Genomic DNA, 72,089 nt, shown 5'->3' with positions numbered 1-72,089 from the left:
GTCAAATTCTCGATTATTTTTTTTGTCACTTTGTTTATAACCGGCTAATTTTTTTTCTGATTATATCACTGTTGTTTTCATTATTAATTTCATCAGCCATTGACTCATCCAAGACAATCCTTCGCAGTTGAGATATTCTTCTGACTTTGGACACAGACAAGTAAACTAAGTTTGACCACTCGATTCGATCATCAATGATCCAAACAACTGTATCAGAGATAGTTAGTCCCTGAGATGAATGAATCATCATTGCGTATCCTATCACGGGGATTTATCAGCGCGCAATATATCTTCAACAACATTGACATCAACTGCAACAACATCATTTAATACTAAATTCTGTTTCCCTGACTCTCCTGGTATATCAATGTCAATATTCTGTAACCGCGTATCAGCTGGTTTATAAAACAATTGCACTGGCAGTGTTGGAAACTTTTTCTTGTGTAATTGAAATAACTATTGTTGAAGTGTGTCTCTGACTATCTTTCTACTTGGCACTATCAAATCGTTTGGTCTCCACGTTTTCCAAACGTCGTTCAAGGAAATTTCTGAAATCACCTCGCGCATAATTTCGTACTGATTTTTTTTGGTTGTAGTTTGATTATCTTTTTTAATTCCTTTAACTCGGCATCAGGAGATCTGTGATCATCAGTTATCTCCGAATAATAATCAACTAAATTCTTCAACCAATCGTGTGGAGATGGTCCAACAAACATAGGTGGCTGACCGTGATCGCCGCACATAACCACAGCTGTAGTTTTTGTTAATAACCAACCGAGAAATGTTTTTAATGTTTCTAACGGTACCGTACATATTTCATCCCAGATAATAACCTTTGGAATGTATTTCTCTCCCATTCCAGATTCTCCCGCCACTTTCAAATAAACGGTTTTGTGTCTGGATACTGGATCATACAGAGATGGTGCATTCGACATTTCTGATAATTCTGATTTACAATAGCTATCTTCAACCGCAACATCAGCGGATTCACAATAGCAATGTAACATTTCCTTTTTTATTCTCCACGAAGTCCATGATTCGTCATTGCTTGTGAAACGAGTCAGTAATTCTGAATATTTGTTATCGATATAAAATGAATCCGTAGCAACTCTAGCTGCAGTGTCAGGAAATCTATTTATCATCGATAGTAAATTTATAGAAACATAAGAGAGCATTGAAGATCTTAAATGGGTGTACTGAGGTGATTCTCCATTGATGTAACTAACAATTGTACAAAACTTTGTTCCGTCAGACAAGTAAGTGTCTTCCCGATTACAAAGTATATTTCTCGCAGTGGCATCATTAATTATAAAATCTAATTCAACATCATCCATAATCAATCGTGAGTGATGCCGTTTATGATCATATGCACCACCTTGAGTAAATTTACCGATTATTCTTCTACCGAGATCTTTTCTGGTTTTTCACTATTGCTGAGTTTAATCTTAAGAATATCAACAATGACATCCGTGGACAGGTCCGGATATTCCTGTTTTCATTCTTCGAGACTGATACGCTCCGGTGTTGGTAACCAAACCGAAGTCTGTTTTCGGTACGATATAATTGCTTTACTGACCGTCAACGATATCAGTATTTTACTGTCAAGCATATGTCGTAATAACACTATTGGCGCCCAACGTTTCTCCGAGAAATGTCTGCCAAACCAAACATAACAAATCGGATGAAGATTCATAGTGAATTCAAACGACTTTACATAAGCAAATCCTGTCAGATCAAAATCGGGTAATGGACCATTAATCGATACTCTTACCATCTCATGACAAGGATGAACAAACCTCGCAAAATATCCGGCGCCTTCGAATTCCCAAGAAAACTTCCAGGATAACACGCGGTCATGTCTACGGAAATCATCTCGCTGATATTATACTTGGTGTTCCACAAACCGCCGTGTCCGTATTCGATACAGCTATTCTGGACATCTTCAAGGAACTCAGCGCGTGTTGGTCTCCATGAATTTTTTTCTCTCGCGGCATGGGCAGCAACTGACGGGATTGTAAAACAATTAGTTAATAACTGCTCAGTATTTTCTGAATATTTCTGTGCTAGTTTTCTCATTTCTTCGTGAAGAGATTCTTTACGATATAATTCGCCATTAGGTCTTACAAATTGATCATACTCGCCTTCTTCAGAACTTTTAAACAACCACACTGACACAGGGTCGTTTTTGCTTATTCGGCTGATAGCATCAAATATTCTACTCCAAAAGCTCTCTGGCGAGTAATATCTCACAACACGATTTCGTGGAAATATTGTGACTACATTGGTCCAAGCATGAGAATTGTGATCAATAATTTCAATTGGCGCTCCTTTTCGTTTATTCGCTGATTCATATAAAACCTCCCCGGTTAATGTTTTTACTACCATTGGAAATGTTAATTTACTTGATAACTCAGCGACATCGTTTATTGACGCTCCTGTATCCTTAACTGATTCGGCCCATTTGTTTATTTTTTCACATCGCAGATCAGTTAAACCGTTTCCACGCCTCGTATTTATAAAATGTTCTATTGCTCGCTTGGCTAAACAATTCAGCTTTGAAAATTTTATCGGGGTAAGATCATTAATGTTGGGATTTTTTATCGGATAAATTCCATAAATGACCGCTGTTACAGGATACGCTAGAGCGTAATATGGTCTGTCAATCACAGTCAGCATTCCTGGTTTGGAATCTTTACTTGACAGAGCGGTTTTTCCACCAGCAAGGATAGGGTCACGTTTGTCACGGATAATCCAAGTATCGTCATCCGAGTGCACAATAAACTTTATTCTGAAATGGTATTTCTGATTGAGGTAATCGATGATTGTTTTCGCTCGTGTATCGTTCATTGTAGCATCAATGACATCGTCGACATTGACTTCGTCAATGTTGCTTATAATTTTGAATGTGGACCACACGTGAGATGCTCCATCAATACGAAATTAGTTTTTGGCATCTTTGATAATATCAAACAGATCAGTCAGGGCTCGCCTTCGCGAATGAGGAGTTAATCTGTCAAGATCAAACCTAGAAGCTTTCCGGGGTTTGATTGCAGATAATCTCTCAAACTCCTCCATGTTATACTTAAGACAAACATTTAAATAAGAAATATTATATATATATATATATATATATATATATATATATATATATATATATATATATATATATATATATATATATATATATATATATATATATATATATATATATATATAATGAATCATTGCAAGTGGTTCAAGATAGGGTCTGTGACTGTTTGTAACAAATCATGCAGAAAAGAATTCTGCGGAGAACATTCCCAAGGCATCCGAAGGGGGGTTCAGGACCAATACCATGCCTGCAATGTGGTATTGGGGTCAGGGGCAAAACACAATTATGCGCAAATTGCTAGGGTAAGCGAAACCGTGAACTTAAGCGATATTATAACAACAAAAAAATGATATGCTAAAATGTGAGCGCGATTATATAACTAAGTTCTCAGACAAATATAAATTAGACAAATGACATTGTTATATAAAATGAACCAGGAATTTGTCCGACACCCCATCATCAAGAATTACGAAGCGTCACGCGATGGCACAATTAGAAATTGCAGGTTGAAAAGAAAAGTTGGTTTTGTTATTAAAACTGGCTATCTAATGTTTAGTGCTGGGAAAAAATTATCTCTGTCATCGTTTTGTGTTTGAGGTATTTAATGGAGTGATCGAAGATGATCTTTTGATCGATCATATAGATAATAATAAATTTAATAATTCTTTATCCAATCTGAGAGTTGTGACACAACGTGAAAATTCTGCATGAGGTGGTACTGGTAAATTTGTAAAAAACCCCAGAGTTGTCAGATCTCTCAACATAAACACCGGTGAGAAAAAACATTTAAGTCAATGGGCGCGGCTAGCAAGTATTTTGATATTTACTCGATGTCAGTCAAACGTATTGCAGAAAATATAATCAATTCAACGTTTTCATATAAATTTAATAGCTGGATTTTATTTCGTTATGCAGATGTAGATAACGGAGATAACTCTGCAGCGGCTGTGTAAAAGTCAAAGATGTAGTTATCCCCTTGACGAGTCAAGGTCATTACCTGTAAATATATTATCCAGCGAGCAGAACTGTATACAATTTTGTTTATACACAGCCAATTGTATACACACTAGCAGCAGTGTATTTTCACCTTGCGTTTGATTGTCAGTCAAGGTAAATATTTCGTCAAGGAGGTTGCACAACACATATCATTACCTGTAAAGGTAATATACATTATCCAGCAGCGGGCAGAACTGTATACAGTTTTTCACAGCCAATTGTAACCGTCTTATTGTATACACACTAGCAGCAGTCTATTTTCGCATTAACACTTCCGCGTTTGATAAAATCAACAATTGTCAGTACAGGTAAAATGTTATTTTCACAAAATCTAATTCAGAACTTAAAATCTAATTCAGAACTTAAAATCTAGTTCAGAACTTCAGCAGTTCAGAATTCAGCTGCAGCTCTGTCAATAGTTACCTATATTATGTTTTTTAAATCTTATATTCTCAGATGCGACCGTGGTGTAGTGGTTAGCTCAGCCGACTCTCATCCCTGACTTAACACTGCCTTCAGATCGAATCTCGTCACGGACATATGTCGACGGTGCCGATAAATATGGCTTTTATAAGTTGGGGGGGCCCCAGCAAAGGCCCTTCATGTACATATCATCCTCCACGTTAAATCGTGGGGGAGACGTTTTATCACCCTTGAGATTTAATCCGGGGGGTATGTACATGAAAAATACACAGACATCCTTCTGAATACTCTAACAACATTTCGCCTCACTTTCGCTTAGAGAATTCGCTGGAGGTATGTTTGTGAATACGCCCCCCCCCCCCAAAAAAAATAAACAGTTGCCTTGGATGTAGAAAGCTCTACGTCACATGGGTCTCATTCAGAAAGAATGCGGCTACGATCACGAAGGATGCCGAGAATCGACAAGAAACGATCTGTAAGACAAAAATCTCCGAAGATAAAATCTCGGGACAAAAAGTCTGAAAGAACCTTCGTGGAGACACATAGGCCAGTGCAAGACCCATGATTTGATAACCGCTCATCAAGACAACAACTTTTTATTTTTCTTTTAAATATATAATTATATAAATATGAACTACGAAAATATCAATTGTGTAATTGTTGCTATTAAAAAATTACAAGAAAACAAAATTAATATATCTGATGAATTAAATCCTGAAAAAATCATGTCTGATTTTGAAGCACTATATGAGGCTAAATTGGAAGGTCGGTATATTCTGCCTGCTCAGTATAAATTTATAAAGAGAATCCAAACAGCGTTGTATAATTCACTGGCTACAATACAAGAACAGCAACTAGATGAATTTGTCCCTCTCTGCCGTGGGGGCCCCGAGTGGCCGAGTGGTCTAACGCGCTCTCCGTTACGGATCACTGCCATCTCACCTCTGTCTGCGGCGGTTCGAGTCTAGGATTCAGCCAATGTGGGTATGTGAGAAAGCTTGCCAGTAGCTTCTCGTGGGTCGGTGGTTCTTTCCGGGGTTTTCCTGGGTTCTTCCTCCACCATTAATACTGGCCGCCATGTATAGCCTATCGTGTGCTGACAAATGGCGTTAAGCCCCAAAACAACAACAACAACAACAACAACCCTCTCTGACGTGCAATCGAAAAAATTAGATTGGCGTTATCCGAAGAATACGAAGCCAGGAAGGTAATTAGTACGCGTGCACGACAGCTGAGAAAAATTATATCAGATCGTGAGTTAGATCCCCTTGATGAAATTACTGGGAAATGAAGTCAGGTACGTGGAAATGAAATCGCAAGTAGAGTCGGTCTCGTACTGACAGAAAAAAAAAATATTTTTCATCCACATTTTTTTACCCATATCAATCTAACCTGCATCAATCCGGTAAGTTATTTTCACTTGTATCATCTGCATTTTCATCTGGATCTGCAGGGTTAAATAATATTTCCTTAAGTTGGCTAATTTTAATGCAGGAATGCGACTAATTTAAAATCTGATCTCTGTCACGTGTGATCACACAAATACGTTTTTGCCGTAGTTCATCTAACTGTTCCTGCGTTAATAAAAAGTCTTCATTACCGAGTATATCAATAACTAAATCAAGTGTGCTGACCGGGGACTGCATAAACACCTCCTTGATGTATTTTTCAAGTGTTTGCTTGTCGTGAATAAAAACCTTCACGTGCTGGTACATATATAATGCTCGTTTGATTAATTGGAAATCAGGGTCTGTCAGGAATAAAATTCTTCACAGGTATATTTTTTTTACTGAATTTGTGCAGAATTAGCAAATCGTCCGATTTTCATGATTTTGAAAGCATATTAACCCCTCCGAATTGAGAAATCGGTTGATTTTCATGATTTTGACAGGCATATTACCCTTCCGAATTGAGAAATCGGACGATTTTCATGATTTTGAAAGCATATTACCCTGCGGAATTAACAAATCGGATGATTTTCATGACTTTGACAGACATATTACCCTGCAGAATTAGCAAATCGGTCGATTTTCATGATTTTGAAAATCTAAAATTTTGCAGCACTGAACACAGACAGTCTATACACACCAGTAACTGTTGCGGTGTATTTGATAGTTTTATTTTGTTTAGACCATGTTGCGAATCCAGATGATACCGTGTATACTATGTTGTTAAAATGCCCCGGGGTAACTCCAGGTGGGATTTTAATCAAATTGGTTTTGTTAACGATATCAGGAATCCCACTTATGATATCATGCTGTGTTTTTTCGATCGTGTCAATGTTGGTTTTGATATCCTGCTGTGTTTGTTTGATCGTGTCAATGTTGGTTTTGATATCAGAAAGTTTTATGTCAACGGTGTGAGGAGAGCCGAAGAATTCTTCTGCGGGTTTACGATGGTTTCTGCGAAATATTGCAAAAGCGCTTACGTGAACGTCATACTCGGCCCGCAACGTGGATAATTTACTGTCTACGTTGTCAACATATAGTTTGTTTGCGGCATCGTTGTCAGATGCTAGAGTTGTTACAGCTACTATTTTGTTCCCGATGATGTTGAGTTCACCTGTCAATGTGTCACCGGTATTTTTTAAGCCATTAGTCACACTTGCTGCGATTTGATCTCTGATGGTTGTAAACGATATACTTGAGTCTCTGATTTTTCCGCTGTCAGTAAACACAGGAATGTTATCCGGGACAGCTCCAAGAACCCTGCGAACTATGTCATGCCATTTGATATTGCTGGTTTTAGTTTTCCGTATCGGTCCTGAAAAATAACAACCTCATCTGGGTCTATCCCGCTTGACGTTAGAAGATTGTTGATTTCATCTTTGGTCGCATATTTTGATAAATCTACATCAGTGCACTTCACTTTTCTGTTGAGAAAAGATCTTCCGTAAATATCAACCATTATTTGATAGGAAACTGTTTAAATCTACTCGCGGTATACTCATGCACGACTTTGTGAGGCGGTTTGGTTGATTTTGATATCGCGGTGAGAACATTTAATACCTCACGGCCACATATTGGTGGATCGGTTAGTGTTTGTGTTGGTAGTGTTGAATACCAGATTGGAATACTACGTACTCTTGGAGTGTTTTGCACATATTTTAGAAATTCGACTGGCGGTGCTAACCCATACGAATCGAAATAGATAATTCCACGTGGATCGATCGCGTAAGCAACCCAGTGAGTTCCTGGACCATCACTGTTATCGAGATTAATAATTCCGGTTTCTGGATTATTCGGCTGTTGTGGTAATTGATCTCGCATAAAGACGCCTTTGAAGTTTTTTTTTATATTTAATTGTTTAGCAGCATCGAGCAAACCAAAATTCGACATCGGTGAAATGCTTCGTAATTTTAGAACCGTTTTGGGTACCAAGAAGGTGGAGTTCCTGGAAGTCTTAGACCCCATCCTTTTTTGTATCCTTTTCCAGTTGCTTTTTTTAATGCCATCCCAGTAGCTGTTCCAACAGCTCCCAACGCGGCTGCTTTTGCGACAGCTGGGGCAGCAGCAGCTATCAGTGCTGGTATTGCTGCAAGAAGTGGAAATATACCACCGGTTTTAACCATATCCTTAATATCTTTTGGAGCGAAATCAAATTGAACTCCGGTTTTTGCTTGCTTCGCTTTATTGAAACGTTTTAGTTGCGTTTTAGTCAGCGATGACTTGTTTGGACCGCCGCTAGCGATTTGATCGTTTTTTAGTGTTATCGTTGCCCCACATGTGCTCGCGTTTTTCGATTGTAATTTCTTTATCTGACCAGAAGTCAAAGTGACATTAACGTGACTATATGACATTTTATAATTAACGCGATTGATCTAATTGTCTACATGTTTTATACTGGTTCATCAATGATTCTCATTCGGCCACTAATACCTTCAAGTAAAATTGCCTTATCACTAAGTATAACAGCAATTGCTCTGTAAGGACCATAAGCATTTGGCGGACCAGCCGCGATTTCTGGTAGGTTACCAATACGAGCTCGGAAGTGGATATCAACAACAGATTGCTTGGATAAATCAAGATGCTCCAGCGAAAAGTAATAAATCGGGTACAAATTTGTAAAATCAAACTGTGATATTTGCGTCCCAGTATCTATATTTATGTTACGCGCCAAGAATGTCAGCCAGCGATGATATGCACGCGCCACATGATTATTGTTGAAATTTAATAATATATCCTCAGACGGTTCTTGTTGCCTGTTTATTCTCAACGAAACCTCGGTAACGTCAAGTTTGTCAAATATAATATGAGACCATTCCTGATTATTCACCCGACGCATATCTTGCAACGCAATAAAAATATGTCGTGGCGCAGAAACACCCTGCCGTGATGCTATATGCCAAGTAAATATATCTCTGACGGAACTTTGGATGGCGTCTGTGGTTACTGTATACCACGATAGCAATAATTTGCCACCTTGATTCATAAAAGAAAGTAATCGTGGATCTTCTGTGATCGATGGAGTTAATACCGGCATCCACAGTGAGAGTTTTGTTATTTCTACTTGACCGGCATGGCCAGCTCTTCGTCAAATCGCATCATTGTCGTCGTTTTTTCTGTAAAGCACGACTGTGTGTTTAGCTCCAGAGATGACCTTTCTAATATCCCTGGAAAATCCGAAGATGTGAGAGAGTGGAATCGCGCATAAATTTTCTTTTTATCTTCTCCTGACAACATTAATCGGCGTGTTGCAAATCCGAAGTTGTAAGTCGCGCTAGTATTCTTTATAATATAAAAAACAGCAGATGATCTAGCTTCATGTTCAAAATCAACTGGCTGTGGATTGCTTGCAGTAACTAGTGGTGTTCGCAACTTAATATACTGAATATGGTCAGCATTGTCGGTCATATCCTTAGCAAACATCATCGATGGACCAGCTGATTTTATAAAGTCGTCAGAGTATCTTGCTAGACCAATTATTGTTGTAGCAACATCGTCATCATTCTGAATCGATTCGATATTTTTTCCATCAATCATGTAGGTTGCGCTATTAAACAATGTCATGATCCCGTTGTTGACAAAACCAACTTTGTCATTGACACCATAGTTAGCACCATTCTCCCTTACAAGTTTACCTTCTACTTCAATAAACGCCTCACAAGGCAGAAATATCTACTTGTATCATGAACTTGAAGTTCGATACGCCCTCGTTGATTTGGAGTTTTTGCATCGTAGGAATAAAATTGATAATTACGCACTGATTTATCTTTAGGGACCGGCTCATCTATGTTAAATGCTGTGTCGGATATGCGTTTGAACATTTTATATTATTGCGTGTAATTTCAGATGGTGATTATCTTCGTCGAAGTCCACGTCCTGCTATCAAATTCGCTGTTATATTTTTTTGTGCGTCAGATTCTAACGCTGCTAGTCTCTGATTTGCAGCTTCATTTATCACCTTACTAACATCCGCGGGCACAATTTCGGTATTCGGTAATTTCACCGGTGCTGATTTTCGTCTTATCAATCGCGCTAGTCTTTCTTTGATCGCCGAGAGCGCCTTACCAGCAGCGCTAACAATCGCACCAGGAGCTTTTTCACTAACAACATTAATGGCTTTCATCGATAATTGTTTTGCAAGAGGACCCATCTTTGGCGCTAACCCTGCAAATAATCGTTGAGTTACATCACCAAGTCCGTCTCCGTAAGCTGCTCTCCAGATTGGTAATCGTGAGTTTACTGCTCTGATCTGCACAGGTATATGTCTGTTATATATGGCCATTTATGTTAATTACTATTGTTTAATCGCTGTAATCATCAACGAGTTCATCAACGAGTTCTCGGTAAAACCAGCATCCATGACACCACCTTGAAACAATCGCCGACAGATATCAGCTGCCTCATTAATTATTTCTGGTGAGTTGTTTCCGGCTCGTTTTCCTCCTATGAGAACTTCTAACCGCGAAACGTCATTGAAGATACTATCAGGGCAGGGAATACTTCCCAATCCACTGCCAGTAACACCGGGTGGGTTTTTTTCGTTCTTTTTCGCGAATTTCTTGGACCTTTTCCATAAATTCCAAGTATTTGGGATCATTTAGGTTAACAGCTAATCCTCTAGAAGTAAAATATACTGTAGCAGGCCACTGCTCATATGTTACTTTTTCAACATATTCAGGTTTCAAATGAGAATCACGATCATCATATTTCTCAGCAATATAGACTAAAATATGGTTTGCATGCTTAACCCATCCTTGAAATTTTTAAAAGGAACGTTTTTCAAACATATCTGCTGGATCTGGTAATCCGGACCAGAATTGTTGCTGTTCTCTTTGCTGCGGAGACGAAGGAAGATATAAAGGAGGATCGTCTTGGTCTTCTTCTTTTTCTTCTTATTCAGGTGGGAAAGGCTCACTATCCATAACATCAGCACGAAACTGTCTTTTTTCCCCTTCCTTCTTTTTCTCCTTTGTTCTTGGGCTTCTTGTTTTTCTTGTTTTCTTCTCTGTTTTTCTAGTCTTTTCACTACCTCTTGTCGTTTTTTTTTCTTCCTGCTTTATTCTATCATATCCGTTCACTCATGATAAATATGTCTGATAAGACAAATTTTTTGTGTCTAATCGATCATCACCTTTGTTTACCTTAAACACCCAATCATTCCACTTTTTACTACTTATATTTTTAGCATGTTCGGGTTTTGAAAAACCTTTTTTGAATTATAACTAGCAGCAGCAAACATACCAAACTTGATTAGTTCATCACGACTTTCAGCAAATTGTTTTCGAATTTCTTTTAGACCCCCCCCCCCCGTAAATTTTTCTCTAAAATCAACTCCCCTTTTTCCTTCTTTTTTTTTGTTCTTTAACAGCATCTTTAAGTCGAGGCTGAACCGCAGCCATTTTTTCAGTAGTTTCTTTTAATACCTGAATAAGACTTTCTTGTTTCTCACCTGGTTCCTTTTTAGGTCCCCTGATAACAGTTAAAACATCTCCAGTAACCGCGGTAATAGGTTTAAACAACTGTTCCGTTTCCGCAGCGTACTCAACTTGTGCTTGCTGTCGCGATTGCACATATTTTTTATACTCCTCTTTTACAGGGATATATTTTTTTAAGTGCTTTTTCTCGCTCTCTGGCTAGTCTAGCTGTGTAGGATTCCGAGTGTACCATTATTTGGTATAGCAATTTTTAATTCATAGCAGCAGGGAGGGCGACGCTCTCAACCCGTCATCGACAATCGCGCCTTTTTTTATACGATTTTTGCGATCCCCCAGGAAGTCTTAATTTGCAAAAATACGGGTGAACCAGTTAGGGGTTGTTCGCCCTCTCTGCTGCTAAAATACATTCCTTCAGTAAAACTTTTAATATCTCTAACTACACATTGTGGTGTCACGTGACCATTTTACTCACAGTCATGCTCTACTTTTGGACGAGAAAATCCCTTCATACTAAGAAAATTGACATTCTGTTCAGTCCTTTTCCAATGAACACCTTAATACTATTGATTTGTCGACATTAGTAATAAAAAGAGTAAAACTCTCTACTGAATTTAAGTGTACCCATTGATATTGAAAATTGGAGGAAAAAAAAAAATATTTGAGACAACCTTATAAGGTCGTCCCATGTTTTCGCTCACAAACAATAAAATCCAGATGGAGTAAATTACATTAATCTGTTTGAATGAATTCATTGTTATCATAATTACCGGTAATGCATTTTCCTATACAACTCATGTTTCTAGGATTCCACCCATCTCTTGCCACCTTTGTTTCAGTTATTGTAAAATGACCATATCTTGCATCCAGGTGCGAAAGACGGTTCAAAGTGGTCGTGCTCACCATGTTATGTACATCGTGCGTGGTACGTTATTCTGTTATTAAGGTGTACTTTTGTCAAATTTGATTAAAATTATATCTCCGCTGTTGTGCACAAAGATCTGAAAGCGACCACTCAGGGGTCATGTTATGGTAACCTATCTTATTACCATAATCTCTAATTTTATCAACCAATCAGGTGAATTCTTATATATTCGCGCAACGAGAAATAGTACTGTGGATGAAGAGCATCAATGTGTACCGAACGATTCGATTCACTTTCAGATTTTTGGAAGCTGTATTTTCAGTGGCTAATTCAAAGGACATCAGAATATGACCCCTAATTGGTCGTCGTCAGATATTCACGTAGGACATCATATATCAGATTTTATTCAGATTGTATTTTTTTTTCTTCATAATGGTGGGAAGGACAGTCTAAGGGAGACGTATTATATTGCGTCAGTAACTAAGAGAGGCTTCAAAAATACCTGTATGAAAATTAACATAATCTTATAAAGAGGCCATTCTAGCATCCTCTAAAAACCTTACTGTGACAATGTGTGCAAGTTGAATATGTATTACATATAACTTGTTATATTATCACGAAGAGATAAAAGGGTGAGTGAAAAAATATGTTCATTTATGTTTAAACCTCACTTTGCATATGTATAATTCAAGGGGAGAGAAATTCATCAGATGATTATCATTTATTCAAGTAGAAGTTTATTTCTCATCAAGGATACATCACTCCTACAAGACAACTTTCGTCAGCCAGGTGCTGATTGTTTCCCTTTGATTGACATCAGAATTAGTATCAATGGTTTTTAATTTTTGTATAAAATGGGCATATGGCGGCATGATGAGAAGTTGGTGGGCTGGGGTGGACAATTGGATCCCCTCAGCTCCAGACGATGGTGGGGGCGGCCGGTGTGCGTCATCGGGATCTCTTTTCTTGGTTGAAAGTTTCATAATATTTCACTTCGCCTTAGTTAATCGGGGGCAATTCTTGACAAAACTTATACCGGTGTGGGTGTGTGTGGGTTGTCAAACGTAAAATAATGTTCTTTATTGTAAAGTACTTGCGCCCATAATAAACGTGCTTCTATGGTCCAGAGTAGGGGTGCTACTAAAGAATATTGCCCAAAGGAACCGTGACAACTATCGACAGAGACACTCATTTGTTTCACACTTTCGTTAGGATCGCACACAAGAGATTTTAAAATCAGAAAACTGACAATCTTGTATGCTCTCCTTTTCCCTTGTTACCTATTGATTCGTTCAGTTTACAATATCATGGCGACTACACTTGACAAAAGATAATGTATGTTTACAAAACAAAATATAATAAATGGATTTGGAAATCTGAAATTATAAAATTTGATCACATAAGCTATAAGGGCATGCAACATTGATACTGTCATGCTTGCAAATATCCACATTAACAACATCTGTGTTTAAAAGACATCGTTGTCCTATCCTGATACAGTTATTGACGAATACGCCTCCAGTGCAATTGATAACGATTATGTTATGAAACAATGAACTCATCATTTACTCTATATATTGTTCAACCCAGTTATTTAGCGTATCCAGCACACAATCATTTGTCCAATTAAATATTTGTTCATCAATTCTTTATGTATCGATTCATTCTTTATGTATCGATTCATGTTTTATGTTATGTTTAGCTTTCTATTTTCTTTTCTTGTAAATATACCTTTTTGGTGTATTTCGTATTTCTCTTCATCAGATCCTAAATTGCTTTAAGTTGCTTGGTGTCCTGATATCCACATATACCTAATTAATTACAACACGAAACAAAACGACACATTTTATTTAAACAACATATTTTGCAAGAACAATTGCAAAAACTAGTAGTATGGCAACATTATTACTTACTAAACTTAAGATACGTTAATAAATTTCTGAACTTCAGATTTGTTGGGTAAACAAGTCCAACCGTATTCAGGAACTGGATTGTAATATAAGTTTATGCTCAATATGGTATGTTACCTTCTTGCAAATGCTTAATTTATCATTGTCACGCAGCTGGTTAATGATGGTATTTTGTCTGAGCTGGGTAAGACAAAGGTTTGTGTATCTGGTATAACGTGACATTTTGGACCATACAGCGATACGTACCACGGTATACCGCTATTATAATAGGGACCAAAACTGTATTGTTCACTGTAAGGGCCCTGGCACATTTTTGAACCTTTCCGTCTGTCTGGAGCTGGATGCAAATAGTTTGCTCTGATTTATGGCAAAAATTACATAGTCTTATATCTAATAGAGTATTCAACAAATATCAAGACGTAAATAAAAGAGGTTATATCAGCTTAAAATAAAAACACAGACCCACTCCCCCATTGAATGGAAAGCTCTTAGTAGTAGATGAACTTGCTATGTGTATGTCAATTGTTGTATCAGTTGTAATCTAACACTAGCTAAAGTGGGATGATTAACATGAAACGGGAATCTCGGCTGGTTACTTGGGAACTTGTTGATAAATAAAATCTTGTTACTGTAGATAAAACTAGTAACACTACTGATACAACAGGGCGGGAAACGTTCATTGAGACTCAGGCAAGATATTTGTCAGAGAGGGCCAATAAACACAAAACACACTTAACAAACGAGAAAATATTTGGTGGACGTGACCGATTACGTACAATTTGAACAGAAAACTCTGCTCCTGGAAATTCTAAGAGAAATTTGTCCTTTCAAAAGAGAAGTAATCTACGTAACACAATATCATAAGGCAGCAAAATAAAATTCGTGAAAAATACAACTGTTTTGTAAATGAAAACATGTTGTTAATATCGTTAGATTCGTAATAAGATTGCTCGAGAATTTCTGTACATTCGTTGGTTACGGAAGCTACCGAAGTACCGGTTCATTAACAAAGTACTGTGATAGATACAACCGAAATTAATCCCGCGGTAAACATGTATACTGGTAATACGTTGCACCTGTCTCCCCTCTCTGTCTGTCTGTCGCTGTCGCTGTCTCTCTCTACTGGCCGACGCATATTCGCTACTTTTAAAAATATTGTTTCGCATATATCTATGTTTTGGGGTTAAAAATGGCGTACGAACTAAAGATGTATATGCCAATGCAACAGTATAAAAGGGCGATTAAAATGTTTGAAATTAAAACTCAACAGCTGATATGTATATGGTTTTCACAGGAATTTTATATGTGTCAGTTAATAGCCTTCAGGCGTACACTGGATGAAACTTTTTAGACTCGAGTGGGATTCTGAGAAAGGCCATAAGCAAAACCGGAGATCACACAAGTACTGTAATTATCTTTGATTGAGTTAACACTTCCCGTGGGATGTCTTAAATCCGTTCATAAAACGTCGTTTCAAAATATTTGATTATCTCTATAAACGATTTGCCCCGACGTTTTCTTCGTCCTAAAACCGATAATTTTCAGCTAGATTTGGAAGATTACTTAATAGTATCCTATCTGGGCGGATACGCCTTTTATTATTTTAACAATCTCTGAGCTACGATCTAAGTTTAAATGATTATTATTGACAAACGGAAAATTGAGTCTATTTCTTTTAAAGTCTCTTCAAGCGACGTCTTTTGTCTGAATCTGTCAGTTACGTGAACATATGTATAATTTGATTAAATGTATAGCAAAATACATCGCTATCTACAATTCTAAAACGCTCTGAAGAACAGAAAGGTGGGGGTGAACAAGATTCAACCAGTTGTACTGTCCAAAAATAGGTTGGGAACATAGCATGTTACTCTGATAAGGCATGGGCAATTATATCGCGCCAGTACAAAACAGTGAACAATATCATTCTTTTAACATTTCTGTAAGCATTTCATATCAGAACTAGTCTTACAATCAGTACGCTGTTGTTGATGTTGTTGTTGTTGTTGTTGTAGGGTTTAACGCCATTTTTCAGCACAAGATAGGCTATACATGATGGCCAATATAACTGGTTGAGGAAGAACCCTGGAAAGACCTGGGTAAACCACCGACCCACGTGAAGCTACTTGCAAGCTTTCTCACATAACTACATTAGCCGAGCCTGAGACTCGAACCCATGCAGACAGAGGTGAGATGGCAATAATCCGTAACGGTGAGCGCTTTAGACCACTCGGCTACTCTGGGCCCCTACAATCAGTACGTACTAACGTGGTGGGGTAGGGTGGATTAGGGCAGGGCGGTTACCCGGGTGCCAGAGGTATTGGAACGCAATAACCTCGGGCGGCAGAGGTCTTTGTGCGTCAGAATTCCATTGGGCGTTTATCGTCGAGCCGGGCGCCATTTACCCCCAAGTAAGCCCCTGTTTATAATTATCAAGGCTCGTTTAGATATGTGCTTCCACGGTAAATACAATAGCTGTTAAAACCACCGTCAAAATCAAAATAATAATCTTGATTGAGGAGAGAATGCTGCTATTTTTATTGCTGGGTGGTGTACACTTTAATTAATACATTTTTTATCAGCTAGAACTGATGTATCTATCAACCATTGCTATATTGGAATATGTTACATCAAGCACTTGTACACGATTTCAACAAAGGCCGCTGTGACAGTCAACACTTATTCATGCTCCTACTCAAGAATGTTTTGAATAAGAAATTAAAATGCAATCTCATAGTCCCAATATGAAGACTCTCTTCTTGAATCTGTGATTTACTTTCAACTATTAGACAAGAAGAAGTTCAAACATCCTTCAGATCTGATTGTATCAATACAACATCGTACTCATCATTAAGAGTGTTGTGCTATCATGCCAGCTATTATAGTTTGGGTATGTCTGCATCATTACGTTTCAGCATGTTATTGAAAGATCTAAAGCAAGAACTTTCGAAAAGGTCCAAGACTGTGTTCTAGCTGAAGTAAAAAAATGTAAAAATGTGAACCTTCAGTTTTAAATTTGTATTCGGGTGTATCATCTATATTTCGTAAGTTTGTTTTATATTTGCCGTTAGATATTAATTTGCATCGATACATGTGATGGCACATGGACAAAGCTAACGCTACTTCACTGAAAGTGCATTAAAACTATAGAAGACTTAATATGGGCGCACACTTCAAATGTACTTTACAGCATAAGTCGAACGATTTATGTATGTAGCATATCTCCACGAGGAGAAGGTTTGTGTTATTGACGAGTCGCATACATTTCATTTGGAATAAACAACCATGTAAAAATTACGTTTAGTAGTTGAAATGGCGAAGTTCTTGAATAGTAAAATGAATTAATCTTGATTAACTTAGGAATGCCTCTGCCATTACGCCTTTCCTTAACATATTCCATGACGTCATTTGCATCCTCGACTTGATATACCTTTCTTGCCCTATTGTGGGAGAACTAAAGACATTGCCTGCAACATACTGCAATACGCACGTACACTACCTAGACCATGATGCAAGACGCACGGACACAGCCTAGACCATGATGCAAGACACACGGACACAGCCTAGACCATGATGTAAGACACACGGACACAGCCTAGACCATGATGCAAGATACACGGACACAGCCTAGACCATGATGCAAAACACACGGACACAGCCTAGACCATGATGCAAGACACACGGACACAGCCTATACCATGATGCAAGACACACGGACACCGCGTAGACCATGATGCAAAACACATGGACACAACCTAGACCATGATGCAAGACACACGGACACAGTCTAGACCATGATGCAAGACACACGGACACAGCCTAGACCATGATGCAAGACACACGGACACATCCTAGACCATGATGCAAGACACACGGACACAGCCTAGACCATGATGCAAGATACACATACACAGCCTAGACCATGATGCAAGACACACATACACAGCCTAGAACATGATGCAAGACACACATACACAACCTAGACCATGATGCAAAACACACATACACAGCCTAGAACATGATGCAAGACACACATACACACGGACACAGCCTAGACCATGATGCAAGATACACATACACAGCCTAGACCATGATGCAAGACACACATACACAGCCTAGAACATGATGCAAGACACACATACACAGCCTAGAACATGATGCAAGACACACATACACAACCTAGACCATGATGCAAAACACACATACACAGCCTAGAACATGATGCAAGACACACATACACACGACACAGCCTAGAACATGATGCAAGACACACATGCACACGACACAGCCTAGAACATGATACAAGACACACATACACACGACACAGCCTAGACCATGATGCAAGACACACATACACACGACATTGCCTAGAACATTAAGTGAGGGCGAAATTCAAAACTATACTAATTTTCTCTTTTTAACATTATCTGATGTAAACATTGGGAAATGCTACATTTTACTTTAGGAGAAAGAAAAATGTCTGGATGAATTTATTCTTACGCCTTCTATTGAGGAAAATTGCTTTAACACGCATATGCCTGCGTTAAAATAACTTAAATTGGCATCAAGAGGAAATACCCGCGGTTCTGTATTTACAAATCCACACAGCTGCGATAGAAACAATAGAAATATACATCCATTTAAATAAGCATTTTCATGGTCAACGTTATTTAAATACGAAATGAAAATCTAATATTAGATGAGCAACATATCGTTGTTGGCTAGTCTAGGTGTTTATTTTGTCTTCAATGCTGTCTTTAATTATTGTGAAACAATACAGTTATCATTATGTGCAATGCACCGTCATACCACTATGGTATTGCACAGGTGGCGATACCAGATAATTTATTATGGAGGGTATATAAAATAAGCAAATTCATGGTAATGGTGATGTTGTAATGATGTGAATTGAGTGTAACTGACATCGAGGCATGACCCGCATGTATGGTAATTATGTGTCCAAAATGTATCACGTGGAATTTCTCACTGAAAACCCTACGTAATGGGGTTTGCCCTAAAAATAATAAAACGACCGTGTCTTGCTGTGACGGTTTGCGTGGCAAGGGGTCACATGACATTGTTATGTACACATTTGATGCCGCAATCAGCAATCAGTTATACGAAAGCATACAAAATCACATACTTCTGAGATAAAAAATGCCCATATTTTTGGATGCCTATATTGAAAGAAAGTAAAGAATAGTATTCGCTTGACCAGAGAAGTCAGTGGCAGTATATAGCAACATAAGTTTATGCACTCCAACTGCAAAATAATTCTTGCGATGATGATGTACGAAGGTCATTTTTGAGACAACGTAATGCTCATAGTGCAATTACAAGCCCTTTTCCTAGATGACACATCTTCACAATACTGTGTACTAAGCAGACTGATACAATTGAACACAGTTGTCTTCAAGCCGTTTTGAGATATTCTACTGTCCCAAATTCATGTCTTTACTGATACTGAGGCTTTACCCTGCCACCTCAAGAATTGCCTGAAAATGCTTTATGTCGAGGATTTTGTACATATCACATAATTAGATATTGTCTAGTAAAATGGCATAAAGGAAAACTTCTTGTGCCCAAAAGTAAACATGGTATTATGGTTTTAGAAAAGTGACTACTTTGCAGAAAGAAGCAATGCATTATTTGCATTGTTGTGAGTTGTGACTGCATTTATTGCAATATGCAAATTGTTTGCAACCTACAATATTTTGGTCTTTGTTTACCATCATAGCATAAAAATTCAAAATTCATTGAAAATATTGAATGAATTTCTTGAAGAGATTTGGAAGTCACACCGTTTAGGAGTGAAGGACAGGCATGCAATGATATTTGTCAGTGATATAATGGAAAAGTTTCTATAAACTGTCCTAGCAACTTAACGAAATCAATCATTTTGGTGTACTTTTAGAATGATATAAAACTAGCAGTTCCTAACCATTTTTTTGTCATTCTGGACATGCTAATAGCAGCATCAGTGTTAGGTAGTTGTGTGTTGGGGGTTTGATCACAAGAAAAGTCTAGCTAATCAGGAGAGATAAAAGTTTAATCAAATGACATTAGACCATTCTGGAATATTGATAAGCTGATGTGTATAACCCTGTTAAACTAACAAAGTGACATCAAATTAATTAATTGATACATTATCACTGAAAGAGACCAAACATATACAATTTAACAGAGAAATGTCTTCTCAGACACAAGTCACTTAAAACTGACACTAATGATTTCCGGAGTTTATAAAAGCATAGTGAATAATAAGAAAGTACATAATACATATTTACATTGGAAAATTCAGTTTAAGGTAATTAGCATTTCACCGGCTTGGCTTTTAATAAGCACGTACCATGAAACAACTACAGCGGAAGCCAAATCTCTCCATCCAAGTCACGCCCCTTTGCATTTAGATTAGTATGAGTATCTGGATGAGATTAAAGTTATTGTTTCTTTCAGCATGACTGATCGATTATTCCTAAAAATTACCATGCAAACTGACACCTGCAAAAAGAAAAGAAACAAGTGTCATTGATGTACTTTTAGCATTCAGTGAAAACATAAGAATTTCAGAGGAAAACCTGCATGATTTTTGTAAACTTAAAATTTCCCTTTATTAACTGAACCTACAAATGTCATGATACATACATACTCGTTGAAACGTTCTTTATTGTCATCCAACTGTCATCTATTAATCTCTTATGTGAACTTTAAAGTTCGATGATGAAGGTAGAAACTATGTCGGCGTGTTACACTCATTTTTCTCAGCCACATATAGCAAGCAATATACCATATGCATCATTATTTATAAGACTGTTCCACTGGTGACATCAACGTTCGCAACTGTATGCTTATATACGAGTACTCTGAAGTCTATCTGTTCATGTGTAGTTACTTTTAAGAATGCATGTGGACATGTACTGCAATTGTTTATGTGTGTCTGTATTGCAGTTTGAATAATATTCATACAATTGTTGATGCTAACCTTGCCAACGAAACGAAAAGCAGGACAATACATTATGGTAACCATTTCCCCCCATATTTAGTAGGTTGCGCCCATAATACGATACTTTTTCATGACGTAAACAGTTCTCACAATGAGGTACAAAACACAGTTACATCCATCTCCAACAAGCATTACGTACAACACTAAGTGATATATGGGAAACGGAAGGAACTATAATGAAGTTAATACTTTAATTATCAAATTATAATAGCTAATACAGTCATAACATAGCCCAAGTTAAGAACTTTGACGGGTTCAATTCACGAGACTGTATACTGCCACTAAAACTCAATATGAGATCAATATCTCTTCCGCTTCTGCCTTCCTGTTCTCCAGGTGAGTATATATAACATACCGAAAATGGCGCGAAATGTTAGTACTCATACTATTGATAATGCATTGGAACCCTTATGTTGTATCCACATTTCCCGTCATGTTAAATAATGGCTCATAGAGTGTACGGTTAAATCGTCCATCGATTGCTTGATTGCAATGAATAGGAGCATGTCATTGCCGAATATTAAACCCGTTACTTTTCAGCAGCGCTGTTACGTCTCGGATAAATTATCGTTTAGCGTTGCTGATTCTACTTGTTATATAGGCTATGATCAACGCGTGTTTGCCAAGACGATTTTACTAACTAAAATATGTTGGTATATATATATATATATATATATATATATATATATATATATATATATATATATATATATATATATATATATACACGTTTTAGGTGCGTTGTGGGCAGTCATCCCGAAAGTGGGTTTACGGGAAGGACATGATATAGTTTACATTTCAAATCAAAATACATATACATAGGTTGTATTTCTTACATAGTAATTATGTATATGTTGAAAATAAGTATATACACTTATGTTATAGTCCTATTCATGTTTTCGGTTCGTGGGCAGATATATAAATTTCATGGGCAGTTTTGACCTTTAGGTTGAAGATGACAAAGTAACTGCCCAAAAATACGTTCACGAAGAACAAACATATAGCATTCTGCCCGCGAATACGGCCCCGGGAACAATATATAGCTTACTGCCCACGAATACGTTCACAAGTAACAAATATATAGCATGACTTTCCGGTGTGCGCGCGCAAAATGGTTGTCAAGACACGACGATAAACATTAATCTATTAAAGCATCCTTTGCAATGGCCAGCGTACATATAGCGGACGTGAGGTTCGTTTTTCACAGCTTGTTTGAAATAAATGGATGATTATATATCCAGTGTAACAACTTGTCTTGACAGCTTATGGATGCTAATGTTTGACATTTATTGTGACGATGATTGTTCACTGCTTGTTGATGAATTCGTAGCTTCTGTTAATCGATGCTATAGCTCAATTTAACTGTCATACACTGATATGTTTAAGTCTGCTTGCACAGATAACTATGCAGAGTTATGGAAATATAACAAATTGGTTTTAATAACTTTCAGAGTTTGTTTTACTATTACTCAATATTTCTTTCAAGTACTATAAAGGCTGTGATAGGCTGGGTGGCTTAGATTACAAATCAGGCCCTTCTCACTTGGGGGGTGGGGGGTGGGTACTGCCCATTATGAATATTACTGGTCCTAGATGTCCAACCTGATATTTATGACATATAGGTTCAACATCTTACTGCCAGCAGAAATGGTGTTCTGTAGTATTTTTCCCATTCAATAGTTTATGGATATATTATGTCATGTACTATGCTTGTTTAATTCTCTCATCTCAGTTCTGACGTTACCATTGAATGCTATAATGTTCCCAGACATCCGGTATTCTTGGTTATTAAAATTATATATATATACACAGATAACTGAAGGTGAGTTCTCATTATTCCCTAACAATTGTAATTAGTGGGGCTGTAGCAATTGATGGTCTGAGAATTCAAGTTAACTGGTTCAAAACTTGGGTAAACAACAAACTGTTTTCTTCCTTTGACAGGCATCATAAAGTTTTGCATCTTTGTCACTCTGATAACTGTGGTACACAAGTTACAGACTTTGCCTTAGAATGAGCCTGATTTTTGATACTTGTTACTGAATGGGGTGGGGTAGGGAAGTAACAAAATTATTAAAGGTGGAATGTATGCAAACCATGCTGGAAATAGATATGTGCCAGCAACTGCAACATGTAAGCTTCAATCAATTTGGAAACTATAAGCTTTATCCTGTAAATATTAACAGTTCACACCCTGTATAAAAGATGATTTTGTGTTGGATTAACTGGAACTGTTAATTTATTATGTTAAGGAATTTATTGTTTTAACCCTAGTAAATGTAATATAATTAGGTCAAAAGTTCCAGTTTGTTTATTGTTTCCAGAGTTGATTATTGTAACTTGAAGAACCTGTTTCTAAGTGTTAAATGAAACGAAAGAGATATTGTTTACTCAAGTGATATAAAATAAAAGTTTAAAATGAACTGAAAGAAATATTGTTTATTCAAGTGATACAAAATAAATGTAAAAGTGTATATTCATTAAGAAGTGTATTGTCAATTGCAAATAAATGAAGATTTATCTTATTTTGTTCTTTACTTGTGTACAAAATTATACCTGGATTGGGCAATAATTACTTGGACTCCATTTGGAAAAGAAAAATCTATATGTTCTAAATACCTAATGTTCATATCATAATGCTCTTTTAATGGATGATTATGCTTTTCAGCTGACGTTACCATATTGCCAAGTGAACTAATAGTATGGCCTTCGGTGTGGCCCACTAATCACATTTGTAAATGAATTATGCATACAATAGAGAAATAGCTCTTAAAATATCTTAGGAGTTGAACAATGTGTGTACACAAATAAACATGAAGCAAATCTTTGAACTTGTATGCCACACATGCAAGTGAATTGGTGGTTTTCATATGTAACTTGTGTACTCTTATGGCTTTTGTCTATATTACTTTTAGCCATTTCTATTCACACACCAGAACACAACCTTTTTTGTCTGATTCAGGTACTAATGCAAAACTTATTTCAGCTGTAACTGAAGTATACAGAATTTTTCCTGATACTGAGGTCTACTGTGTAGACAGTATAGCTGTAAGTCATCAAATCAAATGGAAGACAACAGTGTGCAGTTGAAGAAAATGATATATACCCAGTACCATTTAGAGTTATCTTAAAGAAAAGTCACAATGCACACTGATACAAGTAGTTTTAGAAAATGCATTTGTTCCACATACATTTTAACTTAACCCAAAAGTTCAGTCTCTTGCCTAAAATTCAATCAGATGTATGCATTTATTCCATAAAACACAAAGATATAATGAACCAAATCATTTTCATTATTGAGTTAGGTAGTAGGCTATGTTAAAGAGTGCAATCACTTTATCGATTTTTTTTTCCATTACATTTTTATTTATTATAAAATGACATTTCTTAGTGGAGTGCTAGCAACTGTAACTTGAGGAATATTTTGTACATGCTGGCCTAAGTGTCATGAATATACTGTGCTACATTTTGCTTTATTAGGTATAATACTATCATGAGACTTGCTTGATTAAATCCTGAATTTGTCAGTTACACTTACAAGTCCACTGGTAGAATTTAAAATCTGTGACAGTTTGGGAACTTCTTTTGCAGTAACTGCAAATCACTTTGCCTTCACAGTCAATGAATTCAAACCATTGATAATTGTCAAACCATTGTGACTGAAAATGTGATTGTCTCTTAGTTGTGTCCTATTTGATAATTTTGCTGCCACAGAGTCTGGATTGTGTCTCTGAAGAAATAGTTCATCTAGACTCTGTTGCAGTATTACATTTTATATGTTCAATTTAATGAATTTTCTTTCTTTGAATCATTCTTATGTCATAACTTGCGAAAATAGTTTAGTTAACAATATTTATTCAAACAGAAAAGATAACCTCACTTGACAAATCATCCTACTAAAGTGATCATGGCATACACTTTTATCTTTGAAATTCAAATATTGCCCACTCGTTAATTAACATAACTAATATTGCACATTGAAGGTGATCATATGTATCATCAGTTTTAAAAAAATAAAGACATAATACTATCATTTAATCACTGCATACAGGAAACAGACACTTGTGTCTGTAAAATGCCTTTCATTGGATTACTTTTGTTTATTAAAACCAAACAGCGATCCACTCAGGATTTTCTAGGGTAGATACAGAGAATATATTATGGTCATTCAGAACGCTATCAATACATCAGACCAGATTGTTTTTATTATTATTTAGGCAAAATAACTTAGTAAGTCAGATGGCAAACATGAGGATGGTGATAGGTTATGTGGAATTTGCATTGAATCATCTGATCCCAGAAGATTTGATACAATGTCACTGGTTGTGGTAATCATCAAGTGCAGTTGCACGGCACCATAAGACTTATCAAGATACCATAAGCTAGAAAGATGAAGAAAAAGAAAAACGATGACCCAAAGACAAATCATTATAGATGAAAACTTTACTATATTTAGCTTCAAGATATTAATAAATTCGGATTACTTCCTCCAGTCTGCTACAGTAATTCATGCCCATTGCACTCATAAATTGATTATAGTCCTTGCAGTACTTTGTGTGGGCCACAATATTTTAATTGATGCAACTGATGTTCCATTCTTCAGTTCAGTGTTCATTCAAACATAGCAATGTCCCTTTGGGATGTGTGCATAAATAACGAATGCCTGTCCCTTCATTACCACACTTGTTGAATTTATCGTGTCTCTCTGAAAACTGTACCATGTGAGAAAGAATTTTATAAACAAACTGGACATAAGTATTGCTAGACAAATACTCAGACCTGAGACTTCATAAAAGACTGCTTACTTGTGAGGCATTATTAGTGCTAGGGTTTGAGGTAATAACTTGCTATATGTTTGGTAAGGCAAAATAAGGGGCCTTATGACTTAAATTGAAACTGTGAAAAAACAAAAGGTTCAAATGCAATAAACTTTTGTTTTTCCTCATTTGTTATATTACAGTGCCATGAAAGGTCATTTCTTTTATCTTTTTAATCCCTTGCCAATTTTAAGTCATCATCACTAACCAAGTCTCTAAATCAATTCTTGGCATATTTAGCTAAAATGGTGTCTACTGTTTCATTATATCATTGATTGCTTAGCTTGCTTGTATGGAGCTTAACACCATTTTTCAGGACATCATAGACTTTACATGGCAGCCAACATATTTATTGGAAGAAATCAACACACATAACACTACTGGCAAGCTTTCTCATATACACACATTGGTTGGACTAGAGAGAGTTGATTAGTGATGTGTATGCCTAGACCATTCTATAATCCAGGGCCCCATGATTGAATACAGCTTAAAGAAATTAACCCTAATTCAATTTCCTTGTTGCATTTAATTCATAACGCCCACCATGCAAAGTGACACATGTCTCAAGATTTTCAAATTTGTATATGTTTTGCAACTTTTAATTCTGAGTTGATGCATGTGGATGTGGAAATTCAGTTACTGAATACTTAGCTACTTATATAAGGAGCTCTCACACTGGTAAAAGCATGCAATTGGGATTGTATTTGCAAGAGGGCAATTAATTGTTCAAAATACTGTTTTAGCTAACTACATATGCGAAGGGTTGATCTATAAAAAAGAGGATCAAGAAATCCTAGCTGGTAAAGATAATTGTATCCAACTTGATAGAAAGTGAGAAGGCCTTTTAATTTTCTACAGCAGTTTCATTAAGGAACCAACTATAATACCATTAGAAGTTTATGAGCAGCAAAAACCACATTTAGGACCAACTAGACATCAAAACCATATGCATAGTTCCATTTACGGCCAACCAGACATCAAATAGGTCATCTAGTGAAAGCACAATGTCAAAATGACCAGCCATCTAGGAGAAGTAGCAAGGAAGGGGTTTTCCAGACGCCCATTAAAACAGCCATATTAGAGGTTAGATTGGCACTATTTTCATTTACGTCCAACTAGACATAAGAAGTCTTTCACTGATATGACGATTCATTCAGGAGAAGTAGTTATACCAAGATTTTCAGGATGGCCACATTGGTGGCCTTATAGGATGTCTGTACAGCACCATAATTCTCATTCAGGACCTGCTAGACATCAACATAAGTATTTTGTACACATGTTGACACGCTGACACAATTATCCATTCAGAAGTAGCGATAAAAAGTTTCTTAATATGGCTACTGTGGCAACCACATTGTATGTGTGAGTGGCACCATCTTGTTTTTTCTTCCAGATATTTTCACACAAATATCATATTTAAAGATAACATGAATTCATACAAGATCTTGTCGGTTTATTTCATAACAGATTTTTCCCTCATATTAATATAATCTTTTGAAAACATTTATACATTATAGTTCTAGAAATTTTTCATGCTCTCAGAAACTATTAAAATCACAGCAGAAAGTGTTATGTTATATCTTTATTCAGCACTGAAAAATATTTATGAACTCTTAAAGTTTTTTCCCCTATATTAACTTAATTTAATGAAGATTTTCAGACTATAACCTTTCCATTGGATTTATTTTTTCAAACATGGCGTAGAAAGTATGTTATAGTAACCAATTTTTACATTGCCTTCACCATCGCAGAAATCTCTATAATCAATTTCCTAGTAAAGAAAAGCCAAGAAAATAAATGGACAGTTAATATTCACTTCAGGATCACAGACCTGAGGCAAATATGTCATTGTTAAATCAAACATTTTTATTGTGTTTCCTTAGACCTAAATATATATATATATATATATATATATATATATATATATATATATATATATATATATATATATATATATATATATATATATATATACTTGCTGTTACTCTAAACGAAGGCTGGTGATCCAGTTGATAACCTTTTGGGGGTTTTAAGGATGTCTTTAAAATTAAGGCCTTAAAAATGTTGAGATCTTATATTAAAAATGACAATTTGAGCCTTGCAGATTCATGTCCACAGGTGCCCAAATAAAAAAAAAGGGGGGGGGGGGGTGCAAGGGGCAAGCTTGTTGGTGTGTTATAAAATAACTGACTTATCATCGGTGTGCTGACAGGTAATGTGTAATTAAATCACTGTTGTAATATTAATAATGAGTGAGTCTGCACAAAGGAATTTCATACAGCTAAACTAACTCATCAACTAGAGGCAATTAAGAAATATATCCACATTCGTGATTCTGTCAAATGGCAGATACAACAGCATCAGGAAGCTCAAGTGGCATTTACAGAAGGTAAAGAGCCGCTATACTTGTTATCTTTTTAGGGATGTGCTTGGATTTTGCCCTCAAGCTGGAGCAGTCATAGGATATATAATAAATCGCCACGGTCTGAATTTATCCCCAAGCTGGGGTAATCGATGGGTAAAGTCTTATCCACAGTCGGGGATTTATTCAAGCTTCAGGTGCAAGTTTTTGTGCATCTCCATGCCCTTGCATAAAACACAGTTACACGTTTTTTTATATAGATATTTTTCAGTTGTAGACAGGAATATTATGTATTTGCGAGTGTTTGAAATGAATGGGTTCATTATGAATTGAGTGGCACTACATTTCAAAAGCAAAATTGGATTGAAATGCAAGAACTGTAGTACGGAATTAGTGTTGGTTCTGGATCGTAGAATGGAATTGTGTGTGTGTGATTGGATTTTTAACGTAGCTTGAATAATTTTTCAGTCATATTGCTACGATGTCTGCAGTGTGGCAGTTTATAGTGATGTATAGCACTGGGGCATCATGCTGCAAACATGTAGTATGATGTTGCACCCAGTCACATTATCCTGACACCACGCCGATCAGTCCTAACACTAACCTCTTAATGCTGAGCGTCTAGCGAGGTAGCTGTTAATACCATTTTTGTAAGTCTTTGGTATGACTTGGCTGGTGTTTGAACCCATGACCTCCCGCTTCTGAGGCGGACGCTCTAACCACTAGGACACCGGAGTGGTCAGAATGGAATTGTAACAATTACAATGGAAGCAATTTGTATTATGCTTGTTGGGGCATTCCTCACTGATGGCTGTCAGTGACATCATCATGGGAATGTGTAACAGCCACATTTTGTAAGAACAAGGTGTAGTTGGTGAACAATACAGACACTTTTCTGCCATTTCCACTGGCATCATCTCATATGATGTTATTTACAAAAACTTCATACAACATACTCACAACATATAAAACCTATATGAAAATCTGATGAAAGCTGCTTGTGTTTCTGAAACACATATTCCATACTGGTGGCAAGAATGTCCAAATCTACATTACAAAAATGAAAACATTACCATCCACCTAGGAGTTGCAAATGTATGAAATCCTCTTGTTGGGTAGTTTTACTAACAGGCTTTACAGCAGGGCCTTCCATTAGATTTAAATGTGGCAGGTAAGTTGACAAAGTAGGGTGGGGGGTTGGGGGGACCTACCCCAATGGGGATAATTCATTTTTTTTTTAAAGTAGCATGGTGTAAAGTAAAAGTAGATGGGCTGATAAGGAATCCACTGAATTTACAGACTAAAGGTTCAGACATTTGTTTTTAAGAGAAAAATGAAAGAAGGAAACAATACAACAGATATTTTAATATGACTTTAATGTTTATTTTCTAGATTTAATTAAGATTATGAATCAGAATCAGTCTCCAACTCCACTGTAAAGTTTATCTATTACTTCTTCTGCTCAGGCACCTGCAAATTAAAACAAAATTGTAATGCTTAAATAAAGTCATATCATCTCAGCACTAGTTACATATGCAGAAGTCATGTTAATCAGCATTATAAAAATGTATGAAATTTTCTTCACTGCACTTGTGCTTCCCTTACTATCGTTAAGCCATGATACAAGATAACTTTGCACTTACTTATCATTTCTGGCAAGTGGATGGTGCAATCAATTTGCACAAAGATGAATTTATTTCATCCAAATATTTCATGTGAATAAAAATTCCAAATGGAGGCACTTGTCCGATCAGACAAGATATATGCATATTGTAGTTAGCTGGACTCTAGCTTTGATAGTCCTGGGCAATAGGATAAGCTGATTTTGTTATCAGTTTAGAAATGCATCCGCTTTGCAAATACTATGCTTTAAAAGACGAAACTGAATCCAATATTGATGAAATAAGAGTCATTTGGATTACCTTGTTTTTTATCATTCTGCGTTGGTTGGGTGCATATTTGAGGGTCTCTGATATGGTCTCTTCCATTCCATTTGCCTTTGCTTTGCCATTAGTTTTCAAGCAGGCTTCTGCAAGAGTAATACAATGTTTTAAAAAAGTTTCACAACAAAGGATGCATTGCATTTTTCTAAATGCCAGCAATAATCAATGGAATATTTTTAAAACATGTACTTTGAAATGTGGTCTCAAGTTACTTTATCAATTCATTTAAAAATCTCTGGCAAGTCACATGAAAAACACAATTTAAATCAAGCCATACTTACTTATCAAAACCTGACATATCACAAGCTCTTGAAATGCTTTTTTCCCTTTACGTCCCTTTGGACTATACTCTGGCCAGTCTTTTTGTTTTAAGCTTTTTCATCATCCTGCAGACACTATCCCCAATTGTAAACCTGCCAAGGGAGCTCAAGTAGCATATCTGAAAATAATAATAATAATATTATTACTATTTTTTGATTTTGATATTATTATTAGTAGTAGTATTTCATGATCGATGTGACAAAATATGCTTGTATATATTTATTTTTTGCCATGGTTTTGCAAGCAAATTTAATTTCTCTAACTTGAAAAAAATTTGATAACATTAACTATGCAACACAATGTACTAATAGCAATTATAAACCAAATTAACCACCGTGAATCTATTAACTTCATAAATGACATTCACTCAAGGATTGAATTAAAGTAGCCACATAATATGTAATAGTGTATATGTAGTAAAATACCTGTTACATGTTCATCTCTAAACATGTTTTGGCCTACATCCGTAAGACAAAACAGCCGACCACTACATGTTCACCCCACCCCCAGAAATAATTATACAGGCACTGCAGAACTTGCATAATGCATATTGAGGTTCACAACAGCAAATAAAGGTTATAACAGTTTTTTTAAATAGAAAATAAAGCCCCAATTTACCATCTTCTTGGAGAGTTTGGGATTCTCCTCCAACCTCTGGCAAGGCCCTCTAGTTCCTCCACTGAATCACATGGCATTGCAAGAATTTCTTCTCTATATTCTGTGTCTGGGCCTTGTGTATGAACTTGGAGGGCCAGCTGCTCCAACAAATTCTCAATATTTGTGTCCAGTTTCATAAGTACATTGAACTGGAAATCTGTAACATATTTGTGATGAAATTAGTTTTGAAAGATCAAGATCATTATTATAAACTCCTTAAAAAGATCTGTACAGTGAACATGGGTTTAACAATGAAATATATTTATGGAATGAAATACATGGTTTTTGTACAGTTTATATGAAAACTTCCCATAATTCTTTATTTTTTTATTCCCTGGATATGTTGTTTCACTGCTGGTGTCTGTAAAGTCTGCATTCAATGTAGATGGTCTAGGCGTCTGACTTACACAAGACAATGGTATACATCAGAAAGAAAAATAAAAAAAACCAATGGAATGATGAACAGTCGACACATCAATGAAAAACAATTCATTGTTTATTTGCACAAATAAGTCTTGAACAGTATGTTTTATGACCTATAATTTAATTAATTAACATCTCACAATGTTCTGAAATAACAGTATCTAAGCTACAAGAGCTTGTGCTTTCATGTCATAATCTTCCATTTTGCAAACAAATTTTGATGTTGAATCAATGTATATGACCTTAGCATTGAACACTAACATTCAAAATGTCTAAAAGATGACAAGACTATTATCAACTGAAGTGACAACAAACCAATGAGTTTTACGTGCATTGAACATAAGCATTTTTAAATGCTACAAAATGTGTTTTTAGTGTATGGCCACAAATTACCCAACATTTTGTCAAACATAAAACAGTTCTACTACCTTAGATGAGAATTAAATTCATAAATACAGTGTATAATTGACCTACTCGTATTTAGAGAGCTGTAAATGAAATAAGAGATTATATAAAAGTCAACACCTGTAGTATTTGTTTCATTATTCTATATTGTACATTTTTTTTCCATCCTCAATGCTTACTACTTGCAGAGGAACTGGCAGAGAGAAATCTTTATATTCTCCATTCCAGAGTGGATGGGGATGGTGATGGTGTTGTCCTTCTGGATGCAGCTAAGAGTATAAAGATTATCACTACTCCTTAATTGCAGTAAAAAAGAAACAAAGAAATCAGACTGGATTTTTTGGCATGTAAACAAAATGCATACTGGTTGCAATGACCACTGTATATAAAGCAGTGATACAATATATCACAAAATGCATTCTTTTTTAACAAAACATCTAATCTCATATATACAGCATCATGAGTAAGTAAGTACTCTTAAACACATCTTATTAAACAGACAGAAAAATGATGAAATTTATACATACTTTTGATAAAGAATTTCCAATTGTGGCATGGTATAAAAGCAATTGATAAAAAATAAAAAGAGACCAGATAAACTAAATAGAACATACCAGCAGGATAAGAGGAAATCTTGGAGTCTGCAAAATACTCTCCATTTCAGGAGGTTTTGGATGAGATGGCTGACCAGAAAGGTTTCCACTTGAGATTTTCATCTTTTTTCAGTTCTTCATTTTCATCTGAAATGTCAATGAGAACTTGTAAATACTGTATGAGTCCTTGAATACACTGACTCCTTGTGACATACAGGGTTTGCAGAACAATCGCTAGCAATATTCACCACTTTTAAATCCAGCTGGTGAATTTTCACCATGAAATGCATCCGAATGCAGTGAATAATCCTGGATTAAAGACAAAATAGTGTACAGAAATGTGCAATAAATTAGTCAAGCTCCAGACAAAACAAAGATATGATTTATCTCTGATTCATAATGACTTTTCTTGTGCTACACATTTTACCAATGCAAATTACATTGAATTTTGTAAATTAAATGGTACAATTAAGATATGTATGTCAAAAGATTACTAATCTTCAGCTTTCCAATTAATGCTAAACACAAGTATCAAGTCATGTATTTAGTCTCTCACCACCAATAAATGCATTTTTAAGTAATCATCCTAGAGTGCACCAAAGTCATGTGAACTTGATCCAATTCCAACATTACTGCTGCTTGAGTGCTTAGATCCAGTGTTGCCTTCACTAACTGATGTTATTAATACATCTCTCTCATCAGCATAATTTCCATCATTTTTCAAAACTCCCATTGTAAAACCTCTGCTGAAGAAACTAACACTACACCATAAGGATTTAAAGAACTACTGCCCGGTTTCTAATCTCCAATTCATATAAAAAATCTTACAAAAGGTTGTTCAATCCCAGCTTGCATCTTGTCTGAATTCAAACAGTCTTTTTAGCAATGTACAATCTGCATATCGCCCTTGCCACAGGACACAAATTGTGTCTGCAAATAGATTACACTCCAGCCCAGTTGATCTATGTTGTGGTGTTGCACAGGGGTCTGTTCTTGGACCTGTTCTCTACACTCTATACACTCAGCTGCTCTCAAGTGTCATAGATCATCATCCAGTGTCTCACCAATTGTACACTGATGACACCCAAATATACAAATCTAGACACCCAACTGAAGTTGATGCTACCATCCAAGGTGTAGAGATGTGCATTTCTGATGTGAAATCATGGATGACTTGTAACAAGCTGCAGATGAATGATGATAAAACTGAGGCCATTCTGATTACAACACAAAGACTTTATCATTCACATCCTTTACCTCACACAATAAATATCAGCAACACCAACATTAAATTCACACAATCAGTACAAAACCTAGGTGTTACTCTGGACAGTACTCTCACATTGCACCAACATGTCATGAACATATGCAAGGCTGCATATCTTGAGCTGAGACGCATCAGCTCCATTCTCAGATATCTTTCAGTTGATGCCACTAAAACACTTGTGTGTTCATTACTACTTTCAAGACTGGACTATGGTAACTCAATTCTGTCTGGTTCATCTTAATATCTACTGCAGAGACTTCAAAAAGTTCAAAACATAGCTGCTTGGATCATACTTAGAGTACCACAATCAGAGCACACCTCCCCGCTGCTCTGTACCCAACACTGGCTATCCATTCGATCCAGAATCAAACACAACATTAGTTCTCTGTGCTACGTTTCACTGACAGACTCTAGTCCAACATACCTATCCGACCTCACCTATGTGTACACACAAGCAAGATACTTACACTCCTCTTCCGACAATCATATACTCATTATTCTCACTATGAAAACAGAGTCACATGGACAGCATTCTTTTGCATACCAGGGCCCAGCAACATGGAATGAATTGCCCACTGAACTTAGACACAAAGACGCAGTGATCCCATTCAAGAGTGCTCTCAAAACTACTTATTCTGACTGCAAAAACAAACTTAATGACTTAATAATGTTAACTACCTTAAATATTCTCATCATGTTTTTTATGTTTTCTAATTTCATGGTGTTTGTTTTTGTAATCATATCATTGTGTATGTTTTTATGTTGTCTAATGTTGCAAAGCGCTTAGAGCTTCTAAAGATTAGGCGCTATACAAAGTCCTCATTATTATTATTATTATTATATTTAGCTTGAATGAATATTTTTTAAATCAGTGGCCATAACTAAAACAATGGGATTTTGTTTTATGATCATAAAAGTATGTTGGACACCATCCATGATGTACAATGCTGTCTGACATTTCTATGCACCTAAGGTTTCCATCTCAAATATTAAAGCAAAATGCATACCAAATTTGACAGATTGACGAAAATAAAAAAAAGCAATGCTTACCATTTGAAAAGAGGCAATTGTCACTAGAATATTCTATTCAAAACGATATTAATTTTGGACACAGGGGATACCACCCCCATGTTTTCCTGACTCGTGATATGTCGGCCTATTCTGTGCACAGCTTTAAAAGATGTAATGTTTATCCATCGAGCTATAGAAATGAAATACATTTACTGTGGACTGTTTCTGTCAGCAGTTAAGTTGAGTAATTAGGTCAGGTTTATAGCTAGTTTACAAAATTCAATGTAGAATGCCAATAAATGACAAGATATATTTTTGCAAACTAAAGTGATCTTGAAAAAAGATTAGTAAAGTTTAACATTTTATAAAAAATAAGCTATTATGTGGAAAAGAAACAACAATGAAATAGGATGCAATGTGTTTACGTCTAGTTTTGGAAGGTACCGTCTCTAAGGTACCGTCATAATTGTACCGTAGTTTAATGGGTGGAAAGGCCATTGAAAGGTAAGGGCAGTGCGGAGACCATCGAGTATGTTCCAGAATAGCTGAATCTTTGTAGATACATAGATCCATTCGTAACTTCAGTCCGCAAGCGAAACACTGTACTTCGTATCCCAATCCTGACTCAGGTCCGAAGTAGACAAATCCTGTTCTAGCTAAAACATACGAAGAAGGTAATCCTTCCCTATCCGTAGGCCATTTTTGAAACATGTCCAATCGACGGGCACAATCACAATAGTCAGGTAAGAAGACTGGAAAATGGTAGGGTTTGAACTTGGAGTTCTCGCTGGATTTCTCACTCGATTCTTGCTGTGGCGAAGTCATCCTTCTGGTGGGTGGCTATCCTCTTACAACCAATGTTTTATACCGACATGTCCATATGGCAAAGTAAAGTGGGTGGGAAGCCGCACTCGCTTCTGCTACACGATTTGATAGACTTTTTCCAAGGGTCGACTGACGATGTGGTGTGTGGGTAAACGTACAATCTTGTTGGGTTGATAGGTGGTCACTTTCTCTAGACTGCAAGGCTTCTTCGAATACGCCAAAGTTGACCACTCGACTGGTACGATAATTCAGAGTAAGTCCTTTCACTTTACACTTCGTGTGCACTTCTTGTTTGTCCCAGTATTCGTAGCCGTAATTTTTGGGACCACCACTGACGAAACTTAGAATCTTGTCATCGGGGTGGTCGTCTGTCCAGGCTCCTAAACGGTCTCCTTCGATGTCAGGGTGCTGTTGACTCGGGTGATCGATATAAATGCAACTGTCCACGTCAAAGTACAAGACACGTTCCCCTAACAGTTCTAAAGCTTCGTACAATTTTACGCGAGCATGAGCTGTCATGTAAGCTGCAATGATGACATTTCCAAAGGGGTCATCTTCTACAAAGTTCAGATCTTCTTCGTAATTCACCAAGATCAAATCCTCACGAACGACGTCCACGTGTTTCATGAATTTGGCTTTGTCGTGAATCATCTGAAAGTAGCGGGAAGGTTCGGTCAAATACTCCGTCTTGGGTAAACACGGTCATTGTGCCATTTTACCCCACAAGCAATTTAACATCACTTTGGCAAACGATCGCCTGCCTTCGTTTTTCTCAATGTGGTCTAAAGTAATGCCTTCTTGTGCCCAGAATTTCTCTCTGAATGTCTTTTGGTCTTCGGGAGTGTGACACCAGGACAGATAGCCACTGGCTTCTTGCTTCAGTTTCAAAAAGGCATCCACGTAGTCTGCGAAAATGCCTTTCTGCGTGGGGTCACCCTTGTGGAAATATTGTGTCTTGGGAAAGTGGCAAATTTCGTACACTTCTAACAGTTGGTATCCCATGTTCAGAGCTTTGAACAATTCTACGCTGACCCATGTCCCCGTCAAGGCCCGTTCTTCCTGGGTGTGATGACAAGGTTGATCTTGGTTGCACGTTTCAGCACAAGTACGGCACAAAGGAAACATAAGTTTGCCTTGGCAATGGCGAGGTAAGACGGGATGGTATAGGTTCGTGGGAGGCAAAACTTTGCACTTGATCAAGCCTTCGTAGTGTCGAATGTTTTTTAGGTCGATGTGTTCGGTGAACAATTGTGGGTGCCCTGCAGGAAAGCAACAATATTTGCACACGTAGGGATACAGTGAACACACGTCCAAGTATTTGATTTCTTCTCCTTTCTCTTCATCAGCTTGGTACAGCAAACAGGTGGCATTGGTCCTTCCTCCGTACAAAATATCCCTCGGGGTCAGGGGGTCCATGAACTGGTAACTTTCCATGAGGCGTTTAAACTCGGGATCGGTGTTCAAACGGTGATCGTATTTGTGTTCCCACATTTCCACCACTTGGTATCCTTCCTGTTCTAACTTTAGGCGTCGCTGACAAATGGCCTGGTACAAGTCTTCCATGGTTCGTTGTAAGAACTGATTTTTAGTGCCGCGGTCAGGGTAACAGACGGGACATCCGTGAAATAAGCAACCGTTAAACTCGTACATGATCTTGGGGTTTTCTAAGTCCCAGCCATCGACCGAATGCATACCGATGATCTTTTCGCCCTGTCCGTTGCGGGCATGCTGAATCCATTTGTCTTCCTTGTCGCACAAGTAATGCAACCAGCATGGGGCTTTGACCGAGTATTGACGTTTGACATACTTGGTCGTTTGAGGACTGATGACAGCCACAGTGTTTTCAAGCATGAATCGTTGTCGGTAGACTAAGGAACACGCTTTGGCAATGGTGCAAGCTTCTTTCAAAGGATCAACCCCTCCGTGTTCCATGAACAGTTCTCGAAATTTTCCACAGCATCGCCGTAAAATGTCCACGTCGGAATGACGATACTTTAGCATTTCTTCCTGAAAGTCGAAAGGGTCGGAGGCGTGAGCCTGGTACCAAGCGTAGAAAGTTTCTCGTTCGGAACGCATGTTGTCAGGGTCGTAATAGTGAGCCTGAGGCAAATGGGGTAGAACGGCGTGTTGATTGGCTTCTGTATTGAAAAAGTGTGGAAAGTACCCTTTAGCCATTTCTGTCATTCCAAACATTTTAGGCATTCGACTCAAAGGCATGGCTAACTAGCTCATCGAATCTTTAAACTGCACTTGTCCCACTTGCAAGAAAATGATTTTGGCTCCGTTCAAAGTGACTTTAGGACGCTCGGTGCCACGTTCCGTATAGCATCTCAAAAGAAACTGTCCATCGTATCCGGAGAAATTACGAGCCATCACCGTGGCATGGTGATGACATTCTCCATAATAATGTTCGATGTCCTCTTGGCTCCACGTCTTGTCGATGGGGTCTAAGACCCATTGTTTGAAATCGGCTAGTGTGTTCGGTCCTTGAAAGATTTTTTCACGCCCTCCAGGAATCTTACTGCAGTGAGGGCAATAACTCAAGATAGGTTCTTGAATCACTTCTCGCACACTCGATGAGCCACGCAGAAATTAGGAATCTGAATACCGGTCTCTTACATGCATTCGAAATCGAAAAAGATGAAATTGCCTTTCTTCTTCTTGTGACCATCCTCTTTCTCTGGTTGGGATTGGTATTTTTGCATGTAGCATTGGTGTTCCAAGTCCACGATGCAGTGACAAATGTGACATTTTTTCTTTCCTGAACATACGTGTGCCTTGGTACTGTTGATACATAGACCTTGTCCACACATTGGGCACAATCTCAGGAGTTGACAAGCACATTTCTTCTGTGAACCTTGCATCTTCAGATGTTGTTGGTAACAGGCAGGGCTGACAAATGTGCGCAGACAAGCAGGACAATGCACTGGTTCTTGCCCTTCGCTCAGACAGGGTTGAGAGGCCAAACATCCTGAGCATTTCGATCCACAATGTTTGTGTTGCTCTCGATTATTATAACCATCATAAGTCACATTTCTCACAGTAATATTTGTATCCCAGGAATCCAGTGATAGTGGTAATGGTATCGAAATGGTCATCGTGATGATAGAGGTGAATGTATTTTCCATCCTTAAAGTCTTTCCCTCGAAACAACAGAGACCCGCGCACTTCTTGAGGGTGCAATTTCAAGGTGTATCGTGGAGCTAGGGCATCTTGCAATTTTTGCATCTCAGGAATGCCACAGGATGTGTCTTTGGACAGGCATGCTTGTTGTAACAGAAGTTCTGCTTCATTTCGTTGTTTGGCTCGGTTCGATTTTCGAATGTTCTCCCAGGCTCTTTTCCATTCTACCGTGTCGTTCTTGTCGGCATAGGTTCATCCCACCACGATGGCTCGGGCTAAACACATGTGGTCTTGAAAATTGTTAATTTGGACAAGACTTGTTTTGGTAATGCGAAGGTTGTTGACCAATAAGGTCTTTCTGCATTGTCCGGTCCCTTGAGGAGGAGAGACGTGGGTCATGTCCAGTGTGGCTTTTCCATCGGTGATGTCAAACTGGTCATTAGATTGTTGCACGTGTCCATGACTTTGGAAGTGGTCAATTCTGCAGGGCTGCTAAACTCGATCCAAACAGGGGATTTCAAGCCGTCATGTTGTATGGAAAGTCTCAAGCGATCATCTTCTTTGGGTTGACATTGTCGCTTGGGTGTGGTGAGCAAAGAATCCCACATGTCGGTGATGAACCCTTCTGCTTTCTCTAACAGTACTTCAGACTTGAAATCTTTAAACTTCACTGTGTATTTGTAAGCCGTAGTTCTAAATTTTCTAGAGGGACGCTTTTCCGTCTCTCGAATGTCATAGTACTATTCAGGGTTGACTAAGGGTGGTAAACTTTGTTTAGAGGGTTTGGATTCTGGTTCACTCATGTCCTCTTCAAAATCACTGGCATGAATTTGTGCCAAGACTTCAGCCCTGGTACGAGGCGATAGATCACGTTTCTGCCTCTTACTTTCTTCTTCTTTCTTCTCAAATGAATTGGATCATTTCATCTCGATAGCAAAAAGTCAAATGACTAAAGTTTAAACACCATGGACTAATTTATAGTCATAGCAGACCAGCGTATATAAAGGGTATGTGTCTTGTCCTTTCACTATTCATTTCACTCTCAAACTGAGCACAACGATGGAAGAGACTACCAAGATCGAACGTTTCATCAGAGCTTTGCGAAGGGTCATTAGAAAATTCTCTTCAGACCAGCCGAGGGACTACTCTCCTTCCTTTCAAGATAAAAGTCAAGATACTTGCTATATCTGTCCGAAGAAAGGGCATTGGTCTTCAGAGTGTCCAGACCGTCAAAAAAGAAAAAAAAAAGGGGTTAGAAGAGACAAAAGTCAAGATACCTGTTATTATTGTCAAGATAAAGGACATTGGTCACCAGACTGCCCAAAAAAAGAAACAAGAGGAGTCAGAAGAAGAGAGGGATTCTTCAGAGGAAGAGGAAGAAGAAGAGGAAGAAAACAGGTGAAGAAAAAGAAACAGAAGAAGAAAAGAAGGGAAGAAAGTGAGGAGGAAGAGGAGGAAAAGACTATGACGGTGAAGAAATTAAAAAACAGAGAGTGAACAATGAGACAGAATAAGTCTATGAACTTTTTAAAGTTCTCTGTTGTGAATTGTGAATTGTAAATATTTATAAAAGAATAAATTAATTATAAAAGGTAAGTGTCTTTGGGTTTTGATTTTAAAATAAGAACCTACACTCACGCACACTCATACACAGACAGGTACTATTGGGTAAAATGATTTTTTTAGTTATTGGCAATTGAAAGTCTATCTCTTTTCGAGAGACGTGGATGGCCCTGAAAAGGGCCTTTTTTGGTGTAAGGGGTGAGTTTAAACAATCAACTTTAACTGTCTTAAGCCTTTGCCACGGCCAAGGCCTAATTCTGGACTGCGTACTGTTGATGATGATTTCGTTGAAATCACTAAGGGTGGTGCGGTAGGCGTAGTCACAGGGTTGGAGTGTTTAGCTTGGGAAGGTCGTATTCTCTTCAGCCGTAATAAAGAAGTCTGATACATTTGTTTCAGACTTCTTAACTCCGCTAAAATGTCTAACAGTACCGTGACCGTTTGATTTTGACACCCTTGTTTCTTTGCTGCTGCTTCTTCTTGTTGTTGTTTTTTTCTTACCTCTTCTTCTTGCTGCTGTTGCTGTAGGAGAAAAGCTTGTTCCGCTTCCTTTTGCTGTTGTATAAATTTCTCCAATTCTTTTTTCTGTCTCTGTCTAAAATTTTCCATGTGCGGTAATGAAGGAGAAGGTGACGAAGGTTCAGGAACAAATTCTTGCAAGGTAAAAAAATCCACAAAATCCCAATTCACCTCTTCTGAAAGTAAGTCTGGGTTCCCTTGGGTAGTCTCCACCATCAGTGCACCCCAATTGATCGTTTTCTGAGTTTCCGTCATGTTGAAAAACTGTCGCTTAGATTGACTGCGCACGGGCGCTAGCGAATCTATATAGACTATGTGACGTCACAGACAGCTCTCTTCGGATTGGACGTGGGCTGACTGAATTTTGTAACGCGTGTTTGGATTGGTCAACAAACTCAATCCGTTTCAATCCTTCCTCTCCCTATAAATAAGTACAGTTCACTGCATTCCTTCACCTGTTACTCAGCACCCCAACATGTGGACCGACGTACAATCTTCAACGCTTGTGTCTTCGATGATGTTCCGGACGGACATACCAATGTATGTCCGATCCAACTGGACAGTTATCCACAGGACAGACACCAGCCTGTGGATGCAAAGAATCTTATGTGGAGCATCAAGGATGCCTCAAAAGAGTCTTAATCTATGGTCCTGCAGTCAGGCGCAGCCTAAGGTCAAGAAGAAGATGTCACAGATGCCCCTTATGTTAAGGGTATATTAACATAAAACCAAAGGCCCTTTTCAGGGCCATTCCTATCTCTCGAAAAGATCTTGACTTTCAATTGCCTACCCCTTTTTTTATTTTTTTGTTTAAAAAAATAATAAAAAAATAGAGACCCCTCCCTGTTTCAATTTTCGCCTGTTCCATTTTCATAGACCCATCAGGTCGGGACCTTATTAAAATAGGGTCCCGACCCTGTTCCATTTTCCCTAGTCCCAAGACAGTCCCACGATTTATTCCCCATGTTCAATTTCCCTTGTCCCTAGAGTGAATAGTTTTTTTTCTTTCTCCCATGTTAAATTCCCCTTGTCCCTAGAATGGATATTTTTTTTTCTCCCATGTTAAATTACATAGTCCCCAGAGTGGATATACCCTTTTCAACATGGAAGTTCCCTAGTCCCTAGACCGTCCCTATTCACTACTACCATTGTCATTACCAGCCTGAAACCCAATTTAATGCCATTTGTATAAATTCATTTCAAATAAATAATTGAAGTGTAAAGTCAAGCAAGTATTCTGTTTGCAGATTTTACATTTTAGATATTATAGTAAAGTCATATTTTCTCTTGTTTAGTAAACTTTATTGCAACTGGTTCCAAAATAGTAAATCTTATTTAATGTTCATTCACCAGAATAGGTATTAATACAATCCCGAATTAACTGTATGGTACTAAAATATACCCTGATCTTGTGTGAGATTGTAATATACAGAACTATACCTGAAGACAACAATAATATATTGAATTTATATTATATCAAGACTGTCATGGTTATGAACTCCAACTTTATTCAGGTTTTTTCATAATAAATGATCATCTTGTGCTATGGTTGAAAAGAAATCAAAGTTCAGTTTAACTCCATTCTCTCCACATTTGTCAGTTGTTAAGAGCATACTCATCCTCAGTGTTATAGTAAAATGTAATCTTATTTGGATCAATCTTGGTGGTGTAATATATGAATGGAGAAAGAATATTATCATCCAGATTAAAATATGTTTTATTCAGACTCTACTAAAAGTTTTAGTTGGATATGGGTTACGGAGCCTGATGTGTACGAACAAAGCAATGTGTACCATGACCTTTTTAATTTAACATTTTAAACTCCTGCAGAAGAAAGAGATTTTTTAGATCCATTAAACTGTATTAACAAAAACATTTCTTCAGTATGATTTTCCTTTACTTAGTATTGACAAAACTCATATTTTAAAGTTGTTGTTTTTTTTGTGTTTGGTTTGGCCTTTTATGGTAAACCAACACAAGTAAGTTATTTAGTGCCAAGGCACTTTAAGTATAGTGCCTTGCCCAAGGACACACCATGGTAGCTAACCCAGGTTGGTCTGATGGTAGAATTTGAACCTACCTTATTTCACAGGTCCAGAAAGCTAACCACTGAGCCACTACAGCTCCCCATCTTATAGTGGAATGCTGGTATACTTTATGATCAAGAAGGATGGGTTGGGGTATGCATGTTGCATCTGAGAAAAGTGATGGAATTTTTGTTTACATAATATTTTAGTCATACAATATGAATCATTTTCTATAGCTTTAAGATGTATCAGATCAAGTTAAGAAAAATCATATATTCTGTTTCCTGGGAATGTACTAAAATTCACTGTTATTGTTTGATTTTTCGGTAGTAAGCTTACTTGGTATTTTTTTCTTTTTAACTTGAATACCTAATTTGTTAACATCCTATTCTAAATCTTCATAGTTCTGTCTATTAAGTGACAACTGTTGATACATGTAGGGAAGTTTCTGTTTATATCTTTTGATTTTTGTGATTCTGGAAGTTGCAGTATTTGTTGTTGTATTATTAACCATTTCAGTAATTTAATGAATGCAGAGTATACTGCTCTATAAATGAAATTTAAGGGAAAATAATGTAAAAGTATGTTTCACTGCAAATATAAATTGTTTAAAATAATATATCATTTATCATATGACTATTCAATTGTGGTAACTAGTATTCCATCCAATATCTATATATTAAAATATGTCTTTTCATACAGCTGGTGATCATTTAGATACAAGTCCAATTGAACATAATCAAATTATCAATGCAGGTGTTTTTATTAGTAGTAGTATTGCAAGTATAAGTGTTAGTATTAAGATTTCATATACAGGTATGATAAGTGTATCATAATGTTTAAATGATGCTCCTTGTTACAACATAAAATATGTTCATTGAAACAAATGGTTCACTGGTAAATTGGCAGCAAAGGTCTTCACTGAATTATGTTGCATAAACTATTTTACAATAAAACATATATGATGCATCTCAATTATGATGAATGTGAGGAGGAGGATTAATAATAATACAATTTAAGTTATCTTCATAACATAAGTTCTAGCAGATGAGTAATTTTTATGTGGTTCATCATCAGTTTGAAACTGGTCTATGATTTCTGGATCTGGACATATCTGGTCCCCTGCTGTTGTGCTGCTATGGTCTTTACAGTTCATTAGGATATCAGTTACACTTGGTTTACATTTAGAACCCCATGGGATAGAATGCCCAGTTTGAAACTGAGAGAATGGTTAATTATCCATAATATAACTCCTACAGTTATTATTAGGTTTGATATCAAGGTCTTTCTTTAAAAGCTTTTCAACTCAGGTTCTGTTCTACCATACAGATAAATAAAGTCAAATTCAAGGCTTTCAGATTTGTCCAGTTTGTTTCATGTGTTGCGGCAGACAGACTGTATATTGCCACTGTACCATATACATATCAGTGCTTAGTCTGCTCTGAGTTGCTGTGGTTTGATTAGTTACAAGTGTCATCACATGTGACTAATTATTGACCAATGTAATGAAACTTGTATAATTAGAAGGCTGGACATAGTACACAATTAATTTTACTATATGTTCTCTACATTTGTTTCTCAGTACTGACCTTTCCACTGTGTGACAATCAATGCAAATCATATGTTGATCTAAAATACCTTCAAAGATGACTTCACGGTGAAGTTCTTGTCAAAGGTTGACCTGCTCTTTTTTTAGATCATTGACTGTCAACATAACAGCATGTAACCAGAACACGTATTTCACTTCCGGATCATCACCAAGGCCTTATTACTCACTGTGCACTGTCGCCAAAATACATACAGACAACAACACCCTGAGCTCATATTATCAAGAATAAACAGTTACCTTTAAATCCCTACCAAAAATGCATAAATAAAACTCTTCTATCACCACCAAAATGAGAGAGGAAAAAATGTTCTAAAAATAGACTAGAACTACATTCGTGGGTATTGAACTGGAAGTATTAATTGTGATGTAATTCCTGACAGGCTCCATGTTTTACGCCAATTTTAGTCAAACTTTTATATTTGCATGCTATACCTATTTCAACTTTATACATGAAGTCTTTTTCAATTTCCTTGCAAGGAAAACATGTGACACCTGTCAGAAAGTATGTAGTGCTGGTGTTCCACAGGGTGCAAGTTCTGGTCCAAGTGCTCTTGAGAAACCAAAACTAAATTTGCTATATCTTCCTTAATTATATGAATTTTTCAATGCAGTAAAAACCTAATTGTGATACAAGATAAGCCCTGTCTGAAAATATGTTTGAAAGTTACAAATGTTGATAAATTCAGTTTTAATAGCAAATTAAATAAACATTTAAATTTTAAAAACTAAATTTTATTGAAAACTTAAATTTTCATACAAGTTTTAAAACACAGTTTGACAAATTTTAGACAGAAAAGTTGACTAATGAATGATATTTAAAACAAATGGTAGTTTGGGTCTGTATAACTGATAACATTTTCCCCAGGGGTAGTGAAGCATCATAGCTCATAGTGATTTTGGCAGCAAACCGCAATATGCCTGTCCAGATGCATATAGGTGTACACACTAAAGAAACACTGACAGGTGCTATGTTCCACATTTATTGTGTCAGGTACTTAGGCAGTTGTTTCCATAACTAATAGCACATTCAGATTTAAAGTTCTAATGGGACCACTACCATGTTTTATAGCAAAAATGCATTCCATTTCAATGTCGATAACAACAAAAGGTGGCAATGGGATAGGAAAATAGTTTCTAGGGAGGTTCTACTTTACTGAAAAATGGTGCTGATCTCTCTCATGAAAACCTAAGCCATGTCTTTGAGGTGCCATATATCAGTGTGGTGATATGAACTAATCTTGGTCACTTATGGCAGTACACTGCACATGCCCTTATGAAACCATGCTATTACCACCAGACTACTCAGGAGAGCTTCCAAGCTGATCCAACTCTAACACTTTGTTCCAGATACCAGGCTAGACCTGAAAAGATACAATATGTTTCACTTAATTCTAGAAAACAGTAAGATCTATGTAAATGAAGTTAAAATGTGTTAGATATGGTGATTTCAAATTAACATTAAAGGAGACCAGAAACCAATGGAAATATAGAATAATAATAAAAGTACTATAGCAGAAAACCTTATTCTGAAGTATCATCTGCGACCGTAATGCCAATATTTAAATATTGGCCTATCTTCTAGGAGCTGAATTTCCGTGACCTCGTATACAAAATTTCCGCGCCTATTCGGTTACTTTCGGGATGTGACGTCATAGTAGCGACTCCAGCAGCCCAAGTGGGTGTTGCCAGAGTAAAAGACAATACCGTTTTGCGTTACTTACGGGTGTAATAGAACATTAAGAAAAGCCTCTGGACATAAAAAAAAAATTTCTTTTCCGAAAGATAAAGGCATAATGAAAGAATGGGTACATTATTACAAACGAGTTAATTTCAAAGCAACACCATACAGCACTATGTGCTCGTTACATTTCTCAAAGGAATGTTACGAGAGGGATCATGAAAAAATGGCAGCTCAAAGATACGCAAATGCTAGGCCTAAACTAAAAGTTGGCGCTGTTCCAGAAATACCTTTGGACATTTTAAATCCTGGGAAAAGTGTTAAACGTGTGAGTTACGAAAATAGGCAGAAGGACGAGTAAGTGACCACAAAATGCAACAATCAATCCACATATCTTTTATCTACACCAGCAGTGCTAAAAACAAATCTAATAGCCCGACACCCTGGGCCCCTTCTGGTTTTAGTTCCGGCCCATCCTGTATTCAAAGTGAGGTGCCCGTCAGGCTTGTCGAAACAAAAATTGTTTGCCTGAGAAAACATTTGATCGCGCTGGTGAAATGAGAAAATGTATTTTCAAGATGTTGACATACATGCCTTAACACGGCACAATCTAAATCAAATCACCACTGTCCTAGGTGAAATTTAGATTTGATTTTAATCAAATGGAAGCTTTGCTAAAAATAAGATTCTAAACCTGTCGTGTTTCGAGAAAACACAATTTTCAGTAATCTTATAAAAATTAAAAATTTAATTTAAAAAAATGCATTGTATACATGTAGTATGCATAAACGGTAATCTGTAATAATTGGAACTGATATAAGACTATTCCTTGGGCAGTTTAAAAAGCAGCGATTAAAAAAAAGAGGTCAAAGTTTCACATTAACTGTCTGACAATAGAACGGGGGGGGGGGCTATTGACCCCCCCCCAGCCCCAATGTGCGACCGCCCATTTGACGTGCCTTTTCTCCCCGTGATACGCCTTATTATTCCCCCACGACAAGCCCCTTTTGCATATTCTGGTCAGTTCTGGCTAAATTGCAAAATAGCTAAAGTTTTGATTTAAGGACGCAAACAATAAAGCCGGTGTGACTAATGAACATAATCCTTATCCTTGCATTGATCTTGTGAAAAGGACTGCCCTTCGGACATAATTCAAAGAAACCATGTTCGACAGTGTGTGTATGTGTAAGCACCAGCAATTGATTACCAAATAAACGATGCCTATTTTGTTGTTACTTACGATGCCATGGACTTCATTTTAACAGTTCAAATCTGCAGTCACAAGTTACCGTACATGTGGCAACTGTTTTTCTCAAGTTTTATGCCCCACCTTATTTCCTTAGGTTTAAGTCTTAATGCATGTAACACTGTTTGCTGAATAAAATATTTATTCAGAATTAGTTCTTTAGAGCCACATATACTGCATGGTATATTTTGTTTTATTCCTTGTAATTTAATCATGGTAATTAAACTTTTCATATACGGTAGAGGAATGTCAGGTGTTAACTGGCCGAGTTTCTTTGGCGGAAATGGAGATGCGATTTTCTTTGCAGAGAAAATTTCAAAGTGATCATTCATTTAAGCTAATTGGTGACAATTTTATTCATTTATATTTTTTTTTTACGTTAGTACTGTTGTAGTTGTTTAAAAATATCTGAAATTTACTTGAATAATGTTTAATCTTCACGTTCTATTATCTGAAGAAGAAAAAAAGAAGAAAAAAACTGTTGTATATTAATTATTTCGTCCAGTGCCGGATTTAGACGTGTGTGCGTGTGATTTGAATTTTTAACGTAGCTCTAACAATTTTTCAGTCATATCGCTACGATGTCTGCAGTCTGGCAGTTTAGACTGTGGATTGCATACGTTATATTTATAAATGGTTTGGGGTTGGGTTTTTTTCTTCTGACAAATGAAAATTGACAGACATAATGTAATAATCGGGACTTCGCTGCGCAAAATTGAGAGATATTACGAGATCGGGAGGTAGATGAGGAGGTTTTTCTCCCGGCTTGAGAGTTTACAGGTATGAACTGTCCCGGCTTGTGGGATTTCATTCAGGACTTTTAGTTTATTTAAGTCACCAGCCCGGGACCTGTGCCTAACAAATTTCTTTTAGCACTTACCAGTACAGTACATAAACTATTATATCAGACTGCAGATTCAACTTTTGAATGTGCAACCCAAATGTGGTCTCCTCTCTGCTTTGCTCGCCAATGTTTATGTTTGTATTCGAGGACTGGCTAGTATAGCGTCACGGTACCACGTGATCTGTCGTCTCATCAAAACTCGGAAAAACTCGGCAATTTACGGAACCGTGTTATCTTCCACGCAATATAATCACTACCCGCTTACGATATTTAATTTATAAACATTGCAGTCGAATTAAAATCTGTAGATAATTACATATGTAAAAGGAAAATTTTGATTTCTAGTCTCCTTTAAGGTTGCAAGCATGGGGGAAAATATTAAACTTGACAGAGTGACACTCAGAAATGTGAAGCAATGGCCATGCATTAAAGTGTTAAATTCATCCTAAAAGTATATGAGGTTTCTAGAAGCACATTTAGCCATTTACAAGTTAAATAACTAATCAGGTAGACTATGTATCATAAAGTTTAAGGCAATGTTGGGGTGGTGAGGTTTGATCATTGGTGTAAACATTATTACATACCAGTATACAGGAAAGTCAAGTGACAATGTACTAAATTAGAATGTGTTACTATAAGCATTCTTATTCATGAGGGAAATAACAATTTTGGATATTGCAAGTGAATACAGCCAAATGTGGTCATACAAATCAACTATAAGCACCAATAAATCCTATATCATCAGCTAAATGCGAAATTCTCATCCCCAAAACTTGTAAACAAGGATGGAAATTTGCATATGTGGGACATATACAATGCACTTGTTAAGATCAAATGTGCAAACATAATTCAAATGATCTATTTGAACATTTATATGGTATTTTGAAGAGTGTTGGTTACCAATTATTAAGCTCATTGATTGAGTGGAATCAGATATCAGCTGATGTTTCAATACCGCACTCTGTCAAAGTACTAAATTGAAATATGTTACCATACATAGGCATATTCATGATGAAAATAACATTTTGGGATATTTTCAGTGCACATAGCCATAAATGTGCTTTACAGGTTCACTATAGGTACAATGTCAGCCTATATGATGTACTGAATGTGAACTTTTGATCCCAAACATTCTAAAATGGATGGATATTTGTACATGTGGGATATGTAACCATGTACAAAGTTAAATTCAAATAATTTGTTTGAATGCTTCTTATGTAATCTTTAGAGTGTCAGTTAACAAATAGTATTAGTAATTAATAATGCATAAAGCAAGATGGATCATTAGAATTCCCATAACATCATATAGGCCACAATGCCGCACTACACCAATAATATCTTAACCTAACTGAACAATGAAATGGAATGCATTTTGTATTCAACTTACATCATTTTGCTTTTTTCTTACATCCAAGGGTAAATATACCTGGGGGAAGCATATTTTATCCCTTTGACCTGTATTTCATTCTCAGACAGTTTAAAATGATTTAGTAGAGAACTTGAGTAGGTTCTAGTATAAAGTTTTCATCGCTGTCCTTTCACTAAATACCTTATAACTATGTTTATAAAGAATTACTGAAGGCTATACAAGCAGATGTTTGTTACTCAGGAAGTGACCCCATCGTAAACACATAAATTAACTGATTGGACCCCTAATAAATAATCTGAATGGCCAATGCAAATTATAATTTTGTCTTCATGTATTTTTAATGAAGGTCTCATTTTGACTACAAAGATATTTTCTCTGACAAAATGTGACAAAAATCCAACATTGGAGCTTTTATATGGTGTAGGAATACATACATGCTGATAACATTTAATATGATTCCCAAAAATAATATATATGTGCATTTTAGGGGTTTTTTAATTATTTTTTTAAATTTTTTTTAATTTTATTAAAATTTTTAAAATAAAAATTAATTTTTTACTTTTAATTTCATTTTTATATTTTAAAAGTCAATATACATGACATATTAAAATTTCATGTGTCTATCATTAATAATAAAGATTTTATACCAATTTAAACTTTGCTCCAATACTGCCCTGACAGGACATAGTACACAATTAATTTTACTATATGTTCTCTACATTTGTTTCTCAGTACTGACCTTTCCACTGTGTGACAATCAATGCAAATCATATGTTAATCTAAAATACCTTCAAAGATGACTTCACGGTGAAGTTCTTGTCAAAGGTTGACCTGCTCTTTTTTTAGATCATTGACTGTCAACATAACAGCATGTAACCAGAACACGTATTTCACTTCCGGATCATCACCAAGGCCTTATTACTCACTGTGCACTGTCGCCAAAATACATACAGACAACAACACCCTGAGCTCATATTATCAAGAATAAACAGTTACCTTTAAATCCCTACCAAAAATGCATAAATAAAACTCTTCTATCACCACCAAAATGAGAGAGGAAAATATGTTCTAAAAATAGACTAGAACTACATTCGTGGGTACTGAACTGGAAGTATTAATTGTGATGTAATTCCTGGCTGTATTTAAAAACTCTAAAGATCTTAAATGTGTGCTAGAGGGTAGGGTTAGCAGTTATACTCCCAATTATGTTTGTGATGAGCAAAAGCAGCTGCACAAATTTGAGCTTTTAGTTTGGTTCTGGTAGGGTCAAAGGATGCAGGTACATTTTACATTCATTTTTTACTAGAAATAGCTATTTTCAATATTTTTCTGTGACAAGGCAACTAAAAGAATCAGTATGTGCCTTATGCATGAATAAAGTTCACTAGTACTATAACAAATTAGCATACTTTTCATCACCCCTCTACCATCAAGATTTTTTTTATATTTACCTCTGTAGCAGACACAAATAAAAGTCGGCAGCTCATTTGCAGACTAAGTTACGCATATGATCTCCAATGCTCATCTAACTGTGACAGGCAGTCACCAACAAGCCAACCTATTTCCATGCCTAACTCAAAGTAAATCTGAACCACATTATAGATTTAGCTTATGTGTAAATTTATAAATGCTAGGCTTGTGATAATTAGGTTCATGCCTTCTACCTTAAAAATTAGAGGGATGTCAAAATACGAAACTATCCAGTGAGACCTATGATGTTAATTTTAATCCCTATGGGATTTGTGACATAAAAAACCCAAATGCTTTATGTATTAAAAGGTAACTAATGGGGGCAGGATCTGCAGTGAATCAATGGTTAGTATGCTAGACTCCTGATAAAAATGTTTGTGTTAAAATCCTGTTATCAAGTCAACCAGGTTACCTACTGCAATGTACCCTTGCCTTACTCCAATTCCCTCAGTACTCAGTAAACAACTAGTGTTGCTGTACATAACAAAACCAGTCCATATTGATTTTACATATTTTACTAAATCCTGACAAAAATAATTCTCTAAATAAAGAATGATTAATATGTGATGGTCTCGCATGTAATCAAACTCTTCCAAGCTTTTAATGATATGAACCGATTTATCAATGTTTATCAAATTTGCATGAAAAACTATTTCTTATTTGTCATCAAATATGTTCAATGTTTTGATCATATAAGCATTTCTGCTACATTAGATCAAAATAATCTTTATGTCAGAAATAGAGCCCTTATAGTATTTGCAAGGTCAACCAATCAGATGCAGAATTTGAGTTTAATATGAATGAATATTTTTTTTACAAAATTGCTCTTTTGCTATATCTTAATGAGATAAATCTATTCACCAAGTCTGATAAAATTAATGAGAAATAGTTTTAAGAGCAGTAGCAAGAATGGCTAGTGAGATGTAGAACCACCACATTATATGCATATATTTTGCTTATAGCCTCAGACATACAAGCAAATAATTAAACAAGTCAGATCTAAATTGGATCATAAACACTGTTGTGCAAATCATAAGAAACTCTGCCAATCAGATGCAAGGTCACTTCACTACCATACCTTTATCACACTCATAATAAGCATCATTGTGAAACTTGACTATATAAGCCCAATGGCCAAGCATGATCAAACTTGGATCAGCAGTAGTGGTTATAACCTCATGTATTTGTATGCATCTTCACTTCTTCAATCTAGATCTCATTTATATAAGCATGTATTCTAAGTTTAGTAAAAACTGCACTACATGTATAAATATTGCATGCGGTGGTAACATACTCAGATGAAAGATCAGCAAAAGATAATATCCAACAAATTACCAAACAAAAAGCGAAGTTAACGCAGTTACCTTTATTATGATGTCTCCAACACCAACGGTACTGTACAGCTACGTCTTCTGAGTTTTACCGTCATCTTGTCTTTCAAACCAAAATTAATTTCTTGCGCTCTTACAAAATGAAGAAACTTTTAAATACTATAATTTAAGCAGCTTCTTTACATGCCATCAGATAAATTATGGTACAGTGTTATGTCTGTCAGCAAAACGCAACTTCACATTTGGACGGCGCGCTGTGTGGGCATCGCCGACACAGCAACTGACATGAATTCTCTATTAGCAGACAATGATTCGGAATAAATCCTTCGCAAATCTAACATTCTCGATTTTTCATAGTTCCACTTTTCATTGTTGCATCTGTTTGATTGTACAATTGCTAATGATGTTCAATGAATCAACTTCAATTCATCTGCTGTCTGAAATCCCGGTTCAGTTGGTATTTTCTTCCGCGCATGATGCCGTGTAAATAAAAGATACGGTAGACATTCAAAGTGGTTTAGGTTAATTTATTATTTTTCTTTATTAAGGTCATTTGCAGAAAGTGTTTCGCTAGGGTGAGAAAAAAAAATATAACAAAAAGAAAACTTTCTTTTCCAACGCTAATACTGTATATATTTCAATTTGTGATTGATGCTATAAATAAAAAAAAATGATAATAAAGCATTTTAGCCCGTGGCTTCGGCACGGCACTCGTTTTTGTGGGTTTTTTAAAATGTTGTTAGTGTTGTTTTGGGGTTGTTTTTTGTGTGTGTACCACACTAAAAACATACCAGGTATTAGGCCTAACGTAGGAAAAGAAATTATCCTCTATTTATTACTATTCTTACTGTCAAATGACGCAAAAGTGATCAAATTGCTATTAAGATTTTGTTTTGTATAACACTTACCGCTCGTTTTCCTCGAGATAAAGCAGCCACTTCAAAATGATTATAAAATCTGTGACAGATGAAAAACGTGGTTTAAATAATTCGTAATCGCCTGCCTTAAAATACTGTAGGAATTTGCTAATGTATTTCATGGCCCTCGTTTGAATAGATACCAACGATCATGTATATCGACCAAAATTTGTATATTCCTGCCCACAATCATGTATTTTGTATTAAACCGTATATTACACGAGCGCTCTGTGGCAAACTCGGGGGGGGGGGGGGGGTCTCTATTATACCCAGAGGCGTAGCTATGATATTTTGCGCCCGGGGACGAACTATAAAATTGGCGCCCCAGCCCCCTCCCCGTTTAATCACATTTTTGAATATTACCCTTGTTTATTTATTATAATGTAACGTTGTAAGCCTCATTTTGGCGCCCCTGTACCTTGGCGCCCGGGGACATATGTACTCCCCTTCCCCCCCCCCCCCCCAGCTACGCCTCTGATTATACCTGCTGTATCAGTTGAGAAATATATTGAACAGATCAGGCCCCAATACTCTCGCTCTGAAAAACATTAAAATAATTATATGCAGAATATCGGTAGGTCTCCCTCTTGCCGAAAATGTCAGCACCGTATATATTTTGCAAGTAATGTAATGGGTATAATGACACACACACACACACACACACACACACACACACTTTTTTGAGAGTGGGGTGGGGGCAACAGACAGATGCCCCCATTTCCAAAAAAAAATAAAAAGTATTTTATATTTGTGTATTTCCCCCTCAGATGTGTTCTACGTTTTATTAAAACAAAATTTTATATAAAAAATTTAGTTTTTAGAATTTTTGATGGGGTATTTATGTTTCCATAGTGTTATCTAAAGGGTTGTTCGTCCGAGTCTGGTTTCCCTCACCTTGCTCGAAGTTCCTTCCCTTGAAATGTTTTGTAACCTTTGCTATATGTCGCCTAGGTCTCAGTGTTTGCTATATGTAATGGTGTTATATTGTGTGTATGCTATATTTTCTTTATGTTTGAGACAGCAAGTATAGATCAAATATCTTTCCCAGTTGTATTTCTTCCTTTATGATGTTATATTGTATCTTTTAATTTGTTTTATGGTTTTCTAATTTTGACGATGGAATGGTGTACTATTTAGATTTTGTTTAAAAAAAATAATTTCCTATTTTATTATTCGAGTGATAATATGTGTCGTTCCTCATAATAGTCTTTAAAGATGTTGATAGGTAGGTTACGCTCGATCCAAGGTTCACGCTTCTTTATTCTCTATGTGTTTTTCCTGGGTCGCGTTAGGCCTCCTTTATTTAGTTTATCTGATTATGCTTTATTGAAAGATCCAAACGTATTTATGAGACCACATTATTCTATAGTGGTCAACCGTGCAGTGCGGGAGAAGTTAGTAGGGTTTTAAACTAAGTGTTATACAGTATGTATTTGTGTCTTTATTTTGTCTGTTTATGTTCTACATTGGGTGTTTTCAAAGACTCATGATGGGCCTGTGCACTTCACTGATCCCTGTGACTTAGCCCCATGATGTCATCGCCATTTACTTTCCCCTTATATTTTCCCTGTATCCCTTCCTATATATGTCTTTAGAATTTTCTTTCAGAGAAAGAAGAAAAAAAATTAAATTACAAAATTCTTTAATTTTTTTCTTTCTTCCTTTCTTCCCTTTTCTCTTTTAAAAAAAAAGTTATATGGGTTTCTTTGAAATATTTGAAATAGAATTTGAAATTTTCTTTGAAATATGGCTGTTGTGGGGTGCGAGGAGGGGGTATGGGTATGGCATCAGCTCGCAATTGCGCTACGCGACCCTTCGGTCTGTAATACCTATTCCTCCCTCCCCCTCTCTCCCCCAATTCCAACATCAATTGCGTTATATCAACCTGACGGTAAGTATCTATTCGTCGTAAGACGTATTGAGTTCTTGTTGTGGTTAATATTCTTATTTTTACCACGTATCTTATTTAAAAATCTTTATCACATGTCCACAGGATATCATCGTAGTTACTATATAGTCTATACATTTTAGAACGATTTTGTTTTCGTAGTCTAAATCTATGAATAAAATGTTATTTTTGTTATACTTATATTTTTTGCAAATTTTCATTATTAACTTTATCCTATTATGTTTAGTTTTATCACATTGGACAATCGTATGTAGTTTGGTGAAGTTCGCTGTTTTACATAAAGGACATTTCGGCATTATCCTCAGCATACGATGTTTGATTGTTTCTTCGCCTGTTAGCCAGGTGTTGTGCAGGTATTTAAAAAATTATACTTTGTGTTTTGACAGATCTTATTTTCCCCAGTTTTTCCAATTTTTTGTCCAATTTACCCCTTCAGTTGTTCTGCTCTACTCTACATTTTATATTTTTGGTTACCTCCTCCCTAATCCAAGCGTGACTTTTACTTATTAAATTTTGCATAAATCTGTTTTGTCTCTATATTTTAAAATTAGTTCTCATATGTTTGCGTGGCACTTCGATTTTTTTATATTAATTTGTTATTTTTGTATATCTCTGGTCGGTTTCTCAAGGTGAAGCCGAACCAGTAGATGTACGGTGCTTCTCACGCTGTAGCCGGGTCTGAGTGCATTTTTTTTTTAATCTATTGATTATGTTAGTTAATTATAGTAGTAGAGGGCTCGGCAACCCCAAGCCCCCTCTACTTTTGGCCCTATATAATGTCTCTTTTTTTACATGATGCATTTTATGATTCCATATATAATCTATTATTTCGTTGTCTGTTTTGTTTAAAATTGTATTATCCATATCTATGAATTTAATTATGTAGTTAATATTTGAGTATAAATAAGTCTTGGCCACTTGGGCCCGCTCCATGATAGGTAATGGCGCCATGGCCAGATTTTCACATTTTCTTTTATTTTATTGATAATATGTTCATAATTTTCTACAGCTTCTTTTTTATTACCAAAGTAAACCCCTAGAGCCTTTACAGTGTCTCTCAGTAAGTGTGTGTGTGTGTGGGGGGGGGGCGATAATCCAGGGTGGTTGCCCCTCCAGTTAACTATTTTTAAGATTTCGTGCTTGTTGTGGTTTATTTTGGAACCCGACGCTTATAGCATTTCCCCTCTCTTATAAAGATGTTGCAATCATATGCATGTTAGAGCATTTTTTAATTCTTTTTTAGGTTTGGTATTTGTATGCCTTGTATAATCAGGGGCGGATTAAGGCTCACTGGTGCCCTAAGCACTGACAAATCTTGGTGCCCCCCTCTTTTCCACGTACACCTGAGAAGATAACCCTAGGGTGTACCATGATCAAGAAACAGAACATCATTATCAATTTGCACTAGTTGTATCAGTTTTTTTTACAAATCTTCATTCTTTTTTCTTTCTTTCTTTTCACATTTTTCTCAACTTTGTGGTGCCCCCTTTGGCCCTGGTGTCCTATGCACGTACTTAGTCTGCTTAATGGTTAATACGCCCCTGATTGTATATCTGGGTTGTTTCTTATCGTGTGACGTAGGATTTATATTGCCATTACGTATTCTAGCATTGATAGTGGACATCCTTGTATCACTGATCGTTGTATTTCAAATTCTTTCGTGCATTTCCCGTTTAATTATCCCAGTGTGTAGGATTTTGGTCCATTTTGGAAATTGGGTCCGAAACCAAATTTTTTAAAAACATTCTTTATACAGTTTTGTTCAAATCAGTCGAAAGCTTTCTCCTGGTCGAAGAGTACCATAGCACTCATCATACCAGTTTCATTTATGTAGTTAATTGTAGTTTTAATGTTTAAAATATTGTTTTGTATATCCCTCCCCCACAAGTTTGATTTACATTAATTATCTTGTTTATCCTACCCTTTACTGTATTTGTTAAAATCCTACTTAAAATTTTATAGTCCGTGTTTAAAAGTGATATAGGCCTCCAGTTTTTAATCTCGTCTCTATTCCCTTTCCCTTTGTATATGATTGTGATAACTCCCTCCCTCATAGATTTAGTCATTTTATTTTTACTTAAAACTATATTATTATACAAAGCGTTTAAGATCGGCGTCAGTTCACCGTAGAACTTTTGGTAGAATTCCACGATGAGTCCATCTTTCCCTGGTGACTTTTGTGAGTGTTGATATACTTTTTGTGATTTCTTCATCTGAGATGACATCATCACATTGGTCTCTATGTACTGCTGATGTCATCTCACAGTCGACATTTTTTAAGTGGCTGTCGATTGTGCTGAAGTATATGTTCTGTGTGGTGTGTGGTGTATAGTTCTTTATAATATTTGGAAATATTATTTAGGATATCTTCTTTTACAGTATGGGTTACATTGTTTATTTTGATATTGTTTAAAACTGTATCACCCCCTTTTCTAAATTCTTCTCGCTTATATAAGTTTTTTGCCTCGTTGTAGATCTCTGTAAATTTTCCCGCCCTTATTATTCTCCCCTGATTTTCGTCTTCTTCAACGATTTTAATTTTGTCTGTCAATCGTTTTTTTTTTCTTTCTCCATCGTCGTTTGTTGTTTTGCTTAGTTCTAATTTGAGTTCGTGTTTGTCTTTTTTTCTGGGGTTTTCCGCCCTCTATTTGAGTACTGAATATTCATTTCTTTTATTTTGTTTTTTAAAACATCCCAATCAATTATTATATTAATATTTTCTTCATTTTTGACGGTTTCAATTTCTTTTTTTATTATTATTTCGACATATTCTTTGTCATTTAAAATCTTATTATTTAGTTTCCATAGTCCTGGCCCACATTTTTCTATTTTTTTCATTTTTAGGTCAATAGTGAGCATGAAATGGTCTGATAGCTTTTGGTTGGTTATTGCAGTATTAATATATATTAATGGATCATAAAAATTTCCGTAAAATTTATCAATCCTGCTAGACTGGTTTAATTTATAGTTACCCAGTTGAAATCTCCCCCTATGATTAGATTTTCCATCGAATATTGTTGTAGGTAGGTATATAAGTTTTCTTTAAAATTAGTTTCTTATTTCTATTAGCTGGCATGTACACATTTATAATATGCCAATTAAACATTTTAACACGTAGCAACCGTCCCTTAAAAAATTCCCCCCTCCTCAAACCTTTCCCAGCTTTTTAAAAATATTATTGTTGCAACCAACTCTAATATCATTATTTGCAAAATTGTTGCATATCTTTATTGCGTTAAGTTTGTCTTCTACTAAAATTTTGAACTCTGGCTTAATTCTATAGTGTGTTTCTTGTATCATTATTACATCAAAGTTTGTTTCTTTGGCTACTTTGTCTGCTTTCGCTTTGTCTATCCCATTGCTGTTGATAGTAGCGATCCGGAAATTTGTTTCTTCCATTTTTGCTTTACTCCCAGGTGCCGCATCACTTTTATATTGAATTTAATTGTATATATTTCAGTTAAAGTTATTATATTCCATTTTTTTTTGTACACACACACCAGCACGCTCGACAAAGAGCGCTTGAGTAATATACAGTTTGATACATCCTACATGGTAGTGGGCAGGAATACATATATAGGTCGTTATCCTTCTCGACCGAAGTAGTAACATTGTTCCAATGCTAACACTCGACGTCCTCGATTTGTGTTTCATCGTATTTGCAGTCTATACACTTAAAGTTACAATGGAAAAGTGTACATGAACATATTTATACCATAGACAGAGCCTTGAAGTACTACTTTTTTCGGTCTAAAACTGTCCAAAAAAAAAAAAAGAAAAAAACCCAGCATGTAATAGTTCATTTCGATATAGTTGCACAGAGCATTTGACGTTCATTTTGATGTCAATATATATTGATATCGATTAAGTGCGATTTGTTTTCAAAGCTGCTTTATTGCTGGTAGTGCTTCTGTTTTCAAGTTCGATATATAATATACCCATGGAGCAGTAGTAATACAGAAATCAGAACAACAACCATCATCATCATCATCGGGAGTATTATTATCGTATATGTTGGTCACATCGATGATCATTAATAAAAAGCGGTTGAAATATGAACAATATTCCATCCCTTCAAATAGCAAATAACCAAGCAAAGTGTGTGTGTGTGTGTGTGTGTGTGTGTGTGTATGTGTGTGTGTAATTTTTAACGTAGCTTTAAAAAAAATGCAATCATATCGCTACCATGTCTGCATTGTGACAGTTTATAATGATGTCTAGCAATGTGGCATCATGCCACAAACATACAGCATTTTGTCCCACCCAATCACATTATCCTCACACCAATATCTTAATGATGGGCGCCAAAAGAGGCAGCTGCTAGTACCATTTTTATGTCTTTAGTATGATTCGGCAGGGGTTTGAATCCGCGACCTCTCGCATCCAAGGCGGACGCTCTGTACAGACACTGCACCGCCTGAGCGATCGCTTAGCAAAGAATGTACGATACTGTTTCCTGTTGTTCATAACAACTCGACCTGGAGACCTACCTGACGGAAAATGAAAGCGCATTATAACGTTATAATATACGAATCCGGAATTTTTTTGATTATTATAATTTTCAAGAAAGTTAGTGCCTTTTAGCATTTGACAAAGTGTGCTTGCAGTTGCATACTAAGGGGAGGGGGAGTTTACAACATGCTTCGATGCTGACTACTGATTTGAAGCATAAAATTAAAACTAAACAACAGCATAACATGTTTATATATCTTATTAAATACGTCTTCATTTGTCTTTGCGTGCGCCAAAATGCCTTCCTACACGAACATGTTCCATATAGGTAAATAAGTTGTACCAATCGTAAACAACCACCGATTTCGACATATGTGATATCAATTTATAGGTCTCTCATCAGTTTAAATCGATCTGTGCAACAAAAAAAAAATAATAATAATTTAAAAAAATGTGTGAAAATGAATAATAAAAAAGTTGCTATTTGTGACTCATTGTCGCTTGCGACTTTACCGATCTTCGTATCCTTGATGCTTCCATCCTTCCCGTTTAGGGATGGTAGCACCTACTTGGATGCTAATACTATAGATTTGAAGCATATAATTATAGCTGTACAACAGTAAATAATATGTTTATGTATCTTCTTATTAAGTACGTCTTCATAATGTATGTTCGTGCGCCCAATGCCTTCCTCTACGAACGGTTTCGATATACACGAATAAGTCATACCAATAGTAAATAAACACCGATTTTGACAAATTTCATATTAATATATAGGTTTCTCATCTGTCTAACTCGATCTGTGCCAACAGACATGTGTGAACATGCAGAATACAAAAAAGTGTACTTTTTACTGAATATTGGGTTCGACTTTACTGATCTTCATATCCTTGCTACGTTCATATACCGTTCCTGTTCTGCGATGGTAGCACATACTTCCATGCTAATACTATAGATCTGAAGCATAGAATTAAAGCTGTACATAATTCTAAAATATGTGTATGTATCTTATTAAGCACGTCTTTATCTGTCTTTCCGTGTGCCTACATCTGACCTATACGAAAGTTTTCCATATGGGCGAATAAGTCATACCAATCGCAAAGAACGATTTTGACACGTTTGATATCAGTTGATAAATTTTTATCAGTCTAAATAGATCTGTGCCAATATAAATGGGTGAAAATGCAAAATAGAAAAGTTGGTATTTTTCACTCAGTATCGCTTGCAACGTTACCGATCATCGTATCCTTGCTACGTCCATCTGCCATTCCCGTTTTGCGATCGTATCACATTTTTTCGATGCTAATTCTATAAACCTGACACATATAATAAAAGCTGTTCAACGGTAAATAATGTGTATGCGTCTTATGAAGTACGTCTTCATTTGTACGTCCTTGCGTTTAGTGCCTTCCTAACCGAATATTTTCCATATAGGCGAATAAGTCATACCAATCGCAAACAACCAACGATGTTGACAAGTTTGATATCAATTGATACGTTTCTCATGATTCTAAGTCGATCTCTGCCAATAGACATGTGTGAAAATGCAAAATAAAAAGATTGTTCTTTTTGCTGAATATCGGGTGCGACATTACCGATCTTCATATCCTTGGTACGTGAAACTACCATTGCCGTTTTGCGATTGTACCACATATTTCGATGCTAATACTATACATTTGAAGAATATAATTAAAGCTGTACAACAGTAAATAATATGTGTGTGTATCTTATTAAGTACGTCTTCATTTGTCTGTCTTTTCTCCTAATGTCTTCTATACGATCGTTTAACAAACAGGTGAATAAGTCATTACAATAGTAATAAACACCGATTTAGCAAAATTTGATATCAATTGTTAGGTTTCTCGTCAGTCTAAATCGATCTGTGCCAACAGAAATGTGTGAAAATGAAAATAAAATAGTTTGTATTTTTGACTCGATATCGGTTGCGACTTTAACGATCTTCATATCCTTGATACGTGCCTCTACCATTGCAGTTTGCCACGGTACCACATATTTCAATTTTAATATTATAGATCTCAAACATATAAGGAAAGCTATACAACAATATATAATATGTGTATGCATCTTATAAAGTACATCTTTGTGTGTCTGTATGTCCGCTCAATGTCTTCCTCAATGAGCGTTTTCCATATAGGCAAATAAGTTATAACATTAGTAATTTTTTAAAAACGCGATTTAGACGAATTTGATATCAATTGATAGGTTTCTCATCAGTCTAAATTGATCTGTGAAATATATAAATGTGTGAAAATGCAAGTAAAAAAGTTGATATTTTTTACTTGGTGTCGCTTGCGATATTACGGATCATCAACGGATCATCATATTCTATATTCTACCTATGTGCCTCTACCCTTGCCGCTTTGAGATGGTACCATATAATTCGATGATAATCATTTGAATGTTAGTGCTCCTAGATCTTTACAACACGAACGTTTATCTTAGAGTCGAATAAGTCATACCAATCGTAAGCACACAGATTTTGACAAATCTGGTATTATTTGGTCGGTTTCTCATCAGTCTAAATTGATCTATGCCTACAGAAATGTGTGAAAATGCAACCTAGAAAAGTTTATATATTTTACCCAGTATCCTTTGCGACTTTACCATTACCAATCTTCATATCCTTGTTACGTGCCTCTAGTATTGCTGTTTTGCGATGGTATCACATACCTCGATGCTGATACTAGTGATATGAAGCATATACTTAAGGAATAAAACAGTAAAAATTATGTGTATGTATCTTATTAAGTACATCTTCATTTCTCTGTCCGTGCGCCTATATCCTTGCAACATGATCGTTTTCTATAAGGCTAAATATGTCATGTTAATCGTAAAAAAAGCTACAAAGATTTGGACCTATTTGATATCCAGTTATTGGTTTCTCATTAGTCTAAAACGACCCGTGTCAATATAAATGTGTGAAAATGCTACCTTGAAAGTTGCCTTTTTTGTCTCGTTATTGCTTGCGACTTACCGATCTTCATATCTTTGCTACCCGCTTCTACCCTTGCCGTTTTTTGATGGTTTGTATATAACCAAATAAGTCATGCCAATTGTAAAGAACCACCGATGTTAACACATTTGATATCAGTTTATAGGTTTCTCATCCTCCAAATCTTTCTGTTTTTAAGAAATGTTTTTCTAATTCAACTAACGGGTCATCACGCTAAAATTACGCTACTGACAAATGTCACCTTAATATCCTACATACTAAACTTAGACAAGCAGGTAGTCTCCTGAAATCCGACCTTTACATGGTGAATTTAGTTAACTCTTTCACGTGTGCATGTGCTTATGATAATGAAGAAGTTGAACACTTTGTCTATTGCCCCTTACCTAATGCCAAAGATCCCAGCTCTTTCGCTCTACCTTTCAATACACTTCTTGGTTAAGTCTAGATTTATCATTGAAAAGTGACGTGACTACTCACCTACAATAAGATGTCTTTCTGCTTGTGTGATGACACGTTACTTAAATTAGAGAAACGTTTCTTAAAAATAGAAAGATTTGGAGGATTTCGGATATCATCAGGCAGAGAGTTCTAAAGACGAATCGTATATGGTAAAAGGTCGTGTGAAAATATAAAGTTTGGTTGAGATTGGTGTGATACTTTGAGAGTAACGTAGACGATAATTAGATGCCTCATATCTCCTTTGTGGAAGAAGTTCGTTTAAATAGTTAGGTACTTGAGTATTTATAATCGAATACATAATGCATAATCTCTTCCTTTTCCTTCGTTGTGCAAACCAAGCAGTTTCCGCATAAAGAGACTATCTAGAAGAATTAATGGGTATAGATCTGGAACGATCCGTGCATCTTCCATCTGATTTTCCCCCTTTTATTCTGATCTTTCCGAATCTTCAAAAGAACAATTATCCCAGACTCCAGAAGTATATTCTAAGGTTGGACTTATGAATAGTGTATATAATTTAGCTGAAGTAAACAATTAGTCTGCATTTAGACGGTAGTGTTTTATCTCCTTTCTTATACATCGGTATGTCATACGCTAGCTTGCACTGTGTTAGGAACACGCTGGCTGGGAGTGATTTATTTAAATGTATTTGCAATGGAACATACATTTCTTCAACTATACTTGTACAAGTTTATTACTTATTGGATTGGTTCCAGCGGTTTTGTTTAGGTCAAGACTAGTTACTACATCTATAATTTCTTGTTTATATATAATGATGGCAGAAATAAAAGTTTCATTTCTAACTTCAAAATGCGGTAACTGTTTATCATAATTTTTTAAACGTGTAACATATCAAACTTCCGAGTTCAACAGGTCGCACTTCTCCTGATCACTTGTTGCAAATTTAGATGATCATTTCGTACGTTTCAGTGGAGGTAATAGGTTCCATGTCTTTGTAGAATGTACTTGTTATCTCATTATTTTCCAATAAGGTCGAGGATTTGATCCGATGGCAGGGGTTGAACCTGCATCCTTTCGGTCGCAGGTCTGAGACGCTAACCACTGAGCCAATGTTGCTCCTCTTAAGATTAATATACCCATATGATATTTTCCAGTATCATACGTAACTATATGATACGTTTAATAACACCCAATAACTCAGCAAATGCCGGCATGACGACATATGAATTGAAGGTATAATGACGAATGTAATTTAAAGTCAATTATGTAACCTATTTTTATGCTTTTTATTGAATATCATTTCTGTCATGTGATACACATAACATAATCTTACATTTAAGATTATTTAAAATGAAATTTATGAAATTCGTTAAATAGTTTCAATCTTTTGCGACTCTCGTGAAAAGATCTTTCATTGCTGTTCATGTAATTTTACATGTCATTATATTTCTTTATTGATTTGCACTTTGGTTACAAAAGAGACAACTTTTGCAATTTAAAACTTATTTCATCTATACTACACTAGTATAGCTCATGAAATGAAGACAGTTTACTTGGCCTCTAATTCATCTATAGGGAATGATACCTGCGGGAGACTGCTCTATCTGACCAGTGTGTAACTATGGAAACGGTAATTTAGTGACCTCTTCTCCAGCATCGAGCTTTAGGTTAAGACTGAAATTCGCTGTCTTATGTAATGTTCTGTATCTGTAGTTTAAAGCTGGGAGAATTATACAAAGAGAATAGCAAGTAAACCCTTCTGTAAATGGAGCAAACTCGCACTTTTACATTGTAAAACTAATTTATCTTACAATCATTTATGTATAATTAAAAATTACTGAGTAGTAACTAAGAATATATAAATTCTTTACATGGAGACCCAAATTTCATTTTTTAAATTATCGTATTTTTTATGTTTACTTTCCAGATACATTTTTAAAAAAATTCTCAAGAAAATATGAAATCTAACAAAAGATGAACGAAAGTCTTATTATTTTGATTTTTTGTAAAGAGCAAAGAAAGAAAACTATTAATGACATAAGCTTTCATCATGACATATACACACTAGCCTCCACAGAAGTACTTTTATGACAGTACGGTTAAAATAGAAATAAATATGCATATACAGTTGTAAACTTTCCCGATTTATGACTAAACATTTATACTGTGATAGGGTATTCTTAGTAAGTAAAATGTGTATTATACAATGAATGAATAGGAGGTATTCGATGAATGGACTGCACGCATTTCAGGTGCAGTGGCTACTCAAGATTATTTACTGATGTACAAACTAGTTATAGTTGTCATACTGGTTGTCATTCCAGGGATACTGACAGTCAGTGATTTCCACCTTGTAAAATCTTTCCTCTAGGGCGGACAATAATAATAGTTTCTGAAGCTGATTTTATTAGCAATGGTTTGCAAAATAACAACAAATATCCTTGTGTTTTATCAACTCATTATGGTTCCGCTGCTTTGGTAGAACAAAAAGGAATGTTCTTTATTGTTTTATGAATTTTATGCCCTGTGACAATGGCCAACATTTTGTAGGTCACGATCACTTTGGCATAAACTTATTTTATGCATTGCAGTTGGAAACTACGAAAATCTTCTTAGAGGCGAGCTGTATAATCGGCAGTTACATTGTTATTCTGAAAGAGTTCTGATAACTAAATAAATAAGTAAATAAATAAAAACACCATCTTTTATCATTAAAAGTTGCCAAGTGTTGTTTATACATTGTACGTGGCGTAATTCGTACGTTTACTCGGCATATTTTCAACTCGGTAACGCCTGGTAACGGTCATACTTTTACCTAAATATGTGGGTCCTTTGAGAGCATCGTAAATGTATGGAGGAAAAGAAATAATTGTATTTTATGCTCATCTCAAAAGATTTGTTTGTATTTCTGCGAAATAGTCATGCCTAACCAGATAATAGCACAGACCCCCCCCATTGTAACTACAAAGCCTTGAGGAAGTGCGAAGTTACCAGTTAATTTTATTGTTTGTTTCTATTTTTCAAGTTGTCTTCGTGTGTGCGCGCGTAAATTGAAAGCTTGTTATTACTAGTCAATATCGTCAATCATGTTTGCTCCATTATTCCATGCAGATAAGAAAGGAACTAATTTTGTGTTGAATTTGTGCCCCCCCCCCCATCCCACCCCGCCCCGGCACGGAACAATAAACAAACACTTGATTGAAAATAAAATAAAAGAAACTAACCTTGCATTGTTATAATGTATTCCTTCTTTTTTCATCATGCGAAATTTACAGAACAAAATATATCAACGAACTCCGTAAATGTAGCGGATGCCGGCATGCGTATGCATCCTTACTGTGTGTGTATCGCTAATGTCAGATAAAAAAAATATCGCAAAAGAGACGAAAATATCACCAGATTGCTTGAAGGCGCCTGCCATTCACGCATGATAAGTTTCAAGGTGCAAACGGACCAAGATTATATTGTATCCAGGTTAACTATACGACGATATCTCGCAAATAAAAAAAGAAATCATTATTTTAAAGAACATACAATGTGAGTGCAAATGATAATCTTTCGCTAGTATGAGTTACGAAAGTATCATGGGGGGGAGGGGCACCAGACAGATGACCCCCCCCAAAAAAATAAAGTGTTTTCATGTACTCTTGTATACCCCAAGATGTGTGTGCTTGTTTAAAGTTTAAAAAAGGAATTTTGATCAAACTTTTAGTTTATAATTAGTCCTAGTGTTTTCTAAAGGGTAGTAGTCTGAAACATGGGTCTTATTCCCATTTTCAGATTTCATATCCTTGATTTTTAGTGATCTTTGTCAAGAATTTTCTATGTTCCGTGTATGCTATGTGTATCAATGCTATGGTGTGTGTATGCTATATAGTCTGTGTGTAGGGACAGCAATACTATGTCAAATTTGTCGTTGTTGTCTTAATATATATTTTTCTATGGACTTTTCAAATTTATTTGTTTGTCCTGGTATAAATTTAGTTGCTTTTGAATTAATTTGCAATTTAGAATTCCGGCGAGATGAACGGTATACTACCATTTGAAATTAAAATAAAACCTTTTGTTTTATGTGATTGACTATGGTGTGGCGTTTCTCACATTAAAGTCTATTTTCAAAATGAGGTAGGCTGTATTCGAGTCAGGGTCCGCACTTTCTTTCTTTATTTATTTGTGTTTCTCCCGACTCGAGTTAGGCCTCCTCTCTAGTATTTAATTTATAATGTAAAAGAAGTAAATATCCAACCCAAAACCCCTTAGGAAGCTTTATACATTTACTGGTTTGGTTTTAGCATGAAAAACATTAGTGACATCTACAAAAATAATAAGCTGGTAAAAAGACTAGAAACAACAAGGACCTTTAGAAGTATAAAGGAACTTTTATGTAAATATAGGGAAAATGAGGAACTTTGGGGAATTGAAACTAAGGAAACATATAATTGGATAAGGGAAAATTTAACCTCTAAAATTAAAAATAAAGTAGAGGAGGAAATATCTCGGTTAATTGGGACAGACCTTGGAGGTACTGGACCAACATCGGCTCTCCAAAAATACAAAGCTTGATATTCAAATATCTACACGACATATGCATACATGTAAAATATCTCATGTGCAAATGTGCGAACTTCACAAAATATCATGCGATGGCACAGTGCGAGTTTAGGAAACAAGACAGGATACAATTAATTATGGAGATATCCAAAAAATAAAAATACAGAAGAAACCAAGTTTTATATCAAGACGGCAACTTTAACAAAACTTTAATAGGAAAAATAACAGATAACATAACTAAAACCATGATGGCGTGTGACCAAGTCATAAACATAAAAAAAATGAATAGGCAAATTTTTTTGTAATCCTTTCAAATTAATTAGAAAAAAGAACTTCTAGGAAGATTTGTGAATGGGAGGGACGGGGCTGCAAAGGGTGAAAAGAAGGGGAGGGAGATGGGGCAATGGATAATCTCCCCTTAAAGGGGACCATCACAAAGTGAACCCTTGCCCTCATACCCCCACCCCGGATTGGAATCTGCTGTAGCCGCCACCCTTTTAATTTCTTATAAATTTTCCTAAACAGCTTCAGTTTCTTTTTATTATCCATTACAATTAAAATTAAATAATTAAATAGACTTTAATTATATTACGTAAACTATCACAAATCCTAATTATCGGGACAGAGAAACTATATGGGAAAAGTACGAGATAATGACGTCATGGGGCTATGAAAGAGTCGGGAAAAACACCTCATATAGGAAACTTTACATACATACACGAAAACAAAGGATCTAATAAGTCTCTCTTCTAATTCTATTTGCTCAAAATGTGCAGCTCTCGCACTGCACGGTAAATCCCCACTGTGTGTGTGTATGTGTGTGTGTGTGTGTGTGTGTGTGTGTGTGTGTGTGTGGGAAGAACAACCATTTTTAGAGATTTTGGCAGAAATCCAATAAATAATTTGAGACGGCCTAACTCTAGGTGGGAGAAATACAAGCAAATAAAAAAGTGTATGGACTCCAACTCGAGTACAGCGGATTTCAATTTACAAATCCAATATGTGAATAATGACACAATATATTTACACACAGAACACATTAAGTTTTTTTTTTCTTAATTAAATTATAATACACCGTTACTTAGCCAAAATTCAAAAATATATTAAATAAATAAAAATAAACCTTTTCTTGATCCGATTATAAGGTCCTAAGATTACTGGGGAGATTTGTGAAAAAATAAAGGCTATCCCAACATGGAAGCAAAATATAGCATACACAAACTATAGCATATATATATATAGCACACACGGGATATAGGCGACCTCTAGCCAAGGTCAACCAAGAGTATAGGGAAGGGATTTCAAGTCAGGTGATGGAAAGATGGAAACCTATTCGGAAAAACAACCCTATAGATAAAACTAGGTTTTAAAAGAAATACCCCGTTAAAAAGGAGAATTAAATTTTTTTGACCTAAATTCTTTTGCATAATATAAAACATACAACACATGGGGGGGGGGGATAAATACACATAAAACACTATAATTTTTTGGAAAAGTGAGGTGGGGGGTCTGTCTGGTGCCGGCACCCCCCCTCAGTACTTCGTCTTGTGGGGATAAATGTACGTCATTTCCTGCTGGCGTCCTCTATAGGTGGAAAATCGTATCTAAGTAACAGTGATGTATACTTTTATTTCGAGAAATTAAATTATTTTTTCTGTACACTTTATAGGTTTTTTTTTGGTTCTTTTTGTTCAAGTATAACTACTTTTAATCATGTTATGCAAATCTGACGTATAAAGAAAAATGTTGGTGCATGGCCGGTAACTTTTATACGTCATGGCAACGGAAAATAAATTCCGCGCATGCGCATTTTGTGTGGGAGCACAAAAAAACCCCCACACAAAAACAAGCAATCTACTAAAACAAGCCATTACGTGAGAACTTGGCCTGAAAAGAGCAAATATAGGTACTATAAAATATTGCTAGTCTCGGATTTGACAATCCTTAGTTTTTTATGCTGATGAAACATTTTTCAGTAGAATTTTTCTTCCTACAGTTTAAATGCCTAATTTTACTGTTTATAATCATACATGTTCAAATGTACTGGTCACATATAACAATATCGTCGAAATATTAACTGATACCATGCTGGATTTATATAGAATGTCTAAATAATCATAAAACTAAAGGTGTAATTGATTATAACCAATATATATTTTTTGCAATAACAAGATAATGAGATCCGAACATTGACTAAACAGTACTTAGAGAAATTCAATATCGATTAGTTCATCCTCAACCTCCAACTGATATACTTTATTGCAAGGGGTAAATGGTACCGTATTGAAAGACGTGTTAGGATAAAAGATACCGTTGTTAAAGAATATCCTGACCGACTGAGATCTTAACATCGTACATCATAGCTGAAAACAGTGCAAGCCAGTATACATATTTGCATTATGCTCACGCAAGAAATATTGTATCAACCAAATGGGTTTCTTGACCGAGCGATGTCAAGCCCTTGCGCGAATCTCGCTACGAGTCATAGGTTTCCCCGATTCAAAGGAATCCTGTACAACTACTTCTGCAAACTGGAAAGTCCAACGCGTCCAATCTATCAGTAATGTTACTCTAATTAATACATGACCACAAATCCCAACTTCCCAGTTGTATGTCAATGTCACAACTGCAAAGCTTCTCTTCGTTAACTTTCCGTAACTTACCGCCAGTATTTCACGCCGTGAAACTATACAACTCAACAACCTAATACAGGGAACCGTTTTTACTACGCCACCTTAGGCCTTTTAAATCATGATTTTTAGCTTCATTTCGCCTGTAACTTTGTAACATATTTACCACCACAGCAACAATAAATGGCGCCCGCCGACGGCGGAACAGTCCTTTTCTGTTGATTCCATTGTATAATTTACCAATCTCCAGTCATAAATACTGCACCTGGAGTCACACGATCAATTCACGCAATTAGATTTGAATAGGGACTACTGAGTGACCGGGATACTCATGCGGCTCTTACCTGAATTCACCAAAAGTAAACCATGTCATCTTGAAACTCACTTACACTTCACTCCGTAACGTTTGCCCCTAGTAATTGGCTAATTATTTTGGTCTAAAGACTATAATCCCAGCACCGACTTCCCATATTCAAGCAAGTATATAAGGAATCCTTAAAATGGAGAGCGGTAAACAAATGCGCATACTCCAAAATATATTACAATATTATACATACCTTGGAATTTTATTAACTATTTTTGTTTACATATTTTCATTGTACTCGTGGATGGGTAATGTGATTTTGCTTTCTGCCTTGCTTATAAAATGTATTGTCTTTGGTCAACAAAAGTTGATTTAGAGAGGATAAGAAAAGAAGCTTTGTTAAACGATGATGGAATTAAATAAACACTGGGGACAATATCGTACGTTGCACATAAATCGCAGAGATTAATTGAGATTTTGCTTAACGGTCAATCAGTCCGCACTCGAAGTAGGGAAATAAGCGAATAGTGCAAAAGCCGACCATTGTCTGATAATCGACGTACATCTGCCACAGCCATATATTGTAAAAATCCCATTACTACAGGTAAAAAAGAATTAACTACAACTGCTTCTTTGGGGCGTCATGTGTGACCAGTGTATATTAGTACTGTGTTAGAAAAATATTGCGACAAACCAAAGTAAAGAAAACAGTCACTTTTATCAATCAGTCCATATCGTTTTACAAATTATACTGAATAACTGACTTCAGTAGAACTCAGAAGAATGTATTCCTGTAAGCACATCACGATTGCGTTGTTTGTACATTTATATAAAGTGGGATCATTTTACAAGCAAAGTATACATTTAAAAATTAACACTACAAATGAGACAACACTTAAGTACATACGGATTATAATCGTGAGATGGCAAAGAATGGTTCATATGTTGAGAGGTAACCAATACACCAACAAAATAAGAGTTTGTAAGAACATCTTATTTCCTTCTTAGATATACTTAGCCATAATGCAAATTGTTTCCTAATATGAAACATGTAAACATATTCCGACCATGCTGGAAACAAAAATAGTAAATTTAATTTAGTTCAGCGTAAACTGTAAGTTAGTTCTTTCCTTTTGGCATGGTGTCTGAATAAAAAAGTATATTTCTCAAATTTGCTAACCACTACACTGTCATTATGTAATTAGATACCTAATTGATGTACCATGGTTGTATACATATATCTATAAATATATATAGTTTTGTGGACATGTACGGTTGAATAATACCATCCCGTGTTTGTGTAGGGAAATGCGTACATCACAATCGCACTGGTAAATTTGAATCAATACCATCTCATGAATGGTTAG

The 72,089-nt window shown here is 36.1% G+C and overlaps 1 long non-coding RNA gene across 5 annotated transcripts; it reads right to left on the bottom strand.

The window, feature by feature from the left end:
• Positions 1-29,700: 29,700 nt before the first annotated feature.
• On the bottom strand, positions 29,701-51,428 carry LOC149799317 (uncharacterized). 5 transcript variants are annotated; one of them, XR_016421151.1, is made up of 8 exons: positions 45,782-46,078; positions 43,072-43,186; positions 32,705-32,830; positions 32,270-32,359; positions 31,224-31,419; positions 30,566-30,723; positions 30,264-30,370; positions 29,701-29,811 (listed from the first exon to the last, which is right to left on the bottom strand). It is a non-coding gene; the product is annotated as an uncharacterized LOC149799317 (long non-coding RNA). The 5 variants fall into 5 exon arrangements; XR_016421152.1 differs by lacking the exon at positions 29,701-29,811 and adding an exon at positions 50,553-51,428 and having other exon boundaries at positions 29,878-30,370; positions 45,782-45,988; XR_016421154.1 differs by lacking the exon at positions 29,701-29,811 and having other exon boundaries at positions 29,878-30,370; positions 32,270-32,386.
• Positions 51,429-72,089: the final 20,661 nt, after the last annotated feature.

This window comes from Sinohyriopsis cumingii, chromosome 5, assembly GCF_028554795.1.
Source record: "Sinohyriopsis cumingii isolate HCF-2022 chromosome 5, ASM2855479v2, whole genome shotgun sequence".
NCBI lineage: Eukaryota > Metazoa > Mollusca > Bivalvia > Unionida > Unionidae > Sinohyriopsis > Sinohyriopsis cumingii.
This window is presented reverse-complemented; position numbering and strand designations above follow the sequence as displayed.